This window comes from Bactrocera tryoni, chromosome 3, assembly GCF_016617805.1.
Source record: "Bactrocera tryoni isolate S06 chromosome 3, CSIRO_BtryS06_freeze2, whole genome shotgun sequence".
In the NCBI taxonomy this organism is placed as follows: domain Eukaryota; kingdom Metazoa; phylum Arthropoda; class Insecta; order Diptera; family Tephritidae; genus Bactrocera; species Bactrocera tryoni.
The window spans coordinates 45,057,068-45,129,156 of record NC_052501.1 but is presented as its reverse complement, the minus strand read 5'-3'; the positions used below and the strand labels follow the sequence as shown (position 1 = coordinate 45,129,156).

The window sequence follows — 72,089 nt, the reverse complement described above, 5'->3', positions numbered from 1 at the left end:
AAAATCAAAAAACAACTGTTATTGTCATTCAAGAATTCACATCGCTTATTATTTATCAAAAGCAAGGGTTGTCATATAGTATTTTCAAATAAAAGCCGTCTTTTTTTAATATTTTCCATATAATAGAAATAATGGATGAATTTTTTCATTTGTTAAGTCGATTTTCAGGTGAAATTAGATTCATTGCTTTTAAAAAAAATTTGTTTGTTTACATTTTTCCCCCTTTGTAGTGTCTAAATCAGCTGTGATAATGTATCAGATTTCCAGTGCTGACAAGTAGACTGCGCAAAATCAGAGTCGCACAGAGAGATTTAGCGTGGATCAGTTTGAAATCCTTTCAATGAAGTGATTTGGAACTGTCATTTTTGTATGTGCGAAATCTAAATTTTTAAGATTAGTGGGATAATCCATTCAACAGCCGAAATCGTGTGATTAAGTGTCGGTCTGAACAAGGCATTAGGGTAGTATTTAAGTAAAATAAATACTTGCAAAGAAAAAAATATATATACAAGGAATTTCTCTTTATTTATCATATACTAGAGGACCCGTCCACGCTTCACTGTGGCTGATACATAGATAATACTACTACTACCATCTATATGATTTCTATTAGTTGGATTATAACTATTAGTTAATAAGATATAGCATTTTTGTGAAGCTACTTGTGTTAGTTTACAAAAAATGGATCATAAAGCATTTCGTGGGTTAATAAAGCATTGCTTTTTTGGGGAAAATACTGTTGAATTTTTGCTCAGGGAAATCCACCGTTCAAAAGACATTTGCTAAGCTGGAAACAGGCAAATTGAGCACGGAGGACAATGATGCTCTAAAGATTCGAAAGCTATGTGCAAAGTGGGTGCCTCGCAGGTTCATACTCAAATAAAAACAACAAATAACTGATTCTGAGAAGTATTTGAACGCTCTTTAATCGTAATAAAACCGAATTTTTGCGTCGTTGTGTGACAATAGAAACATAGCCCCATCATTTGCCACTGGAGGTCATCAGTCTTTTTGTATGCATGTTGTATAATACATACTCAACGACTGATTACTGAGCCAGTTATAATCCATTGCACTGCATATTTGGTTGCAGTTCTTTTCTACTATTACAAATACTTAGCTATTGTATTATTTTTGACGAAGAACCTGTTTAAAATTGTAGGCATATATTAATTTGGTGTGAGTTTTTTTTTATTGCTTTTTTTTTTGAAGAAATGAAATATTCAAATTTTGAAAAAATGCTTATTATTTGAAATATAATTTTTGTATTTATGAGATGTATTAAATTTTGACGTAAAGGTATAAAAGGTATCCTATGTCCTTACCCGGGTTCTAAGCTTCTTCCACGCCAATTTTCAGCCAAATCGGTTCAGCCGTTCTTGAGTTATAAATGGTGTAACTAACCACAACTTTCTTATATATATATTACATAGACTTGTATATACAGTGTCGGACAAAACATATTGGACTAATGGCTGTGAATGCTAAAAACATGTGGTATACTCCAAATTACAGTTTTGGATATCAAAAAAGTACTTAAATATAAAGGAATATTGTTTATTTAGTGAAACAATGAGAAACCATATAATTTTTTTTTAATATTTTACATTTTATACGAAAGAAATTAGAAGTACCCAATATTCACTGCGACAAAACATATTGGACTAGTCGGGTTTTTTTGTGATAAGGGTCGAAAATCCCAATATTTTCTGACGATTTTGCGTTCTCTCTGCAATTTGAACAACTACATAAAAAATCAGCATCATTTTAGTTTAACCAAGCATTTTCATATAAAAAGTTGTAACGTGATTAAAATTCTACTTATTTTGAAGAAATTAATAACAAAAAGTGACCATGGCTAGAAACAAACATTCAACTCTATTAAAACAATTAATTAGTAAAGACTACATGAATGAATTATCGTAAAAAGTCATTTGTAACAAATTTTATATCAACAAATCTACAGTGACCTTTATTATAAAGAAATTTAGGGACAGTGGATCTGTGAAAACTAGCCATCGTGGATGACGACCCAAAGCTAGAACGCGAAATGATGATTCAAAAAAACTTAGAGAACTAAAATAGTTTCTTGATATGTCGTCAGCGAGCGAGGTTAAAGCTTTAAATTTGAAAGTTCAAGCCATACTGTACAAAGAAGAGCGTGTGCAGGTGGGCTAAGAAGTTATGGGGCAGCTAAAAAGCCTTTTATATCAAGAAAAAAACGACTAAGAAGATTACAATTGGCTCGGAAACACATCAACTGATTAGTGAAACAATGGAAAACAATACTTTTCTCTGATGAATAAAAATTTAATTTGAAAAATTCAGACGGAATGAGAAAAGTTCGCCAACACAAAAAAATAAGAGGTCAGAACCCAATACTGCCAAGGCTCGGTTATGCATCTTGGAGGTGGCGATATAGTATGAGGATGTTTTTCCGAGCTTGGCGTTGAACCTCTTCATCGAATCAATTGCAATATGGATCGATTGATATACAAGGATATGCTTGAGAACGTGATGTTTCCCCATTCCGAGTGGAATATGTCACTTTCATGGTCGTTTCAACACGACACGACACAAAGCACACGTCGAGACCAGTGGCAAATTGGTTCGTAGCTCAAAATATTAATGTCCTAAAGTGGCAAGCTGAATCGCCGGATCTCAATCCGTTTGAGAATCTTTGGTATATAACAAATAGAAGGATAGACAGAGAAGGAGTGAATGGAGATAAAAACGAATTGTTCGAAGCTGAAAAACAAGCCTGGTTAAGCATTCCACAAGTAGTTATTAACAATATTATAGCTTCTATGCCAAATAGATGCAGTGAAGTAATAAAAAAATATGGTTATGCTATAAAATATTAAATAACAACCATTATTCCAATATGTTTTGTCGCACCAAATATTGAATATGTTTAATTTTTTTTGTATAAAATGGCAAGGAATCAAATAATTTCTACGGTTTTGTATGTTTTCATAAAATAAATAGTTATTCTTCAAATTTGAGTGATTTGTTTATATATAAAATGATAATTGCGAGAATAGGAGATGATAATGTAATTCGTTGTTATGAGTCCAATATGTTTTGTCCGACACTGTATATGTTGTATTTTATGTGTGATATTTTACTCATTTTGAAAAAGTTGTTCCGCATCGTCGTTACTCTCCCCAAACTAGCCAATGACCATTTTCATCATAACGCTTTGAGCTCCCAGCTCCCAGGGTTCTTCAACAACATGACGGCTCTTCGAAGCAGACACCTCTGAAGAAGAAGGTTAAGTCGGATTTGAGTCGATTTCTACATTTTGCATAGCATTAGGGTGTCGCCTCTTCTTTTGAGTAAAACTAGAAAACACCATCTGGAATTTTATAAGTGGCACTTGCTTGACTTTTGGATTAACGATTTTGAAATTTTTCCGATACAGGAGCCAGGAATTGATAACTACTGTGTCTACTCTGTCCAGCGAAATATTTTCATGTACCATATATTGGAGCGCCATTGACATGTCGGCAAGAAGGAGTTGCTTTCCATGTGTTTATTGTATTTTGAAACAATAGCCTGTCTCGAAACTAAAACATTTTTTTCTTCCATTGCTTCCATGTTCCGAACTGACGTGTATTATTATCCAGCCAGCGCACTGCAGCAATATCAAGATTAGCTTCGTATTTCATTTCATACGATCCCCTGTCAAATCTGACTCAGACAGTAGTTTATACTTTCCCATTCGAATTTTTCGGACCGTGCCGATCAAAATATCAAGAAGGCTTACTGAAGTGAACCAATTATCAAAATACATTTTGTAATTTTTAAACTTTGGTAGTGCGGATGCTAAGTATAACATAATGTCCGATGATATGCCGAGTCCATATGAAGGGGCAAAGTTCACACCAACATGAGAGCAGAAAAGATCTTAAATAGTTCCTGACGAAGCTGAACCTGCGCGTGAACATTTTCAGTCCTCTTTTGTGGGGCTAAACAGGTTATGCTACCTTGAAGGATGATCTTCTTGAAATATGCACTTAACCTCTTAGCGAAAAGCTCTTATTTATTGCATTTGTATACCTCTACACTTGCCTTTATATACTATGAGGTGCTCATCAGTGCTTAAGTGTTCAAAGTGCTCAAATTTATTTCTTTGCATCGAATCTGTTACTGCGGCTCATTTGAGCTCCCATTCTAAAACCGGCAGCTGGACTATGCCCAACTACAACAAAACTCCCAGAAATCGATTGAATAACTTCAATTCAACAATTAAGTTCACTGCCGGACTTTGGAGAATACATATTTGTCTGTTCATAATCAATTTGTTTAAAACATGTTGAAATATTGAATTGGCTTATTTACTATGTTCAAGTCTTCTTCGGACTCTTAACTCATAACGTCTTGACTGTCGATTGGGTTTTTCTCCAATTTAGTTGGGATACATATACTTTTTCAATAATTAAGTGATCCATATTTTCTGGTTCTTTATAGACTTCTTGGTTGGCAGTACTTTCTGGTACATCGATTTCCAATTCTTCTCCTTTTTCTAAAATCTGTTTCACACCTTCCTCCAGGAGCTCATCGTCGTCTTCATCACACTCGTCAAAGAGTTGTCCCAGTCTAGCTTCAAAATCTGCTGTATGTGAGCATCACACAATCTTTTCGTTCTTAACTTTATTCTTCGAATTCAAATTGATCTATAAGATGTGTATTTTAAAGATGTTTATGTGTATTTGACTTTTAAACGATGTCAAACATAGAAGTTACGTATAAGCAACTTAGGGCTGAAGGGATTCAAGGAGAATCTATGCTTTATACTTGGTTGGTTAAAAATGGAGGCGCAAGTCTTTTAAGATGGATTATAGATTTTTAAATTTTATGAGGGGGGATCTTAATAATATGTGATCCCTAACCAATAGCCTTAATTGCCGCTTTACTGTGCACTAGAATGTTTTTTTTGACTTACTGGTTAGATCAAGGGTTACAGATTCTTAAGGTATGTTCTCTCCACTTCATTTTGCTTAACTGATAACTTTCAGAGATTGATTTTGTTTAAGCCTTTTCCACGAGAAAATAATTCGAGGCTGCAGAAGGCTAAGGCGAGAAGGTACAATCGCCTACAAAGTGTACAGCCTGCTGGCGCATACCGGTGATATTTGATGTCATTAGCCTCAACACTTGCGCCATTTGTTCTGCTTCCTCCAGGCTGGATAAGGAAGCAGCAAATGGATCTGGCAACCAGTGAAAAAGGGGAAAATGAAGTATCTCCACTGTCATAAAACAAAGCAGTCGTCGCGTCAGAAACTAAAGCACGTCACGTCATAGCTGTGGCGTCAGCCTCGAAAATCCAACGCAATGCCAACAGGTGCTACTTCGGACTAAGTAGGCAATTCAGAAGTAAACTCACTCTCTCGACGAACATAAACAAAACTCTATAAGTCATTCATTATTCCCGTCCTGCTATATGGTGCAGAGGCATGGACATCTGATGAGTGGACGTTGCAAGTTTTCGAGAGAAAAGTTCTGCGAAAGATTAATGGTCGCTTTGCGCGCTGGCCACGGCGAATAGTAAGGATGATGGATTCGATGGATCGATGAGCTGTGTGAGATATACGACGACGTTGAAGTTCAGCGAATTAAAAGACAGCGGCTACGCTGGCCAGATCATGTTGTCCGAATGGACGAAAACACTTTAGCTCTGAAAGTTTTCGGCGCAGTACCCGCCGGTGGAAGCAGAGGAAGAGGAAGACCTCCACTCCGTTGGAAGGATCAGGTGGAGAAGGACCTAGCTCCGTTTGGAATCTCCAATTGGCGCCACCTTGCGAAAAAGAAGAAACGACTGGCGCAATGTTTTTAACTCGGCTATAACCGCGTAGACGGTTTCTACGCCAGTAAAGAAGAAGAACCACGAGATATTCAACATAGTAAAGAAGAAGAACCACGAGATATTCAACATACATAGCTCGAGAAAGAAATAGTTCTACCCTATAAAGAGAAGAATTTTAAAGGGAAAATTGTTTCTTTGTTGTGAAAGGACAAATTTCTGTTTTTTCGGATTGAAATAAAGCTCAACTGGGCGGAGATGTCAAAGGCTATTCCTGTGAGCCGCGATAGGCGATTAAAAATTATCCATGAATAAAAAACAGCGGACCCGTCTTTTGCTACTAGCTCATCTTGGTAGTTTATTATATAGAAATATCCGCATTCTCTAAAGCTTGGCTTTAATTAAAATTTCATATTTTTTCGCAGAAATTACAAAAATAAACAACTAAAATATTAGACTATTAAAACATACATACGAAGATCTATGTATGAATTTTTCTTTTATTTCTTAATATATAACATTTGTAATACATATACATATAATAAATGCAAAGACCTTTTGCTTTTGTGGCGTAAACCGTAAGTTTTCTTCAAGAGTTATTCATTTCATCTGTCGAAGTCAGCCCTTTTTACTTAATAACCTTGAGCGACTTGCCGACATCGATGAATGCGGCCACGGCATGATCGACGTCGTCCGTTGTATGCGCCGCCGATATTTGTACACGAATACGCGCCTTGCCTTTGGGAACCACTGGATAGCTAAAGCCAATGACATAAATGCCACGCGCTGTGTGATGCAGATTTCAATAATAACAATTGAGCAGAGAGAACAACATAGAGTGGAATAACAATTCTACTTACAAAGCATTTGATCAGCGAATATGGAGGCGAGACGAGCATCGCCCAACATCACGGGGCAAATTGGATGATTTTCGCCAGCGATTATAAAGCCCGCCTTAGTCATGGCATCGCGAAAACGTTTTGTATTGCTTTGTACGCGCTGTGACAACTGATCGGAATCCATTAGCATATCCATAACCTTAATGCCAGTCGCCACTACTGGTGGTGGTAGGGAGTTGGAGAAGAGATAAGGGCGCGACTTTTGACGCAGTAGCGTAATCAATTCTTTCGGACCAGTGGTATAACCACCAGCAGCACCACCAAGTGCTTTGCCCAAAGTGGAATTGATAATATCCACACGACCCAGGAGATTGTGGTATTCCTCAGTACCACGTCCGGTGGCGCCAAAGAAACCCGTTGCATGGCATTCATCGATAAAGACCAACGCATCATATTTGGCAGCGAGATCGACAATCTTCGGCAAAGGCGCGATGTTGCCATCCATTGAGAAGACGCCATCGGTGACAATCAGCTTGAGACGCGCCGTTGAAGATTGCAGTTGCTTTTCGAGATCTGTATTTGGAGAAGAAGGCAAAAGTATTTATGAAAAAATTTATATTTTTTAATAAAATTTAAACATAGAGTATAGAAATTAGTTATTACCACTCATATCACGATGCTTATAGCGCTGCTTCTGCGCCTTACATAAACGTATGCCATCAATAATGGAGGCGTGATTCAGTTCATCGGAAAAGACGGCGTCGTCAGGCGTCAGGATTGCTTCGAATATACCGGCATTGGCATCAAAGCAAGACGCATACAAAATGGCATCTTCACGCCCATGGAACTGGGCAATTTTCTTTTCCAGCTGCTTATGTATCGTTTGTGTGCCGCAAATGAAACGTACCGAGCTAAGACCGGCACCATATTTATCCAGCAGCTCTTTGCTGTAGTTTACCACTTCGGGATTGTTCTGTAAAAAATGAAAAGGTACATTACAGATGAATAAATTTAGGACAGTGAGTTTCTGTGTTTTTTCTTCAACAAAAGTAGGGAACCTAGAAATTGATTCCCCTTTATGTTTATGCTCTCCTTTTATCGACAAAGCTTGAAGAGTAGCGAATTGAACAAACAGCTGGTATAAAACACATAGACCAGCATTATCAAATGGATGGAGTACTTATAGAGAAAGAAAATATCATGGACTATACATACCGCCAAACCGAGATAATTATTTGCGCAAAAATTCAAGATGCGTTTCTGTGTGCCATCCACGGTGATCTCTGTGCTCTGTGAAGAGGTGATAATACGCTCCATTTTATAGGTGCCCGCATCCTTGATGCCCGTAATTTGCTTGCTCAGTATATCACGAAACTGGCTCAATGCTGGACGAGCGGCGGCCGAGGCCGAGGCGTGGGCGTTGGACACGGCGAAGAGTCGTTGACTCTGGCGTCGAACGCTGTTAGCGCCTGTAAATTATTCGAAATGCATATTATTTATGTAAATGAAAATAAAAAAAAAGTTTGTGAAAATTTCAGCATATTTTGTGCAGACGCAATGCATTTTTTTGTTTTCGCTAGAGCACTTGTGCGTCTTCGTCTACAGATGTTGTTTATTAAAATTCATTTATTCCTCATTCTTCGTTGCTCTTCGGCCATATAAATAGAAATGGAAGCGGCACGTGTATGTATGCGCGTGAGAGAGTGTTTATTGTCTATTTGTAAAAATGTGTGTGTATATTATACATTTTTTTCATTAAGGTGGGTCGAAACTGTAGAAAAATTGCTGTAGAAATCTTTTTATACCCAGAATAGCGTATGACCAGTTTGTACCACCTAAAAGGAGTGTATATAAGTAAATAAACAGCGTGACGAGCTAAGTAGATTTAGCTATATCCGTCTGTCTGTCCATCTGTCCGTCCGTCTGTATATACGCGAAGTAGTCCCTTGGTAGTAGCCTTCATCTGAAATACTGCACACGCTCTTTTCGCCCCAAAAAGCTGCTCATTTGTCGGAACCGATGATATCGGACTACTATAGAATATATCTGTCATTCAAACTGAACGATTGGAATCAAGTACTCGTAGGGAAAACTTTTTCATTTGACGAGATATCTTCACCAAATTTGGCATGGGTTATAATCCAAGGCAACGGTGCCATCTTCGAAGAAATTGTGCTGTTTGGACCACATGACCGCCATATAAACTAACCGATCAAAATCAAGAAAAAAAGTTTTCACATGCACCTGTGAAAATTATTAAAGCGTCGATGCAGCCGAAGTTAACGTTATTTCTTATTTTTGTATTGTTTTACTATATACCATCCGATTTTTATATTTATTATTAATATTTCGTATTTTTTAGGAAATTATAAAAAAAAATACCAGAAAATATTTCCTTTATCATAATCGCAATTTTTACAAAAAGGATCTTCAATCAAAGTTCTGAAGCATTGAGATCACAGTTGATAATATCTATTCACGATTTTTATTTTCAATTCACATCGCAAATTTATATTTTTTAAACAGTTTGTTCGCTTGAGACTTGTTTTCTTACATCCACAAGTTCCACACATTTTTTATAGATATAAACGTTCACATAACATATGCAAAAGCCACACACCTCTGAGCAACGCGTATTTTGAGAAAATTGGCATTTTCTGGCTATGCCAATAATAATTTTGTGAAAATTCCTTTCTCCTCAAATTTGGTTCTTTGCTGCGCGACACACCCTCGATAGATTTCGTTTTCAAACTGAATAATTGTCAAAACGGCAATTCTATAGCGACCGGCGGCGTCGTCAATTATTGTATATAGTGCAGGCAATAAACCGTAGCTATGTAGATACATAAACATGTACATATATACATATATGAGAGTATCCAAGAGTATACACAACAACAGCTGATTGCTTTATTATACATTATTGCCCATGTCAGCAAAAAGAAATGATAAATATATAATAAAGATGTGTAAAGATATATAATATGTATGCATACGCATTAAGGAGGATCAACCGCAAAAGCAAAGCATTCCATAAGATCTTATGGTGCAACCTTAAAATATACTCAAAGTAGACTGCTTGAGTGAAAGATAGGCGAAAATTATCTTCACTTATTTTATTAAAAAATCTCAATCAATACACGTGAATTTTTCTGAGAAACTTAAAATTTTTGATAAAAATCAAGAAAATTTCTTGAAAATCATTATTTGTTCGGTTTATTTTTTAACAGCAAAAAAAGTCGTTAAAAAAAATTTTCTTTCTTATAGAAAAACGATTCCATTCTTCGAACAATGAACATGCAAATACATAAAAACATAAAAACATACCTGACGATTTTCATGTTTCTCCGGAATTTATAAAATATATGTATTTATTGAACTATTGAGAAGTTACATGGGTTTACGGGCTTCAAAAACTTAAACTTTTTATTGTCTTACTAAATTCTACAACACCTCTAAAATATTGTCCAAAATTTTCAAGTTGATCCGAATAATAGTTTCGGAGATACAGCTTTGAGAACTTGTGCGCTCGAGGCTAACTAGGCTAAGTGCGCCGTCTTTAAAAACGTTTTTATCGAAACTGTGTTTTTGGAGTCGGTTGGCAAGATTTCTCGAGAACTACCCAAACTGATCTTCATTAAATTTTACACAGGTCTTTGAGATACAATTCTTATATACTTAAGCAATGGATGTTTGCTTTTCCGAATACAACTTATTGAAAAAAAGTCGCGAAATTTTAATTTTTTGTAAAGATATCTGCCAAAAATCCAATTTTCAGTTGTTTTCCCTCGTCCAAGTTTAAAGTTAAGGTTTTAACTAAAACACATATTTTTCACTTTAGATGATTCTGTAAGAAGTTATCCTGAAAATGGGCTCATCTTTTTACAGAGGAGTCACCGGAAATGACGTCACAAAGGCCGAGTTTAAAATATTTTTTTTCCAATAATTTCAGAATTTCTTTGTTAATTGTATATACATACGTATTTGTAACAATAAAAGATTGAAATAAAATACTCCATTTTTTATATAAGAAAAAAATTAAAAAAGGCTGTTTTTACCCGAGGAAACCCATGTAACCCCGTAAACCATGTTTCCTCAGGTAAAACAGTTCAAGTTAAGGTCAGTACTCTAAGGCAAGGGATTAAGTTAGGTTAGGTTATGAGGTCGATCTTAGAATTTGTTAGAACAGCTAAAGTCAGTTCCAGCTACCATATATCTCCTGATTCTCCGAAAGTAAGACTGCCGAGATATTTCAGCCCCAGAAGCTTGTATATTCAAAACGTATTTGTAAATCGATACACTGGCATAAGACTTTGGCATTCCATAAATTTGTTAGTTCTCTACTTCCGCTTGAGATCTTTTCTTTTGTGGGTACTAGAGGACTCGTCCACGCTTTACCGTGGCTAGCGCATAAATAATACTCTTCTACCATCTATATGATTTCTCTTGGTTAGATTATAACAATTAGTTAAAAAGATATAGAATTTTGGGTGAAGCAACTTGTGTTAGTTTACAAAAAAAATTAATCATAAAGCATTTCTCGCGTTAATAAAGCATTGGTTTTTGGAGCTCTGCACCAAGGAAATCAACCGTTGAAAAGATATTTGCTAAGTTGGAAAGAGGCGAATTGAGCACCGAGGACAATGACGCCCTAAAGAGGCGAAAGCCTAAGTGGGCGCCTCACAATTTCATAATCTAACAAAGCGTTGCATAGTTTTAAATATTTAAGCATACATACGGATATAGAGACAGAAAAAGTGAATTTGTTTTATACTATGTGATAACAGTGGTGTAGCTAGGAGGGGGCGAAGGGGGCCGTCGCCCCGGGCGCAACGTCTGGGGGGGCGGCAAAACGATCTTCGCTGTATTTTAATATTCAGAAAAATACTTCCACAATTTTTTTTACAAAATTTATTATAAAAGGTAAAGAGTTGTACACTCACAATGTAATAATCTGAATAACAATGAAAAATATTAATTTTTACTCGAATACTCTTCAGTCTTTGAATTTGTCTTACTTACATCTTTTGGCTCATATCTTTCTTAAAAATAGTGATAGAACTTAAAGATGCACTTTTCTAGCTTTGTCTAGCGACGTGTCACTCTCACAGTTACCCTATGCTTTGAATGTAACAAATACTTTTATTTCTCCAAATTTTCAAAAATGGTTTTTAAAAACTCCAATTCGGGCAAAAATTCCTGCAAATTGCGGAAATGAGTTTTTTCTATGGCTTTTAATAAGATGTCTTGTAATTTTACTATCAATTTCCTCAAAACCCGTATTGTGAGAATTTTGGAACTTCAGAATTTGCGTGGCTTCTAGTTCCTAAATTTTATATACTTATTCGATTATTATTGTTCGAGTAACGTCCTTCTCTAATAAGCACATTCAATTACTATATGTAGTACAAAGCGCATCTCATGTTTCTTCAGCCCGACTCATGCAAGCAAATCAATTAATTTACAAGCACAGTCACTTTCAATTGAATGTCAGTCTTGTTTCATTGTTCTTCTGTATATTTGATAGGCATGTCTAAGGATATTCGTGGATTCATAGTTATTCCTTGAATAAATTAGTAGGAAGCCTTATGATAGTAATACAAAGAGGAATATACAAATTTCTGATAATGATTGTGAGATACACAGGGAATGAAGAATATTCATATCTAACACAAATAAAATATTCTGAAGAAAGGTATATGTAATTAGTATAGTTGTATATATACTTCAAGTACTTCTTTATAGTAAAATATAAAATATATGCATTAGAGGTTTTCTTTCAAAACTTATTTTTTAGTTCTTTGCGACAATAAAAATATTAATACTATATAAAGTCATTGAATAAAATTATATTTTTTTACTTTTATATTTTTTTTAACCTAATGGCAAACCTTATATTCATAATAAACTTAAGAGTTCTATTTTTTTTGAAAATCACATGTCGAAAGAACTCCTTTATATGTATGTTTACAAGAATAAATAATTTCGAGTGGTAATCCTTTTCACCCCTAATAACCTAACCTTCCTAATAACAGGACAATTGAAAAGTCCCACGCTAAGGCATATTTGAACTAAATCCATATGAGTTTTATTTAGCCCTAACCTTCAAAAAGCGCGTGTATAAATTTGGCAGCTGTCCGATCATTAATTTGTGAATTACAGGTATATTTTCAGTAAAGAAACTTTTGTTATTGTGAAAAATGGATAAAAAGTAAATTTGTGTGTGATAAAAAATAGACAAAAAAAGATTTCGAAAATTGTAATTTAATTCCCTGGGTAAATGATATTTCGAAAAAAATGTATTTGTCAAATTTTTAAAATTTCAAAGTTGAGTGGTTTGAAAAGAACAATATAGCTTTTGTTGCAAGATATTCAAATCCATCTAACTTCGCGGACTGACTTTTTATTTTTAATACTTGAGCTATTTCAAAAGCTTTTTAAATTTTTCGTGCACTAATTTCATCGTTCGCAAGTCTTAAATTGGCAAATCTTTCCTTAATTACTGTGCTAAATATGAGAGTGATCTGTCTACCACTTTGTTTACCATACAGAAGCTGGTTACGTCGGTACGCCTCAGTATTGCGTTGCGATTCTTACAACTGATAAAAATATCGAACAAAGAATTTGTCTCAAAATTGTATTTCTAACCAAATTTCGTTCGCGGAATCGTTGCGAATGTTAGAAAAGGCTTACGGCATTTCAGTTTTATCAAAAACACAAACTTACGAATGGTACAAAGTCTTCAAAAACGGCCTTCAACCTCTTCAACTGATGACAACATTAAAAAAGTGAAGGATGAAGTGAAGTGCTTGAATATCGTCAGGCAAGTGTACGAGAAATGTCAAGAGAGCACACCATCTCTCTTGGGTCTGTTCGAATGATTTTGGAGAATATTTTGTGTATGAAACGCGTTCCTTGACTCGTCCCGATAAAGCTGAATTTTTTTCAAAAATAGTACCGTAAACAGTTCTCTTTGGGCATGCTTGATCGGGCGAATTCCGATCCCACATTCATGGAGAGCATTATAACTGTCGACGACGATACACGGGTTTATGAGTTTGATATCAGGGGATGCTCATTGTTTCTTTCGATATTTCGAACCACGAATGCACCGAAGCATTATGAATTTATTCCGGGGAAACAGACGGTAAATAAGGAGTTGTATTTGGCCGTATTGAAGCGCATGCGTGAGAAAATCCGTCAAAAACGGCCGAAATAGTGGATGAACAATTCATGGATTTTACACGATGTTACCCAAACTAAAATGCTGAAGGCCATTCCAAAAGTGTTTATGAAAAGTGTTTCAAGGACTGTAAAAGTTATAAGTGTACTTATTACATCTGGTGGGAATTACTTTGAAGGCGACAAAATAAATATTGACTAATACTTAAGTATTTTGCGTTTTATTTACAATTTCCGGATTCCTTTTTGTCACAATGTATTTCTTTTTGAATGGAAAAAATACAGTTGAAGGAAAACTTGCTTTGATGACGAGTTTCCGGACACTGTTCCAGGAAAATCAACCTTCAAGGATTAGTAGACCAAGTGAAGACGTGGTGAAATGAGCACCGAAGATAGTGAATGCTGTGGACGACCAAAAAAAAATCTATTGAATATCATATCATTCAGGAATATTTGGGTATGAGGGAGCTCTGTGCAAATTGGGTGTCATATGTTCAAAATAGAACATGTTTATTGTTTCAAAAAGGCGGAATGTACCAATACACTTGTATTTAGACATTTTTATATTATTTACAAATATTAAATAAGATAAGAAATATTCTAGCTTTTGTAATAAATTATACAGTCCACATATATTAGATGAGGCAGAGACAATAAAAAACGTACATAAATAAACACAAAAAAATATATACATTTATATGCAACATACATAGATAGTATATGCATTAATATGTAATACGCATGCACTCAAAAAATATAATATAAACATATTTACTTAGGTTTGGGCAATTGATTACAAATACACCTGTGCATTTGAAAACAACCCCATGTGATGTGCCGTACATACACATATATTTAATTAGATAAGTGAGACTTCTAAAATAGTATATGTATAAGGTTTACAAATTTAAAAATAAAATTAGAATGAAAAATTTCTCACTCGACATAAGACTTATAGTTTTAAACACTATATGAACTGTCGCTCTGTGAATAAGGTTTTATGGCCTCAAAATATACTTTAAGCCAAGGAAATTAGATTTATAGAAAATCCTCAACTGACCTAAACTATTACATGTACTAATTTTTAGTTAACGGTACAAAAGCTTCTCAAAAATTTCTCAATCATTTATAGGTTATTTAAAATGTATAGTAACTGTATATAGGCTATCGGAAAGTATCTAACATCAGAAAACTTCACTTTCTAGGTATTTACTTAAATATAGATTATTTAATAATCACAACATCAGAACCAACAACCAATAGCGTGAAAACCATGATAAAAACTCGATCTCTCAACTAAAGCTTTAATTCAACACATTATCACCTTCCAGCCATTAAACAAAACCGGCATTTTGTCAGCGTAGCTATTAGTAGCATAAAAAAGTTTCATTCTATGGAACTAGTTAATCAAGAGGAAAATAAAGAATCGAGAATTAAATCTACGTTGAGTGAACGATAAGGAATCGTAACGCCATTTAAATAATAACAGTCATCATTAAGGCAAACTGTAACAACCTGTCTGCATTTGCATTTAGCCGAGGCGACAAAGCATTTTACAAGCGAACACCTATAGCGGTGCAAACGAACTAAAGTTGTTTGATGCTGTGATGACAGGTTTCTTGCTCTAGAACTGGGAGTGGGCGTCTAGCGGCAACTGCACTCGAATGCATTCGAATAAATGCGGTTTATTACCGTTAAAAAAGGTGTCAAGCAAATTCTTTAACAACTTTGTGTAATATGCGAAAAACTTGTATAAAGTGAATTATGCTGAAAGTAATTTGAATTTATGCTGTTTTTTAATTAAAGTCTTTTGAATTGCTATTTTCTTGTATGACTGCTTTAGTACTTCGTTTTTGTTATAGGATAATAACTTAGTGAGAAAACTATAGTTTTGTTTTCTCTGAACATCGAAGGCTTGAGAGCATTGAAGGGTTTGTATTTATCTTCATTGAATATTTTTATTCTTTTTTTTTGGAAAAGTGTCAGAACTGGTTCGACAACTTGAAAGTCGTGTCCTATTTGTTAACAGAAATGTCACTACAAATTGGTGTGAGGATTATATTATCTTTCTGTAGTTGTAACGGAAATTAATTCTTACGAGTTTAACCTGCCAGAGTATCCATAACGAAGTTGAGCGAGTGTCACTCGAGCTTAACGAGGCAACTCGAGTTCTTCTTCTGTAAGGGGTGGTGTTTGAACTCCAAGGACGCCATTCACTGAACAGGAGTCAATGAAGGAAGTACTAGCTTCGCTGTGATTCGCGCTCAGTACCTGTCTGAAGTTTTTTGCGTGGGTAGTCTGATCGCTAAGATATTCTATGTCGTCATGTAATGTAAGAATGTTCTCTTCGTATTCCTGGGATGATTTTTGTGTGGGAACTGTGTATATTCCAAGCTGAAAACCTAAACTGAACAAAGAGGGTTTTCGATTGCTGAGTAAAGTTATTTGTTTAAGAGCATTGCAAATACGATATTTTATGAATGATTCGCTCAATTTCGTAATCGGTTGTCAGCCGAAATCTTCAATAAGATTTTGAACTTTGTGCTCTTCCATCCCTCGTTGTAGAACCGGTTGACCTGCTCTTCATTTAGAATTGGAGGAGTAGTGTAAAGATGATTGTTAACAAATTGGAACTTGGTGCTCAAATCTTATACAAGCTTTTAAGAGCACTTCATTAATCGAAGGATTTATCTTTCTTTGGTTCGTCGTTTACCTTTTCTTAAATCAGTTTTGAATACTTTTGTAGTCCACAGCTCCATGACTTAAGCGAAAGTTCCCCATATATTGGGGGCATTCAAGACTGATGCCAGCTGATAACCAAAGTAATTTTTACAATCTTCAATCCAAGTAGAAGTGTTTCGCGTGCTTTGATCAACTTAAGGTCAACATAATCGGCTTTGCGCGTACTATTCGTAACACTATCAATCATCTTATGACCCAGGAATTGTTGTTGGATAATATTCGACTGAATAGACCACGTCCAGCATGCAGTGAAGAAAATATAGCAGCCGTAGGTGAGAGCGTACACGAAGACCGTGGAGAATCGATGCGGCGCCGTTCGTAGCACTGACGTATGGAACGACTTGGCGCATTTCACGTAGATATCTCAAATTGAAAGCGTACAATATACAGCGTGTGCAAGAACTGAAACCACTCGACGTTCTCAAGCGACATCGCTTCACTCTATGGACTCTTGAGAAGTTCCAGAAAAAACGGTTTGGTGTGGTTAGTGGGCCGGTGAAATCATCGATTCCTCAAAACTGATGCTGGTGAGTACGTAACCGTTAATGGAGACTATTATCGCGCCTTAATAACCGATTATTTGATCCCTGAAATTGAAGCTCGTGATCTCGGCGACGTTTGGTTTCAACAAGACGGCGCCACTATATATATTTATTGAGAGAACATTTCAGTGAACAGACAATTTCACGTTTTGGGCGGGTCGATGTTCTTTCGAATGATAATAAACATTTCACATTAAATTTGAAGTTTATGTGTTTTTTTTAAGTAGGGAACCTTGAAATAGATCGTTAAAGGATGATCTGTATTGTAAGTCTGATAGAAAAATATGATGCTGGAGTGAATTAAGAAGAAATGTAAATTATGGTCACATATGTACATATGTTTGCTTTTTTAATAACTTATATACTATAATTAATATTACTATAATTAGGTATTTGTAATAATCTTAACTTCCAACTTATAAGGTAAACATTTCGATTTAGAAGACTAACTTCAAAGCACGGAGAAATTACTGTTTCCTTATCTATTGAAAAAATTGGCTTGGTTCGATGCCCAGAAAAAATACTTGTTTTCTGTTTAGAGTAATGGAAAGTCATTGATATGCCCCCAATACCCAATATAAAACAATAAAGATAGCCTGTGGCCCTTCGCTGAGGATGGGAAGGAACTTACGTCCGATTGACATTTACTGAGCGAGATATAAATATCTTTGCCGAACACTCTGACATTTTACTCTTTATATTTTATGTAAATATGTTCACACAAATATATTTGGTGGTATTCATTGGACTAGGCCAATAAATCAGGAAGTAAAGCAAAATAGCTTTTAATATGCGAATATCCAATTAGAAGTAATTTTGTAAAACATTACAAGTGTTGCTACACCTTTTTTTATTGCTTTGCACTGTTTTTATGTGCAAATTTAAATATTAATTGTTGTTCAGGTCGTTTGATTGGCGTTGCGTGGCCTGCAGGCGTATTTGGTCCGTGGGCGTTGCTGTTGAGCAGGGAACATGTGTACCCAGTGGAAATTAGTACTATTTCTGCTTACATATGTATATAAATATATTTATTTGAATTATATTATTTTTTATTTTGAAATGCAGCAACATTGAATAGCTGCCTGCCTTGAAATGTGACAAATAGATTTATAGACGTGTAGAACTGTGAAATAATTCGAATTAGAGTTGTAATTGTCAGTGAATTAATTAAAAGCTGCGTATTACGAGCATTAATGTCAGCTTAAATTGAATTGAAGTTCATTGCAAGAATATAAATTGTAATGGTATACAGTGTTGTGTAAAGTAATAGGATCAGTAGTTAGTGTAATTTTGGTCCGGCATCAGAAAGTAATGCTCCTCAAGGTTGACTCGTAAAGCTTTGTGATCTAAAAACTGTTATAATTTATTTTGTGTAAGTATAGGTATTCGAGTGGCCTTGAGCAAATTACCGAAACTCTACTTTTTTATTTATATTGAGCAAAGGTCTAAAATTAAAATTCTGACGAGGAATGTCAAAAAAATGTTACAAAAAAGAAATATTACAATGCAGTTTCGCTCGAAGTTTACTTCAATGGCTCCATTTAAAAATTATTTTACAAGTGAGGCATGTACATACAAGTATATATATATCTACATAGTATTCTTGATTCTAATTTAAGTTATGTTAGGATCAATTTTTGTTCCAGAGATCGCCCTTGGACCGCTATATGCAGACCTTTGTGAAGCTAGTTAAAACCTAGATTTCCCAAATTTGCGACAATCATGAAAGAACTGTTGAGATGTATTTACTTCGTGGCCGCGAAAATTCCTAATATTTCGACATGGACGGCGCTTGGACAATGGCTCGTTAGAGCCGTAACAACGAGATGCTAGTCTTACTGAGGGTAAAGAGATCTGGATCTCATACCTTAGAACTCAGCGCTATCCAAGCTCCCGCGAAACTCAGCTATACAGTAGTAGAACATATGATGAGAGGAGAGCACCGACCGTTCCCATTTTACTGAGGTGCCTTGCCCTGCCAGGTCGTCAGCCTTACAGTTACCTGCGATGCCGCGGCACCTATACTAGTCTTACCACAAATCGAATCGATGCCATTGATAACGGCTTGGATTACAGAGCAATAAATCCACCGCTACTTTAATGGCAACAACCTCGGCTTGAAAAATACTCTAATAGTCAGGAAGTTAGAAGCTGAAGTTGATATATATTTCATGAGAACTTTTCTCCAGGCTTTTACCCATCCGTGAAGAAGCTCACTTAACCTCTTTTCTACGTTAAAGACCCCATAGAACATAATGATGTCGTATAGCCAGAAGACTACTGTCTACACCACAATTTAGAGCCGTTTACTTAAAGTCTTATAGCTTTTAACTAGTACTTTACGTGAACTTTTTTTCAATAAATTGATTATTTCGTTGGCTGTATGGCATGTAGCACCGGCTTATGGATAGTCATCATTCCAAATACAAAAATTTTGTTTTTTTACCCAAAAGTTTCATCGCTGAAAATTGCGATTGATTGTCATTCGGTTTTGAACTCATTCACCAAATGTGCGACGGGATTGATGGTCGTTTGGCTTAAAATTAATGCGGTATGGACTCCTTCGGGTCTTTTTCTATACTTTGATCCACAACAGCACTGTACGGCATTTCTAAGGACTACTAGAGTTAATATGCGAAACCGATGCTTGGTTTCCGACTTTGGTATGTGGTTATATCAACCGAATATTGGACGCAACGCCCGATGCGTCGTTTTATCCGAACCATTTTATTTTTAATATATACAAATATGCGCGATTAAAAATCAAGTAACAGCTGGCTAAAAGACCAACTCCGAAAACAGCATTATTTTATTGAAAACCACACGTCAAAAAAATACCATTATGTTAGCTATATTAAAATGTATCATTGAAGATGAAAATATCTATAATGTTTCCTGGCTATCTTAGTAAATAATCTCTTACTGTATTATGTGTCTGTTCGTTAGTGCCTTAGAATTTCTTGTCTGTTGCTCTTTTACGTGGAATATGTTTGCGGAGTTTAAGTGACATTTCGAGAAGCGAAGTTCCTCGGAAAGCACTAACGGTACCTAAAACATTTTGGGTCGATTAAAATAGTTGTAGCCCAATGGTACTCGTTTGAATATGTATTTTTGTATTATGAAATATTTTACCTTTTTATTAATATTGAGACAAAAATTCAAACCCCAAGTTTCTACAAATTGAAGTGAAATTGAGTTTTACGGTTAAATTGGCAAACAAAAAAAAGTTGCAAAACTTTGTCTGTTGCGAAATTCCGTGTATTAAATGGAATTCACATTCAATCAGTTGCAAATCCACATGAATTTCAAAACATAATTGTAGGAGCAAGTGGTCACGGCACCAACCAAACATTTCCTTACCCCTTTCACCATAGCTGAGCAACAATTTCATTGCGAAGATACACAGAAATTGATTTTATGTCTTTCAATTTTATCTACCGACTAACAATTATTTATTTTTAATTATTTTGATTAAACTCTCCGTTTCTCTTGTTTCTTGTTGCCTCTGCAATTTCTTCAATTGCTGTGTCCATATTGAGCGAAATCGAAAGAAATCACGCAATGGCAAAATAAACTTGGCTACTTTATGACGCACCTAAGCTCCTTACTCCTCTTCTGGCTGACGTTTACGGTTGTTACGCTCCCAGTGTTGCTTTTGTTATTGCTATGGCGTTTACAGATCTCTCTGGTGACATCCACGCGGTATGGATGATAAGAAAAGTGAAGATACTGCACGCTTTGAGGAAGTTTGATGAGGCGGGACAACGAACACAACGTTGTATGGCAGCTTCACTAACGGACTAGCTGCTAGACTATAAGTGCTCAGCAAGAATTGTATATGTATATGTAAGAGTGCCTAAGTGACTGACTACTAACTGCCGACAATGACAGCGACCGCCAGCACGTCTAATCTGCAGTTCAGTTAGCCCACATGCTGTGCACGCATGCGTACTCCGGAGGGAAAACAGGATCTTCAGTCATAGTTGGTGTTGTTGTTGTCCATCATATGAGTGAAGTGCATTCGTTCAAATGGCAAGGCGTATTTTCGAGTTAATTAGTGGAAATAGAAAAATGTTGTTGGTGTGAGCTCGACACTAGGTAGGTGCTTAGTATCTATAGATAAGAAAGTATAAATCTATGTACATATGTATTTTGAGAAAAAGACGTACTATAAGTATGTGCAAGCAGTACTAAAAGCAAAATGTCTACGGGATTAATTTGCTCTAGTAACTCGCTATAGAAAGCTAAATTAACTATACATGTATAAATAATACTATATAAATACAATATAATAGTTCTTTATAAAACAATGATGCAAATCTTCGTTGGTTGATACCTGGCGAGTATCGGTCTTCTTTTAACTATGCAGAAATTGATTGGAGTTGGGTCCAATGATGAAAAGGTAATTGAACCACGAATCTAGAGATGGTTTAAAGCTTGTCTGATACCCTTGGATATCACCTCTCGGTGATTATCGGTCAAAAGTACCTTGGAGTTATCGGTTAAATTTATGGAGAAAATCCGATGGCGACTGAGGTCTAAAGAAGTTAGGGTGAGCAGTAGTTACATGATATTGGACTCTTTGTTCTTTTGAGAAACTTTTTAACTGAGTATTTTAGGCTCACGTTACCATTTCGGGAATTGTTTCTTGGAAGAATTTTGTAGATTGTAGTAAATTTAAAACAAAATTTCGATAAAAGCTCAATAGACTGCTGTATAAAGGACTGCTTCCTAGTTTCGGGGTAGGTTAGATTAGATGTATGATCTAGAGAAATCGAACGTGGACTGCTATATGTAGTCCTTTGTGAAGCCATTGAAAAGAAGAACTTATAAATAAGGAAAGCGCTTAGGAGTCAATACAAATTTGCACAGACCCCAACTATTTAATTCTTGACCTCCCAAACGCCGGACAGTCAAGCTCCCACGAAGCCCAGCTATATAACATAAGAGGACACGGGAGCACTGACTCACTGCCATTGAACTGATAGCGGTTCTAAGGTGCCTTTTCTTGCTAGCGCATCAGCTTTACAATTTTCTGCGATTCCGCTATGGCCTGTAACTATACCAGCCTTATCGCAAAGAGACTCGATAGCGAGGTTAGGCATTTCTCAACCAACCCTGAATCCAGTGTTAATGATTTCAAGACTCGTCGTCCTGCTGTCTGAGTGCTATGGGTACAACCTCGGCTTGGAAAACACTGCAATATTCAAGAAAAGTTGAAAGAGATCTCCTGGCAGTAAACCCCTCCACCAACCTTCCCTCTAAGCTTTGACCCATGCGTCAAAAAGCTTACTACCCCTCTCCTCCAACGGCTTCTACGGCTGTAGGTGGGCAGAGAAGGAGCAGCCAGAGTTCGGTTTGGCGACTCAAAGTTCAAGTGATCAGATGTGAAGTCAAAGCGTGGGAGGGTTTTCGTGTGTTCAGACACGTGTTCATTTAGGAACACAGATTCTCTAAGCCTGATAGCAATTTTCGCAGTCATCACCTTCACGACGGGCATTATGTGAAAGATGGCGTTACGTGCCATGGTTAGAGTGGACCTTTGTGTACCACACATGCTGATGAGCGTAGCCCGGGATCTAGTATCTTCTAGTAAAGAAAACAATCTCGGTTTTATTTGAGTTGATGTCAAGACCGCTTCCGACTGCCCAATTAGTTAGGACGTGCACGTGCGTTGTCTCATTCCGTTTCAATCACTCTGTCGCAGAAAAGACTGAAAATGAGGTGTTTGCAGTTTAATTCAACCCCAAGACCGTGTAGGGCAGTTACGACTGCTTCCGGCAGGATGTTATTGAAAGCTTCCTCAATATCAAGCTTTTCCATTAAGTCCTCTTTGCCTTTCTTAACTCGGATTTGTATATTGCAGGTGCTGTTTTATACAACGCCCATTCGTCAGTTAACCCACTTCTACGGACTTTGTTGAATAAACGTCTGCAGAACACTCTGATTTCCGAAAGTTCTATAGTCCACGAGAGAGGTTTCTCTCTGCCCTTTCGTGTTTTCATGAAACATTCAGTGAGCAGGAGCGCAGTTTTACACGCCGAATTGAAGACTTTGAATCACTCGCCCACCGTTTTGGTGGTGACCAGCTTCAGGGTTAAATTCATGTTTGGATCAGGGATCAGTAAAGATCATATGAAATATTCTCGATGAAACATTCTGTTTAATCACCCACTTAACAACCACTAAGAGTTCGCTATAGGCAAAATATATGTAAATATCTAAGAAGAACGCTTCATCAAAACTTAAGCCGGTAGGTACCATTCCAACTCTTTCACCTTTTTCGCACTGTGAGTTGTATTATTTTGAACTAATGTCGCATTAAAGATCTACCTGATATTGCAATACCCTTTTAAGCGTGGCTTCTCTTCAACCAGAGGTGTTTAACATCAGAGGCGTTTGATGTATACATTTAACAACAACATATGTACATTTTCCAACAATGTGCATTTCCCTTAGTACATCTCGCCAATCGGCGTTTAGATGCGTAAATGAGTACAACTTGTTGACATTTCGCTTATTTGTATCATTTTTTTTTGCATCGGATTTCTCATTACAGGGCAATTATTTTGCTATTTCAAGAAATTCTGAATTCGGTTTGCATTGTGAGACGTTAAATGGCAAATGGCTGTCACAAATACACACATACTCACATGCATACTTGTATGTATGTACTCGTATCATCGGCGGTGTCAGGCCTTAGTCAACATTTTGTGCGTATATACTTACGTACGATCTTATATGGCAGACGTAATGTCATGTTACTGTCATTGCCTCGAGAGAAGATGATAAATGGTTGTTGCATACTCGTGCGTACTTAAAATATAGCGTTGAATAGTATTCGATATTGCCGTTATGCCGCTGATTTGAGCAAATTTGTTTTGGAAATTTCAAAACAAAATGTTGTCTTATTAAATGGTACAATATGTTTATTTATACTTCTGAAATTTCAAATGGATTCAAACAAAATTGTTAGAGATAGACACTTCGAAAAATTTTTGGGATTTTTAATTAACAATGAGTAAAGTATGCTGACCATGGAATGAGCATTTATTTTAACATGTTAAAGGAAATGAGATACCAACGGCTGAGTTTTCGGAATATAAATAAAAGTTTCATAAAGTGCTACTATTTAAATTTGTATCTTTGTTATGCTGAATTGTTTATATGAAATATATTATTATCTATATTAAGAAATAATAAAAACTTACCCTTTTTTGAATCTCAGAAACGTACCTTAATCAAGTTTCGAATAATTTCGAAAATATTCTGCAGTTTTATTTAACTGCAGATGAAACTGAGGCTACAAAAATGTCGTCAGATTTGGTGAAAACCGCGCTATTCTATCACGACAGTGCACCATCTCACACCTCCGTCATCGACACGGCCAAATTGGTCGAATTTTGTGTTGGTTGAGTGGTTAGAGTCAGAGGTGAACGCATACATTTTAATTTCTCTTTTTGTTTTTTTTTGGGGGGGGGGGGCGGGGGGGGAATGGTTTTATTTCGGGAAATAAAGAAACAAGAAAGAAAAAAGAAGGAAATACAAATTTTGTGTATAAGCAGTTACAAAATATATCAATATTCAACTTATGTTTGAAGTTTTGTGTTTGAATGTTTAAAAGAGTTAAAAAATATAAAAAAGAAACACACTTAGATGTTGTGAAACGCAAATTTTATATTTTCGAATAATGTATAAAATAATAAAGATTTGGGAAAAGTATTTACACGAAATTCCATCAGAAAACAGCAGTATGCAAAAAAAATATTGATTTGTTAGTAGAGCGAGAGGAAATTGTGGAAGTTTGCATGTGTTGAGCACGCAAGTAATATTTTCCATTTTTTTTAATAAGAAGAAAAGACAAAAATTCTAACTTTTTTAAAAGTTTTGAATAAATGGTTATTTAAATGTTTTTGTGCTTAAAATTGTACTCTACGAAACATTGATTTAACAGTTAATGTGGCTATTTTTTATGGAGAGTTTTTGGGGGTTTGTTAAAAATTTTATGGGCTAAGCAGATTCAAAACAACTAGGAATAAACATAAACAAAAATAACTTAATTTTCGAAAAGTTGCTTATATAGAAAAACTTTCGAATTAGCTAACAAAAAATTGCAAAAAAAAATATTGAAAATATATTTGTAGCATACGTTTACGCGCAATGAATGTAAAGGTTTCAAACTTTTAGAATAAATTACAAATTTCCGAATCGGCACACAAGTTTATGTAACACGATTACAAAATATTGCTCCCAAAACTGGACGAAAACATATACTCGTGTATGGGCTTGTGCGCATACCAATCCATGATTGATTTTTTACGATCGATGTGCACACTAGTATGTCGCGTATGGCGCTGTGTGCACACAAAATCTCATTGTTTTTCGTGTTTCGTGGATTTGTACATATGTCGTGTAAGGCAAACCGATTTCATACAGATCGAATGCACATGTGTGTCGCGTACGGCCCCTTTTATTGTCGTAGACATTTAAAAAAAACTAAGTGGTTTTAGACGAGTACAAAATAGTGCGCCCAAAAGTAGACAAGAAAGCTATTGAAAACATGATTGAAGTATCCTTTTAAGCGTAGTGAATTTAAAGAAATAATATTTTTAGAATAAAGTACAAATTTCCGAATCTGCACTCAAGTTACACCCAATGTTACACCCAATATGCTAAAGGTATTTTATTCCAATAAATTCTTAAACATATGATGACAGTTAAGTACTTTTAAATAATTTCAGATTATTTAAAGCAGGTTTTATTTTTTTTTTAATTATTAAATTCGCTCTAATTATTTAAATTTTTATTGTAGGAGTTTTATTAATTTTTTCATCGCGCTTCATATACGATTCTGAATCTTTTTTGTATCGAAATTCTCAGCCATTATGTTTACCTAAAATTGTATGCAACTTTAATACCATATTTTTTATTTTTCATAATTTTCGTAAAAATTATATTATATTTACGAATATTCAATAAAAATGCGACACATTTCATTAATTAATTTTCATTAATATCCACTACTTAAAGTCGCAGAATTCATTTTAATTAAATTATATACATATGTACATATTTACATACGAGTACGTACCTGATGGCTTAGCTGCTTGATTTATCGGTGCTAATACAGTAGCGGACAGTGAAATTCGGACAACTAAAAAATCATAGTTTTTTCTTATTATTTTAGTGGAATGTTAAAATTTTTTATTTTAAAACAATAATATATACTTAATACATTAGTATTAAGCGTACAAAAAAGTCAGTGTAGTGGATTGCATTTATAATTTTTTTTATTTCATTTTGAACAAGTCTCATAAAGTTATAACGATTCGAAAACATAGCATTGAGAATTGTAAATGTGTAAACTCATTTTTGTATGAAATACAACAACAATTTTTTTAAACAAGTGTAAATATTTATAGTTTTACGATTTTTCGATGCTTTACGACGGGTTGTGAGTGCCCCAAGTGATATTTTTTTTTATTTACATTAGAGAAATGATTTTATAGTTTTAGTTAAAGAAAATATTAATCTATACAAAAACACTCTTTTTAGTATTTTGTCAAACCTCCTTTGCTTTTAAAACGGCTTTTATAAGCTCGGCATTGAATTTATGATGTTTTTTTCGTCACTGCTCCAATACCGTCACACCACGCTTCTTCGAGAATTCCATCCAACTCTGTTAAATTCTTTCGTCTCTTCTGTGCTACCTGAGCTTATATTATAAACCAAAGGTTATCAATGGGATTGAGATCCAGACTGTTACCAGGCCACTCCAAAGTCAAGACCCCAATTCTTGATAAATAATTCTTCACCTTAAGGGGGTATTCTCATGTAATCACTTTGAAAAATCGATTTTTATACCCTGAACAGGGTATACATATTAAGTTCGTCACGATGTTTGTAACACCCAGAAAGAAGCGTCGGAGACCCTATAAAGTATATATATAAATGATCACTATGTTGAGCTGAGTCGATTTAACCATGTCCGTCTGCCTGTCTGTCCGTCCGTCCGTCTGTATATATACGAACTAGTCCCTCAGTTTGTAAGATATCCTTTTGAAATTTTGCAAATGTCATTTTCTCTTCAAGAAGCTGCTCATTTGTCGGAACGGCTGATATCGGACCACTATAACATATAGCTGCCATATAAACTGAACGATCGGAATCAAGTTCTTGTATGGAAAACTTTCACATTTGACAATGTAGCTTCACCAAATTTGGAACGGATTATTTTCTAAGGCAACAGTGTAATCTCCGAAAAAATTTTTAAGATCGGATTACTATAGCATATAGCTTCCATACAAACTGAACACATAGTTACTAAAAGAAATGCACCTGTGAAGGGTATATTAGCTTCGGTGCAGCCGAAGTTAACGTTTTTTCTTGTTTTTTTATATTTTGACAGTAAAACATGTTGAAAACATGCTGTGAAAAATTCGGACCGAAATTCATAGTATTTGATAAGTTACAGCTCATAGTCGCCGAAGTGTCGTAAGCGACTGTCTACCAGGCGCCATGACAAGTCTGCAGCTCTTGAAACTTTAAACGCATTTTTCACGAATCATCATTTTCTGAAACTGTCATGGTCCTAAAAAAAGAAGTATTCAACCGATTGCTTTAAAATTTACATACAAATGTACATATGTTCTTCTACTCATTTATAGTTATCGTCCCTACCAGCATTGTTTATTTTCGAAAATATTTTCATATTTTTATACTCTCGCAACAAAGTTGCTAAGGAGAGTATTATAGTTTTGTTCACATAACGGTTGTTTGTAAGTCCTAAAACTAAAAGAGTCAGATACAGGGTTATGTATACCAAAGTGATCAGGGTGACGAGTAGAGTTGAAATCCGTATGTCCGTCCGTCCGTCTGTCCGTCCGTCCGTGCAAGCTGTAACTTGAGTAAAAATTGAGATATCATGATGAAACTTGGTACACGGATTTCTTGGCTCTATAAGAAGGTTAAGTTCGAAGATGGGCAAAATCGGTCTACTGCCACGCCCACAAAATGGCGGAAACCGAAAACCTATAAAGTGTCATAACTAAGCCATAAATAAAGATATTAAAGTGAAATTTGGCACAAAGGATCGCATTAGGAAGGGCATATTTGGACGTAATTTTTTTGGAAAAGTGGGCGTGGCCCCGCCCCCTACTAAGTTTTTTATACATATCTCAGAAACTACATACTATAGCTATGTCAACCAAACTCTATAAAGTCGTTTCCTCAGGCATTTCCATATACAGTTCAAAAATGGAATAAATCGGATAATAACCACGCCCACCCCCCATACAAAGGTTATGTTGAAAATCACTAAAAGTACGTTAACCGACTAACAAAAAACGTCAGAAACACCAAATTTTACGGAAGAAATGGCAGAAGGAAGCTGCACCCAGGCTTTTTTTATTGAAATTGAAAATGGGCGTGGCGCCGCCCACTTATGGACCAAAAACCATATCTCAGGAACTACTCAACCGATTTCAATGAAATTCGGTACATAGTATTTCCTTAACACCCTGATGACATGTACGAAATATGGGTGAAATCGGTTCACAACCACGCCTTCTTCCAATACAACGCTATTTTGAATTCCATCTGATTCTCTTAAAAGACCTGGTTTTAGCGAAATTTCTTATAAATTCACCGATGGAAGACTTGCTGAAGACAACTCTATTACTAATTTCCCGAATGGTCAGATTCTCTTTTCGCAAACTCAAAATATTACTTTTTTGCAATTCGGAATTTTTTTTTAATTTGGCATATTTAAGCTTTAACGCAGCACCAGCACGAAATAAACTTTGAAACCATTGAAAAAACTAAACGTTGTTATAAAACGTGTACAGAGCACTAATTTATGTGAAAGAATAAACCTTTCCGCAGAAAATTACACTTGTCGGTTACAATTGTGTCCGGATTTTACTAACTGCTACTGTATGTTGTTGATTACCTCTGTTTTGTCGCTAAATTACTTTCCATGATACCTTCTCCTGAGGTTTGAAAATAAGAAAAGGTCTCTGCAACCAAATATTCATGAGCTATAGTCCTTGATATTTTTAGAATATTAGATATCTCTACAGTCTTAATTTACGATCGTTTCCAATAATTTTGTAAGCCAGTTTCATTTTTCTTCTTGGACATTTCATTCATTTTGTTGGCCGTATGGCTTATTCGGAATTTAGGGTAAATGTTCAGCAGAGCGGCTTTTCCGAAAACGTGTACCAATTTTCACGGGAAATGTCTTAAAAAATTCGTTTTTAATTCCGATTCACGAATATATATGGCGCGTTATCTATTTTTATGTTTTTTTTGTTATAAAAACAAAAAGAAATATTATGATTTTGCACGATATTTACGCTATAAATGGCATCACTATTCGAGTTTCAATTGGGTACTAGTGATACAAGCAGCGATCGGTTTCGAAATATCGATACTCTCGATATTCGAGACTAAACAAGAGTAGATAAAAATGAGAGACACGTAATAGGAAAATAATAATAATTGGAAAAATAAAAAGAAATTAAAATATCGATATTCTCTATATTTGAGCGCTAGAAAAACAAAAATCCTGGTCGGTCCAACACCCCGGCGTTCATAATTCTTCTGTGTCATACATTATACAATTATCTATTATGTATTTCTCATTTTTATCAACTTCAATCAATTCGTTGAAGTGAAGTGATTGCGAAGTTTTTCATATTTTTATAAAAAAACAAAAAAACTAATTTCTCTTATTAATTAACTAAACAACATCAATAATAATGTGTATATAATTAATAGAAAACATATTTTTTAACATCTAAAGACGTGTAAAGTGCAAAAGTGAATTTTTGATTTCAGGAAATACGATGTTTTTCTATTAAAAGAAAGAAAATATTGTTTTTAAAAGCACGCGCTTAACATATTCGTAAAGTAGAACTAAAAACGAGTATTTTAAGACATTTCCCGTGAAAATTGGTGCACGTTTTCGGAAAAGCCGCTCTGCTGAACATTTACCGAATTTAGCAAACCACTTAGATTTGTCAATTATTGTTTACAGTTAACATATATTTTTCCCCTAAAATATAATATTAGCGTCACGCTGCATTAAGGTAGAAATATAATTATAATTATATATCATTGCTGTTTGTGTGTTGTAAATTATTTTTGTACGATAATATGTACATAATTTCAATATATTTATTACACACGTCACTTTACCTTATCTCACTTTGCTTAACAACATGAGTATGAATACCATAGAATTTCGTACTCAAAAAAAATCAAAGTAGAATGAAACTCATAGGAAACGAAAGATAATACATATAACAGACATTAAGGGAAAACTAATTTTCGAACGATCTTAGGTGGGTACAACAAAACCGAACAGCGTGACTGAATTTTTATTTAGTTTTTTTTTCGAAATGTATTCGAATTAAAAATTAAAAAAAGTAATCCGTTCCTTATCTGAACGAAAGGCCCCGGCGAGATTCGAACTCACGATCTCCTGTTTACTAGACAGGCGCTTTAACCAACTAAGCCACGGCGCCATATGCTCCGAACATTGTCAAAGATTATTCTTATAGCTGTCGCTGTATTCGGTGATAACAGCTACTTTTAGCATTCCGCTGTTAATCTGAAACCAATAACACTGAGACTAACAGTAAGGTGTGTGAGCACAAACTAAAAATGAGTACAGTTGCAGCCTAAAAGTATGCAGTATATTTGAGAACAGTTTAGAACTCGTATTTACCCTGAAGTACTGGCAGAGAACGTAAAGTATAGAGAAGGTGCAGGTTCGACTGCGAACATTTGATAGATTCGTGAAAGGGAATTCGCCGCATTTGTTAACATTGTAGGTCGGAATTCGCTTCACAATTTTAACATTGTTTACAATTCTCTCATATATTCTAACCGAGAATATGAAGAGACAGAAATATATGTATTTACGGCATATGATGACAAAAATAATATCTACACCATGTCCAAAAATGATAAAATCTTATCGCGAGATTATGAGAGGAGTCGATAGACTGGACCAAATGGCTGGCTTATATGATTTGAACCGAAAATCCAATAAGTGGCGGAAAAAAGTTTTTTATCGCCTCTTGATGAAGTCTGTTGTAAATTCATGGATAATATATTCAAAGTTACGTCGTAAGAAGACGCCATTGATTGATTTTCTAGTAGTTTTAGCAGAAGAGCAGATTGCTGAAGGTTAGAAAACGGCAGCCAATGTTCGCAGTGGAAGGTCTGGTTGCATTTCCAAAAAGAAGAAGACTTATGGGAATACCGCTACTCATTTACCAATTGAAGGAGGCACAAGACGAAGATGTGCTGGATGTCGCCTTAATAATATTGAAAAACGCACAAAAACGATATGTGAAGAGTGTCAAACTCCACTATGTAAGAATTGTTTCGCACCTTATCATAAACGATGATTTATCTAATATTTTTATGAAATATAATTTCAGTTTTACTAACTATTCCTTCAAAATAAATGAAATAAATGATTTTTAGTTGATAAAAAATATCCAACATACTGTTTAGTTTTTATTGAGTTATGCGATATAGAGACCCAACGGGACTTATACGTCCCGCTCAAAACAACGGAATGGACACATATGTCCCACCCCCCTTAGGCCCTCCTGGAGGGGGTAGAGACTCCACTTCAAAATTTTCCACTTTTAAGGCCTATACTAAAGCTATAGTAATCAATAAACCTGTAATTTTCCTGTTGGTTGCTTTCTTTGGTTCGAAAGGGTTAATGCATATACTAAATTTATTGCTGAGAGTGACAGTCTAATTCGATACTGCACTCGATTTTCATCTTCACCGATTCAAGACAATTCTGAATCGGTATTAGAAATGAAAAAAGAAAATCTAAGAAATTTCTGGACACGTCTTCAAGCTGCGTATGACGCAATTCTAGAATCTGACGAATCAGATCTTCCGGAAAATTTTAAATCCTCGGCTTACTCCAAATACGAAAACTGCTTAGACCAGTACGAGAGCTATGATCTCCGATCAATTGAGATTAATAAAAGCAATTGCACCTACTCCACAACCGAGAGTAGAGCTGCCTCCAATTCAAAGCTAAGAGGCGAGTTCCGGCATTCACCTTAAAGTGCCAGCATGCGATACAGAAATATTTCACGGAGGTTATGAACAATGGCCGTTCTTCCGGGACATGTTTACAGCCGTGTACATAAACCATCCAAAATTATCACAAGCGCAGAAATTGTATCACCTCCGATACAAAACAAAAGGTCAAGCAGGCGCAATAGTAAAACAGTTCACTCTGTGAAAATTTCAATTATGCTTGGGAAGCTTTAAAACTCTTCAGAACGAAGAATATTAGTCGACAAACAAGTCACAATAATGGTTGCAAAAATTCCAAGAAACAAATTAATTTATAAAACTTCAATCCACTGTTCCAATTGCTTGTCAGTTCTGAACTGAATATTCCCACAGACAATTAGGACCCATACTGGTAAATATATGCTCCGCATTACCGAAAATCTTTGCTTCTGTAGAACAATCGCTCTCATCTGAAAATGCTAACAATGGCAACAAATTAATGATTTCTTAACTACCCAGTAGGAAATTGCGGAAAGGAGTAGATAAAAAAACGGTCAGAACTAAAAACGTTCAACACCACCTAAATCGCAGCTTTATTAGACTCCAAGCTAATAACAAGCACAATTTAAACAGAAGCTTCTTTAAACAATCGTTCACATCGAACAATAGCAAACTAACGTCATGCGAACTGTGTTAAGGAGGCACAAATGAAAGCTTGCAATTTAAAAACTTAATATCAATAGAAAAGACAACTTTGTCCAAGAACAAGGCTCTGTACCATTTCTTATCCCTCTCATAATCTCAATAATTGCAACAAATTCAATTGCGTATATTGCCACAAGGGCATCATTCCATATTTCAATAACTTTCTTTTCCCAAAGGTAGCGCTACTCCCAAAGAGCCACAGGTTTAGGTTGCAACCGCAACTCGAAACACAAAATCCTGAAATTTGCCAGAGACACCATGCCTCAAGGCTTTAAACACAAACGCTTCACAGCAGAATCAAAGTAGTACTACTACCCTGCAGTTATCTCCATCGAACACCGAGAACTTTTCAAGTGAGAGCCTAATAGACCAAGAATCAACGATCATTCATCTAGGGCACAAAATGAAACTAAAACCACCAATAAAACAAGCCAATTATGAAATTGCAGATGGACGGAAGAAGTGATACAAAACTCAAATAAATCTGCCCCATTACCTAGTTCCCCCAAACGGTCAGCGCATTCAAGCAGAAACTATAGTCTTACCGCAACTTACCGAATTTAATAGCTTCCAAGCTATCATATAAATAGCAAGCATTGGCAAAGGTTACCACCTAGCAGATCCTAACCTTTTATCAAACCGTCTTCTATTAGGTAGCGACCTCAAATTATTCTAGAAGGGTTGAAAAAATGTATCAACACGCAGTCGTACATAAAGATGATCAAGATTTTCAACGAATTATTTTCCGAAAATTTCCCAATAGTCCATTACGCGACTTTAAATTAAAAACAGTTACCTTCGGCGTAAACTGTGCCCCATACCTCGCCATTCGTACACTCCACGAACTAACGGAAATTTTGAAGTCAGAAGAACTTCTGGCATTTCAATTGCTTGAAGAGACATACGTATTGTAGACGATATCCTGTCTAAAACCACAACTGCTAGATCAGATAATGGTCGGTATGTCGTACATTACTCGAAACAACAATTTCAAGACACACTCTGCCTTGTTCACTCGCACCTCTGCAATACAGTTTCGTATGGAAAAAACCTACTTAGAAAGGTGATAAACAACATTATGATGAGTCTTACAAGAAGACATCATTTGGATCATGGAGGAACTAAGCCCGTGCGAAAAATCATAAAGGCAAATATCACTCTTCTACTTGCCACATCATGCAGTAGTAAGCCTGACAAAAAAAAACCACTAAAGTTGGAGTTGTCTTTAATGCCGAACAAGTGAAACCTCTTCTTTGAAAAATGGTCCCAGTTCACTAATAATCAATGACATTTCGCAGATACAAATTCCACAGTGGGTAATATTCCCCGAATATGAAGTGGAGCTACGGCTCTGCGACGCCTCTGAAAAAGGCATATTGTGCCACTATATATGTGCGCGCACAAAGCGACACCGCAACCACAAGCCACCTACTAGTGGCAAAAGCAAAAGTTGCGCCTCTAAAACCGATAAAGTCTACCACGGCTTGAACTCTGTGGCGCTCTGCTACTAGCAAAGCTAGTTTCCATAGTGCAGACCCGCCAAGATGGCAAGATATAAATTACCTCTGGTCCGATTCGAAATAGTTCTAGCCTGATTGAAAAGCCACCACGCGTGGAAACATATTTCAATCAGACGTCTCAAATACTTGATCTAGTAGGATCATGCGCCCAGCGCCACGTAGCCAGTGTAACCAATCCTACCGATCTTGGGACAAGAGGGTGCAAACCCCATCGCCACCACCACCCTCTGGTGGAATGGCCCCCGATAGTTAACTGAATCCACAGATTCTTGGCCACAATCGCCAATGCGCAACATATAATTGCCTCCGAAAGTCGAAAAATCGACACCTACCACACAATCGTAGAGGATAATGACGTCCTTGAACGATTTTTTATCGTTCCCCCGAACCCTCAGAGTAGTCGCCTATATGTCCAAATTCATGGAGCAACTTAAACTTAAAGTTAAAGGAGTAACTTACACCCATTGCGATACATTGACGCACCAGGACTTACAAAAAGCAAGGTCGCGTTTATGCCTCAACATAAACAGCGCTTCAGTCGCGACTATCGTTACTAAGAATCCGACAATTGACAAAACTCACTCTTAGTACTAAACCATTTTAGACACGAAGGTCTTCGTACCAATGGTGACTCGCTATTTCAAGCCTGACTTGTAGACGCCACCCCATTATATTACCTAGAAGTCTCCTTTTGCCATTAATCCTGAATTACATCCATATCTTAATGTTACACGCAGACAAGCGCCTCATGCAACATATGGTACGCCAAGGTATTATATTCCTGTCTTGACCCCAGATCAAAATGCATTTTCATGCGAACTCAGATTATGGCAGCACTTCCACCTGAACACTGCAATTTCGCTCTACCTTTCGACCACAGGTATCGGTTGGCTGGGCCTTTTCCGTCGAGCTTCCATGCTAAGATCTCCCACTCTCATGAAAGGCTATGTGGCTGTCTTTGTATGTTTCGACAAGGCAGTACACAGCAAACTGTACTAATCTGACGACGGAGGCTTTTCTCGCGTCATTTGCTCGCTTCGTCGCTCGACGTGGCTTCCCCTCCAAAATCATGAGCGATAATGGCAAAACATTCATAGGAGCCCAACAAGCCACAGAAAAACAGTTTGTGGATTTCTTAAAACAAGTATCCCCTGATATCGTACAAAAGTACGCCCCTCAAGGTATCAATTGGCAATTTATACCTCCAAGCGCTCCTCATATGGGTGGTTTATGGGAATCAGCTGTAAAGAGCTTCAAATCTCATTTCAAGAAGCTAGCCGGCAGCTACAAATTTAATTATGAAGAATTCACGACATTATTAGCGAAAATTGAAGCCGTTCTCAACTCACGGCCGCTCACAGCACTATCACAAGATCCCTCCGAATTCACAGCCCTAACTCCAGGGCATTTTCTAAAAGGAGCACCCATTCTGGCCACACCTGAGCCAGGCGTGGAGTCGCTATCCTTATTAAATAGATGGGAAAGAATTAAAATTCTCCATCATAATTTCAGTAGCCGATGGAAAGAAGACTATATAAAGGACCTCCACAAGAGGTACCGATGGAAAAATACAGAAAATGCGCCAAAAGTTGGAGATTGTGTCCTGATTCACGACGATTGCCTGCCACCTACCGAATGGCGGCTGGGCCGCATAGAGAAGCTTTATCCAGGCTCCGACGGTCATATCTCGCGTAGTCGATCTCCGTACGCAATCCGGAAAGTTAACAAGACCGCTCGTCGCTATGGCGTCTTACCGATCGCCGATAACCGCGCGAACCGAAAACCGACAAACTAAGCAAATGAACCGAAGGTAAAAACAAAATAAAATAAAAATTTATGAGTAAATACATATATACATATTAGGGTGATTCAAAAAAATTTTTTTTTTTTTTTTCAATTGGTACTCGCAAAAATAGGTTCCTAGACACATCTAAGAAAGCCTCTCCAAATATGAGTTTTTAATTGTAACGGGAAGGTCCTCCATCTAACGGTTGTCTATTTTTTCTTATTATCAGATAGAAAAATTTATATCTCGCTTCCAACTACTTGAAAAAATATTTTGTTAATTAGGTTTTGTAGGAAATTGAATGCTCTAAAATATGGTCTCTCATAATTTTTTCGTAAAGCCAACCGTTTAAAAGATATTAACGGTTGAAATTTGACTATTTTTGGAAAAATTCTTTATTTCTTATTAATTTTATAACTCAATGAATAAAAATTATTATAAATAATTAGCAGCGTCGTGGCCACTCTCCAGCAGCTTCAACGAATTCTAGGCTGAAATATTCGCCTAGGGGGGCCGGGATGGCTAAATGACCCTTAGTCGCCTGCCCCACATCACACCTACACCTATCACTAACACGCACACTCACCACACTCACCTCGACATCACCACACTCCACATCAACACCACCCACACGCGAGAGCCCAGGATCCACACACTCCAACACACGCCACATTACTCAACATAAAAAGGGTCAGGCTATACACAAACCAGTTAAGATTCGACCGCCTTGGCATCAACTACGCTTTCCCGCCACCGCTACGCAGCATCCTATCGTGAAATATTAAAATTTTATCCTACAATTGAAGTTCCGTATACTACTAATTTAAATCCATTGTAAAAGAAAAAGAAACCCCCACTAATCGAGTATTCAACTCATATTGTTAAAAATTATATTGCGTAGGCACTACATCACCTCTGGAGGTTCTACAAGAGTATGATCCGATCTTCAAACCTTCTGTTAGTTCCCCTGTCGTCTAGCTTGTCAAGCTCTTCATGCTCAGGCATTTCTGCCTCTCTTTTCTGTCTGCAAATGCGTCTCGCTTCCCTCTTCAACTCTTGGTATCTATTGTGGTCGATTGTAATGTTGCGAGGTAGGCAGTATGTTTTCTCTCCGTCATTAACCGAAAACCTATAAAACGCCATAACTAAATCAAGCTCTGGTATGGGAAACTTTAATATTTGACGGGATATCTCCACAAAATTTGGTATAAATTATTGCCCAAGGCAATGCAACAAAGCTTACGTTTTCGTTTTGTTTACTATATGGTAAGTAATTTTGAGTAAATCCCTCACCCTAAACTCTGTTTAAATGAAGAGAAGGCTTATTGTCAACGTAGTAATCTAACGATAGGTCTAGGAAGCGAGTTGCTTCCTTGGAGCCAGGAAATTGGGAAGTGAAGTAATTACCAAAGCCTCATGCGGAGTTTCTTTTGATGTAAGAAATAAGCTAGGTATATAAGGGAGGTGCTTGTTGCGTCCGAAGTTGCTTAAAATGTTTTACGTCGTTGGCGTATGGCAAGAATTACCACCTTATGTTTCCGCAAAGCAGTTCCCTTAATGATTGCAAAGATGGCTTCTGCGAAAATAGATAACACGCAAAATTCACTATTTTAGCTCGGAAGCGGGGTTTTGAAAGCTTGGGATTTCTTATTCCTAAAGTCTTCTTTTATTTGTCGTAGTACGTAAATTGAACCTGCATAATTCAAGCAATTACCGACGATTACCAACAGCATTTCTCTGCCTACTTTCCAAGAGCTAATGGCTAGCTATTCTCAGGTGGCGAAGGAAGGTCGAGAGTAAAAAGTCATCAAACGTCATCACTAATTGGGAAAAGAAGAGATATCAGGCGATATTGCTTCCCAGTGTTGACTTGTTTCTCACATTCTATTTGAGATGAAACTTTTCTGAACTTTCACCCATCGGTTATTTTTGGAGTGGTTAACTTCTTAAAACATTTTACTCTCGCCAATGAATTTTAGCTAAAAAAAGCCCGTTTAGCGCATACAATTTAATTTCAACACGCTTTTCTAGTTAAAAAATGTTGCCCACAAGAGATGTTTCAAAAAATTGAGTTCCCTACGGGCGACATTGATCAACTATAACCTTTGTAGGTATGGACACTGTGGGAAAAGTGTCCATTGATACCATATAAATACAAGTTTGTGTTAAGTTCAATATCATAGAACCGATTATCATGGGAGTGGACTTTGTTAACATTCATACTTCATATGATCACCCAAAATAAAAATGGGTTTTTATTTAGATGTATGATTTTCAATGAGGTAATACTTTCTCCAGAGTTAGTATTTTTGACAGCTGTTCTGGTATTTGGCTTACAGGTATACTCAGTTTAGTCTGCCATTTCATAATGAACGCAGGTATTTCGGAACAACGTTAGCACATCATTCATATTTGTTATCAAAATAATGACCTCTTTTGCATTTTGCTACGTCCAATATTCGGTCGATATAATCCTCCTGAAGAATCGGTACTTCGAGAAACCATGGATTGGTTTTGCACCAGGCTTACTATAATGGATAAGGCGCATCCTCAAAGACACTGCACAGTGCCACCGAAGACACTTTGCAGGTGTAGCGAAGAGTATTGAAGAAGACGACAATTTGAGCTAAGCCCAAGGATCTGTGGTTTGCAGACTAATAAAATCCAACAACCCAATCCGATATTGATGTATTGGTTCCATCAACACCATAAAGCCCAAAAAACAATAAATATAAAATAAAAAATTAAGAACATACAATTTAACACCGCTGAACTATTTTTTGTGGGGTTATGTGATGTCGTTTGTCCTTGGGAGAGAATATCCGCTTTGAACGCTGAGATACGCCCCAATTCCAACAAAAAGTGGTCGAGCATTTGGCTTCTCGGCTTTAATTTATTCGAATTCTCCAATATATAGGCGAACCTTATCTTAATAACAAAGCTAAATTCTTTTCCAAAGCATTAAATTATATGCGTGGTTTTTCTTGAAACCACAAGTCTTAAAAAAAGTTGCAAAAGCGACTCGATATTAGTTTCAGGCTTTTAAAGGCTATATCACTACCGCAAGTGGTTACCTACAAGCAAAGCCTACGTTGTCTTTTGAATTCATGACAGATGTTATTTCAGTTTGGGGAACAAGAAAAAATCCCACGGAGCCGAAACTGGTGAAAGCGGTGGTTGAGCGATGGTATTTATTGCGTTTTCAGCTTTAAATTCCGTCACAATAGTGGCTTGATGCGATGGTGCATTATCATGAATTTTTTTTCCACAATTCCGGCAGTTTTCGACGAATAATCTCAAGCAAACACCTAAATGCGACTAAAAAGTACTCGTTATTGACCGCATCTCCCTCTGGAACAAATTTTAAATTTCATAACCAAAATATCCACCAAACTTATTTGAACAGACTTGCAAGAAATGTCGAGCTCTCTTGCCATCTCCCTAACACTTAACTGACGATTTTCAAGCAACACCTTCACTTATTTAATATCTTCATCGGTTGAAAATGTCGAAGATCGTCCAGAACGAGGCATGTCTTCAATGATCTCTCAAGTGTATTTGAAGGCTTTGGCTTATGTTTTTGATGAAACTGAATCACCGTCAGCTTTTTCCAATATTCACATTGCGCACACAAAATTTGGTTAGAAATGTTAACTTTGAGAGAAATTCTTTCTTTGATGTTTTTTCCATTCTAAAAATCGTAACTCATTACTGAAGTGTACCTACTTAAGCAGCTGCTGTAAACGAACTGGAGGGCAGATCCCGCTCATATTGGCATAGTAATTAAGGACCAACTTATCAATATCCTTTTTTTTTGAAAATATCCCTTACCCGGAGAATTTAGTCACAATTTCCGAGTACTGAGTTTTGTCATAATGTATGTATATATGTATGTACATATTATCCATTATATGTAAAACAACCAGCTCTATTTTAATTGCAAACACTAACTCCATCCAAAAATAAAGCAACAAAAGCTTCAATATGTAAGCTTATGATTTATTAAATATTTAAGTGCAAATTCATGAATGTCTCTTAAAAACTAAATAGATATAAGCGACAGTAAAAACTGCTTCTTAAACTTCCTTAACTAAAATCTGGCAATGTGGCCAGTAAAGTAGATGGCATGAGGGTCACGAATGATGAATACGAAGGGATGATCAGCAATGAAAGTTTTCGGATCCCACGGCAAGGACATTGGCACGCCCACAGCAACTAAAAATACAATATAATAAAAAATTAAAATAATAATAATTTTAAATCTCTAGCATTTGAATTAATTTAAAATTCAAACTCACCGCTAGCAGCAGCCGCTTCGCAACCGATCTCATTCACATCAATAAAAGCTTTGTGTTGAACACGTGAGACGCGTGTGCTGATTGGTGACTCGTGGAAAATGTTGCTAAAATCGGCTTCATCGGTGAACATGGTCTTGATGCCCAGCTGAAGATAATAAAAACAAATATTTAATAATAAAACACTTAAGTAGCACTGTGTTTTAAGTTTATAAGCACCTTCAGCAAATATGGCTTCAAGTCAGTATCAAATTCGAAACCGAATTTTGGTAAATTCACTGTTACGCTGCTCCATTCCCAACGCTTTTCGAGCTCATCAAAGTCCACACCCTTCAATTTTTGTTCCAACTCGTAAAGACCGTTACGTTGATTCGGCAATATAAACCACATACGCAAATCGGTATTCTCGAAGAATAACTCAATCGCCTTGGCATCCAATTCTGCATATTCGGCATAGTTGTACCAATTGTCGGCGAACATAGTGGGCACCTTAACCGTTTCGTTTGCGTTAATAAAGAATACACGATCCGATGTGGCATCATCCATGAAAGGACGTGCCCACTTGGCTTTGAAGTAGATTGCATTGACAAGCGCTACATTAATATCGGGTTCGACATTGTTCAAAACATTTTGTATTTTGTCATTCGTCTTCTCGGTCAACCACTTGTTGATCAAGTCTACGGCTTTTGGTTCATCGGTGAAATCCAATTGCTCGGCATCGGAGTCAAAGTACTTCTGTGCTGCTTCACGGAATTCCGGTTCAATGACCAACTCATCCTTTGCGTAGATTTTATTGGCGATCTCCAATGTGGTCTTTGGCTTGACAAAAGAATGCAACAGCTTGTAATAGCTCTTCGCCAATACCGCTGCGACTCTGCGAATGTGCATGTAAGCTGCGTTGCAACTCCTTGGCCCGGTTTTACCATCGGCGCCATAGTATGCCAAACCAGTGCAGTCTGTGTGCCACCGGTGAGATTGATCACATTTTCGTTCTGCTTCTCGCTGACGATCGGCAGAAGAGTTCGGTGGCAAAGAGAAGATTACGATTCTGTATTACATTGGCGGCGACATCGCGGCTCAGAAAGTAATTTAATAAAAATACAACAACTAAGGATGATAAAAAAAAACAATAATTTACAACTGAAATATATCAAATTACACGGTTTTTATTTTTGTACTAGTCTCTTCCACACATAAGTTACAGCAAAAACTAGTTGGCAATTCACCCACCTAAGCACCACTTCATGATTACAACTCAAGCAGGCTTTCTACTTTAAACCAGATTCAAGGTGGTACGTTCGAAAACAAATTCACTCAAAGACTAAAACTGGGAATGCCGGGATACCCTCAATTTATACTACAGCGTCGGTTCAGCGATAGCCAAATGAAGCAAAATAAAAATGAAAGCAAAGAAAAAAGCGACGAAAGAAAGCCGATTAGCATACGAGGCAGGCACAAAAGCAACCAAACATATGTAGTTTCATTCAGTGGCCATGATCATGATCAAGAGAATAACCGCGCCAAGTGCAGAAAAGGAAAAATAAATCAAAGCGAATTGCTGAACGCGCAAGCGAGAGCCGAGAACAGTTTGGAAACAAAAGGTTTGTAATTGGGAACATTTGTTGTTGGAGTGTGCTCAGCGCTGAGCATTGAAGCGAAAGAACCATCTTCATAACTTCGAGAAGAAAGAACATAACCGATAAGTTGCATGCTTTTCCCAACTATGATTACCTGTTGGAGCTCATGGAACTGGGAATGAGCACGAAAGATAATGTGTGAATAGTTCGTTTTTTTAGTGGTTGTGTTCTATTCAATATACTCTAAGTAAGTTATAAAGTTTTATTTATACCATGTTCAGACCGAAAATTTAAAAGATTAGATTATATTTAAGCATTTCATAACCCAACAGTGTTCTCACTGCCGAAAATTTAAAAGATTAGATTATATTTAAGCATTTCATAACCCAACAGTGTTCTCACTGCCGTTAGAAAAATCAAAAAACAACTGTTATTGTCATTCAAGAATTCACATCGCTTATTATTTATCAAAAGCAAGGGTTGTCATATAGTATTTTCAAATAAAAGCCGTCTTTTTTTAATATTTTCCATATAATAGAAATAATGGATGCATTTTTTCATTTGTTAAGTCGATTTTCAGATGAAATTAGATTCATTGCTTAAAAAAAAATTTGTTTGTTTACATTTTTCCCCCTTTGTAGTGTCTAAATCAGCTGTGATAATGTATCAGATTTCCAGTGCTGACAAGTAGACTGCGCAAAATCAGAGTCGCACAGAGAGATTTAGCGTGGATCAGTTTGAAATCCTTTCAATGAAGTGATTTGGAACTGTCATTTTTGTATGGCGAAATCTAAATTTTTAAGATTAGTGGGATAATCCATTCAACAGCCGAAATCGTGTGATTAAGTGTCGGTCTGAACAAGGCATTAGGGTAGTATTTAAGTAAAATAAATACTTGCAAAGAAAAAAATATATATACAAGGAATTTCTCTTTATTTATCATATACTAGAGGACCCGCCCACGCTTCACTGTGGCTGAAACATAGATAATACTACTATTATTATTTAGTTGGATTATAACTATTAGTTAATAATATATAGCATTTTTGTGAAGCAACTTGTGTTAGTTTACAAAAAAATGGATCATAAAGCATTACGGTTGTTAATAAAGCATTGCTTTTGGATGGAAAATACTGTTGAATTTGGGCTCAGGGAGATCCACCGTTGAAAAGATATTTGCTAAGCTGGAAACAGGCGAATTGAGTACCGAGGACAAAGATGCTCTAAAGATTCGAAAGAAATGTGCAAATTGGGTGCCAAATCCAATAAAAGCAACAAATAACTGATTCTGAGAAGTACATTATTTGAGCGCTCTTTAATCGTAATAAAACCGAATTTTTGCGTCGTTGTGTGACAATAGAAACATAGCCCCATCATTTGCCACTGGAGGTCATCAGTCTTTTTGTATGCATGTTGTATAATACATACTCAACGACTGATTACTGAGCCAGTTATAATCCATTGCACTGCATATTTGGTTGCAGTTCTTTTCTACTATTACAAATACTTAGCTATTGTATTATTTTTGACGAAGAACCTGTTTAAAATTGTAGGCATATATTAATTTGGTGTGAGTTTTTTTTTATTGCTTTTTTTTTTGAAGAAATGAAATATTCAAATTTTGAAAAAATGCTTATTATTTGAAATATAATTTTTGTATTTATGAGATGTATTAAATTTTGACGTAAAGGTATAAAAGGTATCCTATGTCCTTACCCGGGTTCTAAGCTTCTTCCACGCCAATTTTCAGCCAAATCGGTTCAGCCGTTCTTGAGTTATAAATGGTGTAACTAACCACAACTTTCTTATATATATATTACATAGACTTGTATATATATGTTGTATTTTATGTGTGATATTTTACTCATTTTGAAAAAGTTGTTCCGCATCGTCGTTACTCTCCCCAAACTAGCCAATGACCATTTTCATCATAACGCTTTGAGCTCCCAGCTCCCAGGGTTCTTCAACAACATGACGGCTCTTCGAAGCAGACACCTCTGAAGAAGAAGGTTAAGTCGGATTTGAGTCGATTTCTACATTTTGCATAGCATTAGGGTGTCGCCTCTTCTTTTGAGTAAAACTAGAAAACACCATCTGGAATTTTATAAGTGGCACTTGCTTGACTTTTGGATTAACGATTTTGAAATTTTTCCGATACAGGAGCCAGGAATTGATAACTACTGTGTCTACTCTGTCCAGCGAAATATTTTCATGTACCATATATTGGAGCGCCATTGACATGTCGGCAAGAAGGAGTTGCTTTCCATGTGTTTATTGTATTTTGAAACAATAGCCTGTCTCGAAACTAAAACATTTTTTTCTTCCATTGCTTCCATGTTCCGAACTGACGTGTATTATTATCCAGCCAGCGCACTGCAGCAATATCAAGATTAGCTTCGTATTTCATTTCATACGATCCCCTGTCAAATCTGACTCAGACAGTAGTTTATACTTTCCCATTCGAATTTTTCGGACCGTGCCGATCAAAATATCAAGAAGGCTTACTGAAGTGAACCAATTATCAAAATACATTTTGTAATTTTTAAACTTTGGTAGTGCGGATGCTAAGTATAACATAATGTCCGATGATATGCCGAGTCCATATGAAGGGCAAGTTCACACCAACATAGAGCGAAAAGTCTTAAATAGTTCCTGACGAACCTGCGCGCGTGAACATTTTCAGTCCTCTTTTGTGGGGCTAAGCAAGGTTGTGCTGCTTGAAGGATGATCTTCTTGAAATATGCACTTAACCTCTTAGCGAAAAGCTCTTATTTATTGCATTTGTATACCTCTACACTTGCCTTTATATACTATGAGGTGCTCATCAGTGCTTAAGTGTTCAAAGTGCTCAAATTTATTTCTTTGCATCGAATCTGTTACTGCGGCTCATTTGAGCTCCCATTCTAAAAACCGGCAGCTGGACTATGCCCAACTACAACAAAACTCCCAGAAATCGATTGAATAACTTCAATTCAACAATTAAGTTCACTGCCGGACTTTGGAGGGAATACATATTTGTCTGTTCATAATCAATTTGTTTAAAAACATGTTGAAATATTGAATTGGCTTATTTACTATGTTCAAGTCTTCTTCGGACTCTTAACTCATAACGTCTTGACTGTCGATTGGGTTTTTTCTCCAATTTAGTTGGGATACATATACTTTTTCAATAATTAAGTGATCCATATTTTCTGGTTCTTTATAGACTTCTTGGTTGGCAGTACTTTCTGGTACATCGATTTCCAATTCTTCTCCTTTTTCTAAAATCTGTTTCACACCTTCCTCCAGGAGCTCATCGTCGTCTTCATCACACTCGTCAAAAGAGTTGTCCCAGTCTAGCTTCAAAATCTGCTGTATGTGAGCATCACACAATCTTTTCGTTCTTAACTTTATTCTTCGAATTCAAATTGATCTATAAGATGTGTATTTTAAAGATGTTTATGTGTATTTGACTTTTAAACGATGTCAAACATAGAAGTTACGTATAAGCAACTTAGGGCTGAAGGGATTCAAGGAGAATCTATGCTTTATACTTGGTTGGTTAAAAATGGAGGCGCAAGTCTTTTAAGATGGATTATAGATTTTTAAATTTTATGAGGGGGGATCTTAATAATATGTGATCCCTAACCAATAGCCTTAATTGCCGCTTTACTGTGCACTAGAATGTTTTTTTTGACTTACTGGTTAGATCAAGGGTTACAGATTCAAAAGGTATGTTCTCTCCACTTCATTTTTTTAACTACGATAACTACGAGATTGACTTCTTCAACCTTTTTCTGGAGAAAATAATTCGAGCTGCAGAACTAAGCCGAGAAGGTACAATCTTCTACAAGAGTGTACAGCTGCTGGCGCATGCCGGTGATGTTGATGTCATTGGCCTCAACACTTGCGCCATTTGTTCTGCTTTCTCCAGACTGGATAAGGAAGCAAAGCAAATGGGTCTGGCAGTGAAAAAGGGGAAGATGAAATATCTCCTGTCATAAAACAAACAGTCGTCGCGTCGGCGCTAAGCACGTCACGTCATAACAACAACGTCAGCCTCGAAATCCAACGCAATGCCAACAGGTGCTACTTCGGACTAAGTAGGCAATTCAGAAGTAAACTCCTCTCTCGACGAACATAAACAAAACTCTATAAGTCATTCATTATTCCCGTCCTGCTATATGGTGCAGAGGCATGGACATCTGATGAGTGGACGTTGCAAGTTTTCGAGAGAAAAGTTCTGCGAAAGATTAATGGTCCTTTGCGCGCTGGCCACGGCGAATAGTAAGGATGATGGATTCGATGGATCGATGAGCTGTGTGAGATATACGACGACGTTGAAGTTCAGCGAATTAAAAGACAGCGGCTACGCTGGCCAGATCATGTTGTCCGAATGGACGAAAACACTTTAGCTCTGAAAGTTTTCGGCGCAGTACCCGCCGGTGGAAGCAGAGGAAGAGGAAGACCTCCACTCCGTTGGAAGGATCAGGTGGAGAAGGACCTAGCTCCGTTTGGAATCTCCAATTGGCGCCACCTTGCGAAAAGAAGAAACGACTGGCGCAATGTTTTTAACTCGGCTATAACCGCGTAGACGGTTTCTACGCCAGTAAAGAAGAAGAACCACGAGATATTCAACATAGTAAAGAAGAAGAACCACGAGATATTCAACATACATAGCTCGAGAAAGAAATAGTTCTACCCTATAAAGAGAAGAATTTTAAAGGGAAAATTGTTTCTTTGTTGTGAAAGGACAAATTTCTGTTTTTTCGGATTGAAATAAAGCTCAACTGGGCGGAGATGTCAAAGGCTATTCCTGTGAGCCGCGATAGGCGATTAAAAATTATCCATGAATAAAAAACAGCGGACCCGTCTTTTGCTACTAGCTCATCTTGGTAGTTTATTATATAGAAATATCCGCATTCTCTAAAGCTTGGCTTTAATTAAAATTTCATATTTTTTCGCAGAAATTACAAAAATAAACAACTAAAATATTAGACTATTAAAACATACATACGAAGATCTATGTATGAATTTTTCTTTTATTTCTTAATATATAACATTTGTAATACATATACATATAATAAATGCAAAGACCTTTTGCTTTTGTGGCGTAAACCGTAAGTTTTCTTCAAGAGTTATTCATTTCATCTGTCGAAGTCAGCCCTTTTTACTTAATAACCTTGAGCGACTTGCCGACATCGATGAATGCGGCCACGGCATGATCGACGTCGTCCGTTGTATGCGCCGCCGATATTTGTACACGAATACGCGCCTTGCCTTTGGGAACCACTGGATAGCTAAAGCCAATGACATAAATGCCACGCGCTGTGTGATGCAGATTTCAATAATAACAATTGAGCAGAGAGAACAACATAGAGTGGAATAACAATTCTACTTACAAAGCATTTGATCAGCGAATATGGAGGCGAGACGAGCATCGCCCAACATCACGGGGCAAATTGGATGATTTTCGCCAGCGATTATAAAGCCCGCCTTAGTCATGGCATCGCGAAAACGTTTTGTATTGCTTTGTACGCGCTGTGACAACTGATCGGAATCCATTAGCATATCCATAACCTTAATGCCAGTCGCCACTACTGGTGGTGGTAGGGAGTTGGAGAAGAGATAAGGGCGCGACTTTTGACGCAGTAGCGTAATCAATTCTTTCGGACCAGTGGTATAACCACCAGCAGCACCACCAAGTGCTTTGCCCAAAGTGGAATTGATAATATCCACACGACCCAGGAGATTGTGGTATTCCTCAGTACCACGTCCGGTGGCGCCAAAGAAACCCGTTGCATGGCATTCATCGATAAAGACCAACGCATCATATTTGGCAGCGAGATCGACAATCTTCGGCAAAGGCGCGATGTTGCCATCCATTGAGAAGACGCCATCGGTGACAATCAGCTTGAGACGCGCCGTTGAAGATTGCAGTTGCTTTTCGAGATCTGTATTTGGAGAAGAAGGCAAAAGTATTTATGAAAAAATTTATATTTTTTAATAAAATTTAAACATAGAGTATAGAAATTAGTTATTACCACTCATATCACGATGCTTATAGCGCTGCTTCTGCGCCTTACATAAACGTATGCCATCAATAATGGAGGCGTGATTCAGTTCATCGGAAAAGACGGCGTCGTCAGGCGTCAGGATTGCTTCGAATATACCGGCATTGGCATCAAAGCAAGACGCATACAAAATGGCATCTTCACGCCCATGGAACTGGGCAATTTTCTTTTCCAGCTGCTTATGTATCGTTTGTGTGCCGCAAATGAAACGTACCGAGCTAAGACCGGCACCATATTTATCCAGCAGCTCTTTGCTGTAGTTTACCACTTCGGGATTGTTCTGTAAAAAATGAAAAGGTACATTACAGATGAATAAATTTAGGACAGTGAGTTTCTGTGTTTTTTCTTCAACAAAAGTAGGGAACCTAGAAATTGATTCCCCTTTATGTTTATGCTCTCCTTTTATCGACAAAGCTTGAAGAGTAGCGAATTGAACAAACAGCTGGTATAAAACACATAGACCAGCATTATCAAATGGATGGAGTACTTATAGAGAAAGAAAATATCATGGACTATACATACCGCCAAACCGAGATAATTATTTGCGCAAAAATTCAAGATGCGTTTCTGTGTGCCATCCACGGTGATCTCTGTGCTCTGTGAAGAGGTGATAATACGCTCCATTTTATAGGTGCCCGCATCCTTGATGCCCGTAATTTGCTTGCTCAGTATATCACGAAACTGGCTCAATGCTGGACGAGCGGCGGCCGAGGCCGAGGCGTGGGCGTTGGACACGGCGAAGAGTCGTTGACTCTGGCGTCGAACGCTGTTAGCGCCTGTAAATTATTCGAAATGCATATTATTTATGTAAATGAAAATAAAAAAAAAGTTTGTGAAAATTTCAGCATATTTTGTGCAGACGCAATGCATTTTTTTGTTTTCGCTAGAGCACTTGTGCGTCTTCGTCTACAGATGTTGTTTATTAAAATTCATTTATTCCTCATTCTTCGTTGCTCTTCGGCCATATAAATAGAAATGGAAGCGGCACGTGTATGTATGCGCGTGAGAGAGTGTTTATTGTCTATTTGTAAAAATGTGTGTGTATATTATACATTTTTTTCATTAAGGTGGGTCGAAACTGTAGAAAAATTGCTGTAGAAATCTTTTTATACCCAGAATAGCGTATGACCAGTTTGTACCACCTAAAAGGAGTGTATATAAGTAAATAAACAGCGTGACGAGCTAAGTAGATTTAGCTATATCCGTCTGTCTGTCCATCTGTCCGTCCGTCTGTATATACGCGAAGTAGTCCCTTGGTAGTAGCCTTCATCTGAAATACTGCACACGCTCTTTTCGCCCCAAAAAGCTGCTCATTTGTCGGAACCGATGATATCGGACTACTATAGAATATATCTGTCATTCAAACTGAACGATTGGAATCAAGTACTCGTAGGGAAAACTTTTTCATTTGACGAGATATCTTCACCAAATTTGGCATGGGTTATAATCCAAGGCAACGGTGCCATCTTCGAAGAAATTGTGCTGTTTGGACCACATGACCGCCATATAAACTAACCGATCAAAATCAAGAAAAAAAGTTTTCACATGCACCTGTGAAAATTATTAAAGCGTCGATGCAGCCGAAGTTAACGTTATTTCTTATTTTTGTATTGTTTTACTATATACCATCCGATTTTTATATTTATTATTAATATTTCGTATTTTTTAGGAAATTATAAAAAAAAATACCAGAAAATATTTCCTTTATCATAATCGCAATTTTTACAAAAAGGATCTTCAATCAAAGTTCTGAAGCATTGAGATCACAGTTGATAATATCTATTCACGATTTTTATTTTCAATTCACATCGCAAATTTATATTTTTTAAACAGTTTGTTCGCTTGAGACTTGTTTTCTTACATCCACAAGTTCCACACATTTTTTATAGATATAAACGTTCACATAACATATGCAAAAGCCACACACCTCTGAGCAACGCGTATTTTGAGAAAATTGGCATTTTCTGGCTATGCCAATAATAATTTTGTGAAAATTCCTTTCTCCTCAAATTTGGTTCTTTGCTGCGCGACACACCCTCGATAGATTTCGTTTTCAAACTGAATAATTGTCAAAACGGCAATTCTATAGCGACCGGCGGCGTCGTCAATTATTGTATATAGTGCAGGCAATAAACCGTAGCTATGTAGATACATAAACATGTACATATATACATATATGAGAGTATCCAAGAGTATACACAACAACAGCTGATTGCTTTATTATACATTATTGCCCATGTCAGCAAAAAGAAATGATAAATATATAATAAAGATGTGTAAAGATATATAATATGTATGCATACGCATTAAGGAGGATCAACCGCAAAAGCAAAGCATTCCATAAGATCTTATGGTGCAACCTTAAAATATACTCAAAGTAGACTGCTTGAGTGAAAGATAGGCGAAAATTATCTTCACTTATTTTATTAAAAAATCTCAATCAATACACGTGAATTTTTCTGAGAAACTTAAAATTTTTGATAAAAATCAAGAAAATTTCTTGAAAATCATTATTTGTTCGGTTTATTTTTTAACAGCAAAAAAAGTCGTTAAAAAAATTTTCTTTCTTATAGAAAAACGATTCCATTCTTCGAACAATGAACATGCAAATACATAAAAACATAAAAACATACCTGACGATTTTCATGTTTCTCCGGAATTTATAAAATATATGTATTTATTGAACTATTGAGAAGTTACATGGGTTTACGGGCTTCAAAAACTTAAACTTTTTATTGTCTTATTAAATTCTTCAGCACCTCTAGAATATGGTCCAAAATATCCTAAAATCAAGTTAATGCGAGTAATAGTTTCGGAGATACAGCTTTGAGAACTTGTGCGCTCGAGGCTGGTTAGGCTAAGTGGCCCGTTCGAAACTGTGCTTTTGAAGTCGGTTGGCAAGATTTCTCGAGAACTACCCAAACTGATCTTCATTAAATTTTACACAGGTCTTTGAGATACAATTCTTATATACTTAAGCAATGGATGTTTGCTTTTCCGAATACAACTTATTGAAAAAAAGTCGCGAAATTTTAATTTTTTGTAAAGATATCTGCCAAAAATCCAATTTTCAGTTGTTTTCCCTCGTCCAAGTTTAAAGTTAAGGTTTTAACTAAAAGACATATTTTTCACTTTAGATGATTCTGTAAGAAGTTATCCTGAAAATGGGCTCATCTTTTTACAGAGGAGTCACCGGAAATGACGTCACAAAGGCCGAGTTTAAAATATTTTTTTCCAATAATTTAAGAATTTCTTTGTTAATTGTATATACATACGTATTTGAAATAATAAAGTGATTGAATAAATACTCATATATTTTATATAAGAAAAATAAATTATAAATATTGTTTTTACCTGAGAATCACACAACCCCAAACCATGTTTCCTATAAATGTCTGCTAAGGCTGCAATTTAAGGTATGATTGTTAGGTTAGGTTATTAGAGGTCGATCTTAGAATTTGTTAAAGAATAAAGTTAACCAGCCACCACATATCTCCTGATTCGAAAGACTGCCGAGATATTTCAGCCCCCATGAAGTTTGCATATTCAAACGTAGTTTGTAAAATCGATACACTGGCATAGATTCCTTTACATTAATAAATCAGAGTTAGTTTTCTACTTCCTGCTTGAGATCTATGACCTCGTCCACTACATACTGTATATGCATGCTAAATAATACTCTTCTATTTCGATTATAACAATTACAAAAAGATATAGAATTTTGGGTGAAGCAACTTGTGTTAGTTTACAAAAAAAATTAATCATAAAGCATTTCTCGCGTTAATAAAGCATTGGTTTTTGGAGCTCTGCACCAAGGAAATCAACCGTTGAAAAGATATTTGCTAAGTTGGAAAGAGGCGAATTGAGCACCGAGGACAATGACGCCCTAAAGAGGCGAAAGCCTAAGTGGGCGCCTCACAATTTCATAATCTAACAAAGCGTTGCATAGTTTTAAATATTTAAGCATACATACGGATATAGAGACAGAAAAAGTGAATTTGTTTTATACTATGTGATAACAGTGGTGTAGCTGGCTAGAGGGCGAAGGGGGCCGTCGCTCCCGAGGCGCAACGTCTGAGGGGGGCTGGCAAAACGATCTTCTTCGCTGTATTTTAATATTCAGAAAAATACTTCCACAATTTTTTTTTACAAAATTTATTATAAAAGGTAAAGAGTTGTACACTCACAATGTAATAATCTGAATAACAATGAAAAATATTAATTTTTACTCGAATACTCTTCAGTCTTTGAATTTGTCTTACTTACATCTTTTGGCTCATATCTTTCTTAAAAATAGTGATAGAACTTAAAGATGCACTTTTCTAGCTTTGTCTAGCGACGTGTCACTCTCACAGTTACCCTATGCTTTGAATGTAACAAATACTTTTATTTCTCCAAATTTTTCAAAAATGGTTTTTAAAAACTACCAATTCGGGCAAAAATTCCTGCAAATTGCGGAAATGAGTTTTTTCTATGGCTTTTAATAAGATGTCTTGTAATTTTACTATCAATTTCCTCAAAACCCGTATTGTGAGAATTTTGGAACTTCAGAATTTGCGTGGCTTCTGGTTTCCTAAATTTTATATACTTATTCGATTATTATTGTTCGAGTAACGTCCTTCTCTAATAAGCACATTCAATTACTATATGTAAGTACAAAGCGCATCTCATGTTTCTTCAGCCCGACTCATGCAAGCAAATCAATTAATTTACAAGCACAGTCACTTTCAATTGAATGTCAGTCTTGTTTCATTGTTCTTCTGTATATTTGATAGGCATGTCTAAGGATATTCGTGGATTCATAGTTATTCCTTGAATAAATTAGTAGGAAGCCTTATGATAGTAATACAAAGAGGAATATACAAATTTCTGATAATGATTGTGAGATACACAGGGAATGAAGAATATTCATATCTAACACAAATAAAATATTCTGAAGGAAGAAAAGGTATATGTAATTAGTATAGTTGTATATATACTTCAAGTACTTCTTTATAGTAAAATATAAAATATATGCATTAGAGGTTTTCTTTCAAAACTTATTTTTTAGTTCTTTGCGACAATAAAAATATTAATACCTATATAAAGTCATTGAATAAAATTATATTTTTTTACTTTTATATTTTTTTTAACCTAATGGCAAACCTTATATTCATAATAAACTTAAGAGTTCTCATTTTTTGAAAATCATGTCATGTCGAAAGAACTCCTTTATATGTATGTTTACAAGAATAAATAATTTCGAGTGGTAATCCTTTTCACCCCTAATAACCTAACCTTCCTAATAACAGGACAATTGAAAAGTCCCACGCTAAGGCATATTTGAACTAAATCCATATGAGTTTTATTTAGCCCTAACCTTCAAAAAGCGCGTGTATAAATTTGGCAGCTGTCCGATCATTAATTTGTGAATTACAGGTATATTTTCAGTAAAGAAACTTTTGTTATTGTGAAAAATGGATAAGAAAAGTAAATTTGTGTGTGATAAAAAATAGACAAAAAAAGATTTCGAAAATTGTAATTTAATTCCCTGGGTAAATGATATTTCGAAAAAAATGTATTTGTCAAATTTTTAAAATTTCAAAGTTGAGTGGTTTGAAAAGAACAATATAGCTTTTGTTGCAAGATATTCAAATCCATCTAACTTCGCGGACTGACTTTTTATTTTTAATACTTGAGCTATTTCAAAAGCTTTTTAAATTTTTCGTGCACTAATTTCATCGTTCGCAAGTCTTAAATTGGCAAATCTTTCCTTAATTACTGTGCTAAATATAGAGTGATCTGTCTACCACTTTGTTTACCATACAGAAGCTGGTTACGTCGGTACGCCTCAGTATTGCGTTGCGATTCTTACAACTGATAAAAATATCGAACAAAGAATTTGTCTCAAAATTGTATTTCTAACCAAATTTCGTTCGCGGAATCGTTGCGAATGTTAGAAAAGGCTTACGGCATTTCAGTTTTATCAAAAACACAAACTTACGAATGGTACAAAGTCTTCAAAAACGGCCTTCAACCTCTTCAACTGATGACAACATTAAAAAAGTGAAGGATGAAGTGAAGTGCTTGAATATCGTCAGGCAAGTGTACGAGAGAAATGTCAAGAGAGCACACCATCTCTCTTGGGTCTGTTCGAATGATTTTGGAGAATATTTTGTGTATGAAACGCGTTCCTTGACTCGTCCCGATAAAGCTGAATTTTTTCAAAAATAGTACCGTAAACAGTTCTCTTTGGGCATGCTTGATCGGGCGAATTCCGATCCCACATTCATGGAGAGCATTACAATTGTCGACGACGATACACGGGTTTATGAGTTTGATATCAGGGGATGCTCATTGTTTCTTTCGATATTTCGAACCACGAATGCACTGGGAAGCATTATGAATTTATTCCGGGGAAACAGACGGTAAATAAGGAGTTGTATTTGGCCGTATTGAAGCGCATGCGTGAGAAAATCCGTCAAAAACGGCCGAAATAGTGGATGAACAATTCATGGATTTTACACGATGTTACCCAAACTAAAATGCTGAGAAGAGCCATTCCAAAAGTGTTTATGAAAAGTGTTTTGGGACTGTAAAAGTTCATAGCGTGTACTTATTACATCTGCATGGGAATTACTTTGAAGGCGACAAAATAAATATTGACTAATACTTAAGTATTTTGCGTTTTATTTACAATTTCCGGATTCCTTTTGTCACAATGTATTTCTTTTTGAATGGAAAATACAGTTGAAGGAAAACTTGCTTTGATGACGAGTTTCCGGACACTGTTCCAGGAAATCAACCTTCAAGGGATTAGTAGACCAAGTGAAGACGTGGTGAAATGAGCACCGAAGATAGTGAATGCTGTGGACGACCAAAAAAATCTATTGAATATCATATCATTCCAGGAATATTTGGGTATGAGGGAGCTCTGCTTTGCAAATTAAAGTTGTCATATGTTCAAAATCAGAACATGTTTATTGTTTCAAAAAGGCGGAATGTACCAATACACTTGTATTTAGACATTTTTATATTATTTACAAATATTAAATAAGATAAGAAATATTCTAACTTTTATAATAAATTATACAGTCCACATATATTAGATGAGGCAGAGACAATAAAAAAACGTACATAAATAAACACAAAAAAATATATACATTTATATGCAACATACATAGATAGTATATGCATTAATATGTAATACGCATGCACTCAAAAAATATAATATAAACATATTTACTTAGGTTTGGGCACTGATTACAAATACACCTGTGCATTTGAAAACAACCCCATGTGATGTGCTGTACATACACATATATTTAATTAGATAAGTGAGACTTCTAAAATAGTATATGTATAAGGTTTACAAATTTAAAAATAAAATTAGAATGAAAAATTTCTCACTCGACATAAGACTTATAGTTTTAAACACTATATGAACTGTCGCTCTGTGAATAAGGTTTTATGGCCTCAAAATATACTTTAAGCCAAGGAAATTAGATTTATAGAAAATCCTCAACTGACCTAAACTATTACATGTACTAATTTTTAGTTAACGGTACAAAAGCTTCTCAAAAATTTCTCAATCATTTATAGGTTATTTAAAATGTATAGTAACTGTATATAGGCTATCGGAAAGTATCTAACATCAGAAAACTTCACTTTCTAGGTATTTACTTAATATAGATTATTTAATAATCACAACATCAGAACCAACCAATCAATAGCGTGAAAACCATGATAAAAACTCGATCTCTCAACTAAAGCTTTAATTCAACACATTATCACCTTTCCAGCCATTAAACAAAACCGGCATTTTGTCAGCGTAGCTATTAGTAGCATAAAAAAGTTTCATTCTATGGAACTAGTTAATCTAAGAGGAAAATAAAGAATCGAGAATTAAATCTACGTTGAGTGAACGATAAGGAATCGTAACGCCATTTAAATAATAACAGTCATCATTAAGGCAAACTGTAACAACCTGTCTGCATTTGCATTTAGCCGAGGCGACAAAGCATTTTACACAAGCGAACACCTATAGCGGTGCAAACGAACTAAAGTTGTTTTGATGCTGTGATGACAGGTTTCTTGCTCTAGAACTGGGAGTGGGCGTCTAGCGGCAACTGCACTCGAATGCATTCGAATAAATGCGGTTTATTACAGAATTAAAAGAGGTGTCAAGCAAGTTCTTTAACAACTTTTGTGTAATATGCGAAAAACTTGTATAAAGAGTGAATTATGCTGAAAGTAATTTTGAATTTATCACTGTTTTTTAATTAAAGTCTTTTGAATTGCTATTTTCTTGTATGACTGTAACTTTAGTACTTCGTTTTTTTTTGATTTATGGGATAATAACTTAGTGAGGAAAACTATAGTTTTGTTTTACTCCTGAACATCGAAGGAAGCTTGAGAGCATTGAAGGGTTTGTATTTATCTTCATTGAATATTTTTATTACTTTTTTTTTGGAAAAGTGTGAAGAACTGGTTCGACAACTTGAAAATCGTGTCCTATTTGTTAACAGAAATGTCACTACAGAATTGGTGTGAGATTATATTATCTTTCTGTAGTTGTAACGGAAATTAATTCTTACGAGTTTAACCTGCCAGAGTATCCATAACGAAGTTGAGCGAGTGTCACTCGAGCTTAACGAGGCAACTCGAGTTCTTCTTCTGTAAGGGGTGGTGTTTGAACTCCAAGGACGCCATTCACTGAACAGGAGTCAATGAAGGAAGTACTAGCTTCGCTGTGATTCGCGCTCAGTACCTGTCTGAAGTTTTTTGCGTGGGTAGTCTGATCGCTAAGATATTCTATGTCGTCATGTAATGTAAGAATGTTCTCTTCGTATTCCTGGGATGATTTTTGTGTGGGAACTGTGTATATTCCAAGCTGAAAACCTAAACTGAACAAAGAGGGTTTTCGATTGCTGAGTAAAGTTATTTGTTTAAGAGCATTGCAAATACGATATTTTATGAATGATTCGCTCAATTTCGTAATCGGTTGTCAGCCGAAATCTTCAATAAGATTTTGAACTTTGTGCTCTTCCATCCCTCGTTGTAGAACCGGTTGACCTGCTCTTCATTTAGAATTGGAGGAGTAGTGTAAAGATGATTGTTAACAAATTGGAACTTGGTGCTCAAATCTTATACAAGCTTTTAAGAGCACTTCATTAATCGAAGGATTTATCTTTCTTTGGTTCGTCGTTTACCTTTTCTTAAATCAGTTTTGAATACTTTTGTAGTCCACAGCTCCATGACTTAAGCAGAAGTTCCCCATATATTGGGGGCATTCAAGACTGATGCCAGCTGATAACCAAGTAATTTTTACAATCTTCAATCCAAGTAGAAGTGTTTCGCGTGCTTTGATCAACTTAAGGTCAACATAATCGGCTTTGCGCGTACTATTCGTAGCACACTATCAATCATCTTATGACCCAGGAATTGTTGTTGGATAATATTCGACTGAATAGACCACGTCCAGCATGCAGTGAAGAAAATATAGCAGCCGTAGGTGAGAGCGTACACGAAGACCGTGCTGGAGGAATCGATGCGGCGCCGTTCGTAGCACTGACGTATGGAACGACTTGGCGCATTTCACGTAGATATCTCAAATTGAAAGCGTACAATATACAGCGTGTGCAAGAACTGAAACCACTCGACGTTCTCAAGCGACATCGCTTCACTCTATGGACTCTTGAGAAGTTCCAGAAAAAACGGTTTGGTGTGGTTAGTGGGCCGGTGAAATCATCGATTCCTCAAAACTGATGCTGGTGAGTACGTAACCGTTAATGGAGACTATTATCGCGCCTTAATAACCGATTATTTGATCCCTGAAATTGAAGCTCGTGATCTCGGCGACGTTTGGTTTCAACAAGACGGCGCCACTATATATATTTATTGAGAGAACATTTCCAGTGAACAGACAATTTCACGTTTTGGGCAGGTCGATGTTCTTTCGAATGATAATAAACATTTCACATTAAATTTGAAGTTTATGTGTTTTTTTTAAGTAGGAGACAACTTGAAATAGATCGTTAAAGGATGATCTGTATTGTAAATTTCTGATAGAAAAATATGATGCTGGAATTGAATTAAGAAGAAATGCAGATTATGGTCACATATGTACATATGTTTGCTTTTTTAATAACTTATATACTATAATTAATATTACTATATATTAGGTATTTGTAACCAATCTTAACTTCCAACTTATAGGGTAAACATTTCGATTTAGAAGACTAACTTCAAAGCACGGAGAAATTTACTGTTTCCTTATCTATTGAAAAAATTGGCTTGGTTCGATGCCCAGAAAAAATACTTGTTTTCTGTTTAGAGTAATGGAAAGTCATTGATATGCCCCCAATACCCAATATAAAACAATAAAGATAGCCTGTGGCCCTTCGCTGAGGATGGGAAGGAACTTACGTCCGATTGACATTTACTGAGCGAGATATAAATATCTTTGCCGAACACTCTGACATTTTACTCTTTATATTTTATGTAAATATGTTCACACAAATATATTTGGTGGTATTCATTGGACTAGGCCAATAAATCAGGAAGTAAAGCAAAATAGCTTTTAATATGCGAATATCCAATTAGAAGTAATTTTGTAAAACTTATTACAAGTGTTGCTACACCTTTTTTTATTGCTTTGCACTGTTTTTATGTGCAAATTTAAATTCTTGTCATGTATTGTTCCAGGTCGTTTGATTAGCGTTGCATGTGACCTGCAGAGCGTATTTGGTCAAATGGGCGTTGCTGTTGAGCAGGGGAACATGTGTACCCAGTGGAAATTAGTACTATTTCTGCTTACATATGTATATAAATATATTTATTTGAATTATATTATTTTTTATTTTGAAATGCAGCAACATTGAATAGCTGCCTGCCTTGAAATGTGACAAATAGATTTATATAGAACTGTGAAATAATTCGAATTAGAGTTGTAATTTCAGTGAATTAATTAAAAGCTGCGTATTATCAGCTTAAATTGAATTGAAGTTCATTGCAAGAATTAAATTGTAATGGTATACATTTTGTAATAGGATCAGTAGTTAGTGTAATTTTGGTCCGGCACCAGAAAGTAATGCTCCTCAAGGCTGACTCGTAAAGCTTTGTGATCTAAAAACTGTTATAATTTATTTGGTGCTAAGTATAGGTATTCGAGTGGCCTTGAGCAAATTACCGAAACTCTACTTTTTTATTTATATTGAGCAAAGGTCTAAAATTAAAATTCTGACGAGGAATGTCAAAAAAATGTTACAAAAAAGAAATATTACAATGCAGTTTCGCTCGAAGTTTACTTCAATGGCTCCATTTAAAAATTATTTTACAAGTGGGGCATGTACATACAAGTATATATATATCTACATAGTATTCTTGATTCTAATTTAAGTTATGTTAGGATCAATTTTTGTTCCAGAGATCGCCCTTGGACCGCTATATGCAGACCTTTGTGAAGCTAGTTAAAACCTAGATTTCCCAAATTTGCGACAATCATGAAAGAACTGTTGAGATGTATTTACTTCGTGGCCGCGAAAATTCCTAATATTTCGACATGGACGGCGCTTGGACAATGGCTCGTTAGAGCCGTAACAACGAGATGCTAGTCTTACTGAGGGTAAAGAGATCTGGATCTCATACCTTAGAACTCAGCGCTATCCAAGCTCCCGCGAAACTCAGCTATACAGTAGTAGAACATATGATGAGAGGAGAGCACCGACCGTTCCCATTTTACTGAGGTGCCTTGCCCTGCCAGGTCGTCCAGCCTTACAGTTACCTGCGATGCCGCGGCACCTATACTAGTCTTACCACAAATCGAATCGATGCCATTGATAACGGCTTGGATTACAGAGCAATAAATCCACCGCTACTTTAATGGCAACAACCTCGGCTTGAAAAATACTCTAATAGTCAGGAAGTTAGAAGCTGAAGTTGATATATATTTCATGAGAACTTTTCTCCAGGCTTTTACCCATCCGTGAAGAAGCTCACTTAACCTCTTTTCTACGTTAAAGACCCCATAGAACATAATGATGTCGTATAGCCAGAAGACTACTGTCTACACCACAATTTAGAGCCGTTTACTTAAAGTCTTATAGCTTTTAACTAGTACTTTACGTGAACTTTTTTTCAATAAATTGATTATTTCGTTGGCTGTATGGCATGTAGCACCGGCTTATGGATAGTCATCATTCCAAATACAAAAATTTTGTTTTTTTACCCAAAAGTTTCATCGCTGAAAATCGCGATTGATTGTCATTCGGTTTTGAACTCATTCACCAAATGTGCGACGGGATTGATGGTCGTTTGGCTTAAAATTAATGCGGTATGGACTCCTTCGGGTCTTTTTCTATACTTTGATCCACAACAGCACTGTACGGCATTTCTAAGGACTACTAGAGTTAATATGCGAAACCGATGCTTGGTTTCCGACTTTGGTATGTGGTTATATCAACCGAATATTGGACGCAACGCCCGATGCGTCGTTTTATCCGAACCATTTTGTTTTTAATATATACAAATATGCGCGATTAAAAATCAAGTAACAGCTGGCTAAAAGACCAACTCCGAAAACAGCATTATTTTATTGAAAACCACACGTCAAAAAAATACCATTATGTTAGCTATATTAAAATGTATCATTGAAGATGAAAATATCTATAATGTTTCCTGGCTATCTTAGTAAATAATCTCTTACTGTATTATGTGTCTGTTCGTTAGTGCCTTAGAATTTCTTGTCTGTTGCTCTTTTACGTGGAATATGTTTGCGGAGTTTAAGTGACATTTCGAGAAGCGAAGTTCCTCGGAAAGCACTAACGGTACCTAAAACATTTTGGGTCGATTAAAATAGTTGTAGCCCAATGGTACTCGTTTGAATATGTATTTTTGTATTATGAAATATTTTACCTTTTTATTAATATTGAGACAAAAATTCAAACCCCAAGTTTCTACAAATTGAAGTGAAATTGAGTTTTACGGTTAAATTGGCAAACAACAAAAAGTTGCAAAACTTTGTCTGTTGCGAAATTCCGTGTATTAAATGGAATTCACGTTCAATCAGTTGCAAATCCACATGAATATCAAAACATAATTGAAGGAGCAAGTGGTCACGGCACCAACCAAACATTTCCTTACCCCTTTCACCATAGCTGAGCAACAATTTCATTGCGAAGCTACACAGAAATTGATTTTATCTCTTTCAATTTTATCTACCGACTAACAATTATTTATTTTTAATTATTTTGATTAAACTCTCCGTTTCTCTTGTTTCTTGTCGCCTCTGCAATTTCTTCAATTGCTGTGTCCATATTAAGCGAAATCGAAAGAAATCACGCAATGGCAAAATAAACTTGGCTACTTTATGACGCACCTAAGCTCCTTACTCCTCTTCTGGCTGACGTTTACGGTTGTTACGCTCCCAGTGTTGCTTTTGTTATTGCTATGGCGTTTACAGATCTCTCTGGTGACATCCACGCGGTATGGATGATAAGAAAAGTGAAGATACTGCACGCTTTGAGGAAGTTTGATGAGGCGGGACAACGAACACAACGTTGTATGGCAGCTTCACTAACGGACTAGCTGCTAGACTATAAGTGCTCAGCAAGAATTGTATATGTATATGTAAGAGTGCCTAAGTGACTGACTACTAACTGCCGACAATGACAGCGACCGCCAGCACGTCTAATCTGCAGTTCAGTTAGCCCACATGCTGTGCACGCATGCGTACTCCGGAGGGAAAACAGGATCTTCAGTCATAGTTGGTGTTGTTGTTGTCCATCATATGAGTGAAGTCCATTCGTTCAAATGGCAAGGCGTATTTTCGAGTTAATTAGTGGAAATAGAAAAATGTTGTTGGTGTGAGCTCGACACTAGGTAGGTGCTTAGTATCTATAGATAAGAAAGTATAAATCTATGTACATATGTATTTTGAGAAAAAGACGTACTATAAGTATGTGCAAGCAGTACTAAAAGCAAAATGTCTACGGGATTAATTTGCTCTAGTAACTCGCTATAGAAAGCTAAATTAACTATACATATATAAATAATACTATATAAATACAATATAATAGTTCTTTATAAAACAATGATGCAAATCTTCGTTCGTTGATACCTGGCGAGTATCGGTCTTCTTTTAGCTATGCAGAAATTGATTGGAGTTGGGTCCAATGATGAAAAGGTAATTGAACCACGAATCTAGAGATGGTTTAAAGCTTGTCTGATACCCTTGGATATCACCTCTCCGTGATTATCGGTCAAAAGTACCTTGGAGTTATCGGTTAAATTTATGGAGAAAATCCGATGGCGACTGAGGTCTAAAGTAGTTAGGGTGAGCAGTAGTTACATGATATGGGACTCTTTGTTCTTTTGAGAAACTTTTTAACTGAGTATTTTAGACTCACGTTACCATTTCGGGAATTGTTTCTTGGAAGAATTTTGTAGATTGTAGTAAATTTAAAACAAAATTTCGATAAAAGCTCAATAGACTGCTGTATAAAGGACTGCTTCCTAGTTTCGGGGTAGGTTAGATTAGATGTATGATCTAGAGAAATCGAACGTGGACTGCTATATGTAGTCCTTTGTGAAGCCATTGAAAAGAAGAACTTATAAATAAGGAAAGCGCTTAGGAGTCAATACAAATTTGCACAGACCCCAACTATTTAATTCTTGACCTCCTAAACGCCGGACAGTCAAGCTCCCACGAAGCCCAGCTATATAACATAAGAGGACACGGGAGCACTGACTCGCTGCCATTGAACTGATAGCGGTTCTAAGATGCCTTTTCTTGCTAGCGCATCAGCTTTACAATTTTCTGCGATTCCGCTATGGCCTGTAACTATACCAGCCTTATCGCAAAGAGACTCGATAGCGAGGTTAGGCATTTCTCAACCAACCCTGAATCCAGTGTTAATGATTTCAAGACTCGTCGTCCTGCTGTCTGAGTGCTATGGGTACAACCTCGGCTTGGAAAACACTGCAATATTCAAGAAAAGTTGAAAGAGATCTCCTGGCAGTAAACCCCTCCACCAACCTTCCCTCTAAGCTTTGACCCATGCGTCAAAAAGCTTACTACCCCTCTCCTCCAACGGCTTCTACGGCTGTAGGTGGGCAGAGAAGGAGCAGCCAGAGTTCGGTTTGGCGACTCAAAGTTCAAGTGATCAGATGTGAAGTCAAAGCGTGGGAGGGTTTTCGTGTGTTCAGACACGTGTTCATTTAGGAACACAGATTCTCTAAGCCTGATAGCAATTTTCGCAGTCATCACCTTCACGACGGGCATTATGTGAAAGATGGCGTTACGTGCCATGGTTAGAGTGGACCTTTGTGTACCACACATGCTGATGAGCGTAGCCCGGGATCTAGTATCTTCTAGTAAAGAAAACAATCTCGGTTTTATTTGAGTTGATGTCAAGACCGCTTCCGACTGCCCAATTAGTTAGGACGTGCACGTGCGTTGTCTCATTCCGTTTCAATCACTCTGTCGCAGAAAAGACTGAAAATGAGGTGTTTGCAGTTTAATTCAACCCCAAGACCGTGTAGGGCAGTTACGACTGCTTCCGGCAGGATGTTATTGAAAGCTTCCTCAATATCAAGCTTTTCCATTAAGTCCTCTTTGCCTTTCTTAACTCGGATTTGTACATTGCAGGTGCTGTTTTATACAACGCCCATTCGTCAGTTAACCCACTTCTACGGACTTTGTTGAATAAACGTCTGCAGAACACTCTGATTTCCGAAAGTTCTATAGTCCACGAGAGAGGTTTCTCTCTGCCCTTTCGTGTTTTCATGAAACATTCAGTGAGCAGGAGCGCAGTTTTACACGCGAATTGAAGACTTTGAATCACTCGCCCACTGTTTTGGTGGTGACCAGCTTCAGGGTTAAATTCATGTTTGGATCAGGGATCAGTAAAGATCATATGAAATATTCTCGATGAAACATTCTGTTTGATCACCCACTTAGCAACCACTAAGAGTTCGCTATAGGCAAAATATATGTAAATATCTAAGAAGAACTGTTCAAAATTGAACATGTTCGTTGCTGCCAAAGGACGGACAACAACATTATATTTAAAAACGTTTATATATTATTAAATCTTACTATTGATACAGTCCACTATTATTAGATATCTATGTTCAAATATATTCAACATACATGCACATAAACATAAACACATACTAAAAATGCATTGTCATGCTAAATAATAGCATTCAACAGACAATAACACAAACATTACAAAGGATAAGATGTTTACATATGATAACCCATGGGTTCTTAGAATACATTGTAGCAACTGTCTGTAAATGTACTCACATTAAAACAAATCCAAGGTCACACAACATGTGCACTTGAAAACAATACCATACCATGTAGCATAAACAATATGCTACATATAGTACATATGAACATACACACATACACATATATTAAGATAGTTAAGATAGTTCTTAAAATTGTATATAAATAAGTGAAAATTCTAAATAAAATCAGAATGAAATATTTCTCAGCTCAGTGAAGGTCTTTTCATTTCCCCCCACCAGTGGTAAGGTTTGATAAAATCTTCATTGAGTTTTTAAAGTTTGATCTTACAAATCAAACAGTTTGATTTTATAATTCAAACAAGAACGCTTCATCAAAACTTAAGCCGGTAGGTACCATTCCAACTCTTTCACCTTTTTCGCACTGTGAATTGTATTATTTTGAACTAATGTCGCATTAAAGATCTACCTGGTATTGCAATTCCTTTTTAAGCGTGGCTTCTCTTCAACCAGAGGTGTTTAACATCAGAGGCGTTTGATGTATACATTTAACAACAACATATGTACATTTTCCAACAATGTGCATTTCCCTTAGTACATCTCGCCAATCGGCGTTTAGATGCGTAAATGAGTACAACTTGTTGACATTTCGCTTATTTGTATCATTTTTTTTTGCATCGGATTTCTCATTACAGGGCAATTATTTTGCTATTTCAAGAAATTCTGAATTCGGTTTGCATTGTGAGACGTTAAATGGCAAATGGCTGTCACAAATACACACATACTCACATGCATACTTGTATGTATGTACTCGTATCATCGGCGGTGTCAGGCCTTAGTCAACATTTTGTGCGTATATACTTACGTACGATCTTATATGGCAGACGTAATGTCATGTTACTGTCATTGCCTCGAGAGAAGATGATAAATGGTTGTTGCATACTCGTGCGTACTTAAAATATAGCGTTGAATAGTATTCGATATTGCCGTTATGCCGCTGATTTGAGCAAATTTGTTTTGGAAATTTCAAAACAAAATGTTGTCTTATTAAATGGTACAATATGTTTATTTATACTTCTGAAATTTCAAATGGATTCAAACAAAATTGTTAGAGATAGACACTTCGAAAAATTTTTGGGATTTTTAATTAACAATGAGTAAAGTATGCTGACCATGGAATGAGCATTTATTTTAACATGTTAAAGGAAATGAGATACCAACGGCTGAGTTTTCGGAATATAAATAAAAGTTTCATAAAGTGCTACTATTTAAATTTGTATCTTTGTTATGCTGAATTGTTTATATGAAATATATTATTATCTATATTAAGAAATAATAAAAACTTACCCTTTTTTGAATCTCAGAAACGTACCTTAATCAAGTTTCGAATAATTTCGAAAATATTCTGCAGTTTTATTTAACTGCAGATGAAACTGAGGCTACAAAAATGTCGTCAGATTTGGTGAAAACCGCGCTATTCTATCACGACAGTGCACCATCTCACACCTCCGTCATCGACACGGCCAAATTGGTCGAATTTTGTGTTGGTTGAGTGGTTAGAGTCAGAGGTGAACGCATACATTTTTATACTCTCGCAACAATGTTGCTAACGAGAGTATTATAGTTTTGTTCACATAACGGTTGTTTGTAAGTCCTAAAACTAAAAGAGTCAGATATAGGGTTATATATACCAAAGTGATCAGGGCGACGAGTAGAGTCGAAATCCGGATGTCTGTCTGTCCGTCCGTCCGTCTGTGCAAGCTGTAACTTGAGTAAAAATTGAGATATTATGATGAAACTTCGTACTCGTATTTCTTGGCTCCATAAGAAGGTTAGGTTCGAAGATGGGCAAAATCGGCCCACTGCCACGCCCACAAAATGTCGGAAACCGAAAACCTATAAAGTGTCATAACTAAGCCATAAAGAAAGATATTCAGCCCTATTCTGCATTTCTACTCGAATCGAAATTTTCTCCGATTGGCAACTTTGGTATTCTGCGTTTCGATTCAACTTCGAAAATTCCAATTCTATGTATTCTGCATTGCGATCGTAATTACGTTTTTGTACGTTGAAGTTTTGTCGGCGGAAAGCCGTTATATATTCATTTTCGTGCACTTGGATAAAATAATTTCCTCAAATATGTAAGTAAAACTTTATGATTATAGTTCTAAAAGACATAATGATGGTGTCCTTGGTTGTTTGTGCTTAAATGATATTTTTTGATATGTTTGCAGGTCAAAAGTAACAACGGCAGAGCAATACGAAAAATTGTGTGATATGATGGCCACGAAAAGAGATATTGCGCAGGGCTTCCAAAAGCGACCGAAGGAAGAAGTACAGGAGTTTTGGGAGGAGGTTGCAAGGAATTTAAATGCACTTGGCCCACCAACAAAAGATTCCAATACATGGAGGTAGGGTATTACCTACAATTAATTTTAAAAAATTAAGTTAAATTTAACGTTTTCGTGCAGGTCTGGATTGACTGAAAATGCTACATGAAGCGAAAATTATCGCATAACAAAAAAGAAAGGATGAGCACCGGTGGAGGTTCTTGTCGTTTACAACGCATAAGCCCACTTGATGAAAAGGTGATAAGCTTTGACGGGTTTGGAAAGGGATGATATCCCTTCAACCAGTAGAGCTAGAAGCCAAAATAGAGAGGCGAGAGCAGACAATCAGAGCACTTCTTCATTACTTAAGCAATAGATACAAATCAAAAAGAATTTTATGCAGAGACGAAAAAATTCAATGAAGCTGCCTTTGGTAAAATGGAAGAAGTTACTTCATATTTACGGCACATGAATCGTTCTCTAGAAACTTTGGCGGAGACTGCAGTGAAGCAACTTGAAGAACAGAAGCGACACAACAGAATTAAGAAAGAGCTGGTGAAGGAAAAAGTAGAAATAAAAATGCAAATGCTAAGATTAGATCCAAATTATAAGCCGGATTCAAAGTAGTAATTTTTTAATTGTTAGCCTTTTATTTATTTTACTATTATTCATTTATATAACGAGCTGTGAAATGAAATAAAAGCATTTACTTTTCTAATATAGGAGCTGAAAAATGCACTGAATGCAATTGTTTTTATTTAATAGAATAATGTAGGGCATATTTTGAATAATGCATTGCTCTCCTCCTCAAGTAATATCGCTGCCGCTACTGATTCCATGTTAGTGTTTAAAAAAAAAACGCGATATAATTTCTTTATTTTAATAAACCAACAATAATTTGTGTATTTTTGCTTTGTTATGTTTCATTTTCACACGTTTCAAGGCAAACAGCTGACTTCGAAAGAGCTACAGCTCTTCCTCTTCCTCTTTCAATCCAATCGTAACTCAGAATACCTATTTTCGTTTCAGACGGAGCGTAGAGCGGGAACGTAATCGAAATGCAGAATAGGGCTGATTAAAGCTGAAAATTTGGCACAAAAGGATCGCATTAGGGAGGGACATGTTTGGAAGTAATTTTTTTGGAAAAGTGGGCGTGGCCCCGCCCCCTACTAGGATTTTTTGTACATATCTCGGAAACTATTATAGCTATGTCAACCATTTCTGCAGAGTCGTTTTCTTCAGGTATTTCCATATACAGTTCAAAAATGGAAGAAATCGGATAATAACCACGCCCACCTCCCATACAAGGTTATGTTCAAAATCACTAAAAGTGCGTTAACCGACTAACAAAAACGTCAAGAAACACTAAATTTTACGGAAGAAGTGGCAGAAGGAAGCTGCCCCAGGCTTTTAAAAATTGAAAATGGGCGTGGCGCCGCCACTTATGAACCAAGAAGCATATCTCAGGAGCTACTAGACCGATTTCAATGAAATTCGGTATATAATGTTTTCTTAACACCCTGATGACATGTACGAAATATGGGTGAAATCGGTTCTACTGGCTCACGACTTCTTCCAATACAACGCTATTTTGAATTTTATCTGATGCCTTCTCAGTATAATATATACATTAGGAAATGAAAATACAATTCAATGCTCAAAGTACACAAATTGATCTAATCTAATTAATTTTACAGCAAAAATAAAAAATATGTAAATTATTATCACTTTATCATGCGAGTATAAAATGTTCGGTGACACACGAACTTAGCCCTTCCTTACTTGTTTTAAACGATTTTTAACGAAAAAACAAGATTTTCGTGACTTTTTTTTGAAGTTCGACATTTTTTTTAATGATGAAATTGATCATATTTGGTAGGGACGATTAGCCATAGAACTACTGAATTTCTTATTTCAGATGAATTTTTAATTTAGGAGACTACTTTGATTTAAAAATATATATACATATGTTTTATTAAAAATGAAAAAAACGAAAAAAAAAAATTTTTTTTGTACATTTCAAAAATACAAATAAAATATATTAAAAAATGAAAATGATTGAATTTTGTTGTCGCAGACTTTTCCTAAAAAGTGGTAAAATGTATGGGGTACTCTCCTTGCATTTTACCACTTTTTTAGGAAAATTTTCTTTCAAAAAAAGAAAAAAGGATGAGTATAAAATTTGTAATTAAAATTATAGCAATCAACTCTAGTTGTACAAAAAAATTAATACTTTTTGGCACGATGGCAAGGCGCAGAGTCATCATGAAAAATAAGGACATCCGCTCGTGAAAAGTGGTAAAAGAAGGTATTAAATTAGTTTCAAGTATCTCCTGATACTTATTGCTATTGACGGTTCCTTCTATTAGGGCTAGTTGCTCAAGGCCATAGTAGGAAAAGCACCCTTAGACCATTCGGCTACCTCCCTGCATAACAGTTTTTGAACACATTCGTCCTTGAACCGCTCTCCAGTAGGACATACCGTCGCTGAAAAAATGGTTAAGTTTGGACTCATCTGAGAAGATTATATTTAACCAATCAAGTTGAGTCCAATTTTGATGTTCTTTTGCCAATCGTAAACGGTTTTGACGCATTTTTGAAGTTTGAGGTTTTGGCGCCCTGACGAGCAATTAAAACACCCTCTTGAAGCCTACGACGAACAGTTCTTGCACTAACTTCCGTTTCGACATCTTTAAATAACTCCATTTTAATGTCCTCAGCAGTTTTTAAGCGATCTCTCAAGCTGATACGTTCTATAAGCCTATCTTCCCTAGAACTAGTCTTCTTCATTGCTCCAGAGCCAGTTTTTCTCTTAAAAGACCTGGTTTTAGCGAAATTTCTTATAAATTCACCGATGGAAGACTTGCTGAAGACAACTCTATCACTAATTTCCCGAATGGTCAGATTTTCTTTTCGCAAACTCAAAATATTACTTTTTAGCAATTCGGAATTTTTTTTTAATTTGGCATATTTAAGCTTTAACGCAGCACCAGCACGAAATAAACTTTGAAACCATTGAAAAAACTAAACGTTGTTATAAAACGTGTACAGAGCACTAATTTATGTGAAAGAATAAACCTTTCCGCAGAAAATTACACTTGTCGGTTACAATTGTGTCCGGATTTTACTAACTGCTACTGTATGTTGTTGATTACCTCTGTTTTGTCGCTAAATTACTTTCCATGATACCTTCTCCTGAGGTTTGAAAATAAGAAAGGTCTCTGCAACCAAATATTCATGAGCTATAGTCCTTGATATTTTTAGAATATTAGATATCTCTACAGTCTTAATTTACGATCGTTTCCAATAATTTTGTAAGCCAGTTTCATTTTTCTTCTTGGACATTTCATTCATTTTGTTGGCCGTATGGCTTATTCGGAATTTAGGGTAAATGTTCAGCAGAGCGGCTTTTCCGAAAACGTCCACCAATTTTCACGGGAAATGTCTTAAAAAATTCGTTTTTAATTCCGATTCACGAATATATATGGCGCGTTATCTATTTTTATGTTTTTTTGTAATAAAAACAAAAAGAAATATTATGATTTTGCACGATATTTACGCAATAAATCACTGTTCGAAATTCAATTGGTTACTAGTGATACAAGCAGCTATCGGTTTCGAAATATCGATACTCTCGATATTCGAGGCAAAACAAGAATAGATAAAAATGAGAGACACGTAATAAAAAAATAATAATAATTGGAAAAATAAAAAGAAATTAAAATATCGATATTCTCTATATTTGAGCGCTAGAAAAACAAAAATCCTGGTCGGTCCAACACCCCGGCGTTCATAATTCTTCTGTGTCATACATTATACAATTATCTATTATGTATTTCTCATTTTTATCAACTTCAATCAATTCGTTGAAGTGAAGTGATTGCGAAGTTTTTCATATTTTTATAAAAAAACAAAAAAACTAATTTCTCTTATTAATTAACTAAACAACATCAATAATAATGTGTATATAATTAATAGAAAACATATTTTTTAACATCTAAAGACGTGTAAAGTGCAAAAGTGAATTTTTGATTTCAGGAAATACGATGTTTTTCTATTAAAAGAAAGAAAATATTGTTTTTAAAAGCACGCGCTTAACATATTCGTAAAGTAGAACTAAAAACGAGTATTTTAAGACATTTCCCGTGAAAATTGGTGCACGTTTTCGGAAAAGCCGCTCTGCTGAACATTTACCGAATTTAGCAAACCACTTAGATTTGTCAATTATTGTTTACAGTTAACATATATTTTTCCCCTAAAATATAATATTAGCGTCACGCTGCATTAAGGTAGAAATATAATTATAATTATATATCATTGCTGTTTGTGTGTTGTAAATTATTTTTGTACGATAATATGTACATAATTTCAATATATTTATTACACACGTCACTTTACCTTATCTCACTTTGCTTAACAACATGAGTATGAATACCATAGAATTTCGTACTCAAAAAAAATCAAAGTAGAATGAAACTCATAGGAAACGAAAGATAATACATATAACAGACATTAAGGGAAAACTAATTTTCGAACGATCTTAGGTGGGTACAACAAAACCGAACAGCGTGACTGAATTTTTATTTAGTTTTTTTTTCGAAATGTATTCGAATTAAAAATTAAAAAAAGTAATCCGTTCCTTATCTGAACGAAAGGCCCCGGCGAGATTCGAACTCACGATCTCCTGTTTACTAGACAGGCGCTTTAACCAACTAAGCCACGGCGCCATATGCTCCGAACATTGTCAAAGATTATTCTTATAGCTGTCGCTGTATTCGGTGATAACAGCTACTTTTAGCATTCCGCTGTTAATCTGAAACCAATAACACTGAGACTAACAGTAAGGTGTGTGAGCACAAACTAAAAATGAGTACAGTTGCAGCCTAAAAGTATGCAGTATATTTGAGAACAGTTTAGAACTCGTATTTACCCTGAAGTACTGGCAGAGAACGTAAAGTATAGAGAAGGTGCAGGTTCGACTGCGAACATTTGATAGATTCGTGAAAGGGAATTCGCCGCATTTGTTAACATTGTAGGTCGGAATTCGCTTCACAATTTTAACATTGTTTACAATTCTCTCATATATTCTAACCGAGAATATGAAGAGACAGAAATATATGTATTTACGGCATATGATGACAAGGCATATATGCCGAAGCAGAGAATATGAAGAGACTCCCAACGAAGAATTTCGTTTTGTTTGTTTATATTTTGTTTCATTTTTGACACCGAAAAATGTGTACAAAACACATTATGTTCTCTGTCTCACATACCCAAGAATATGAAGAGACATAAATATATGTATGCATGAATATGAATATAAAGACATAGACATACATATGTATGCATGCTCCTTATGATCACCCAAAAACATCATTGATATTTTCATGCCTCAATTTTTCAACTTGGGAATCGC

General features: G+C 36.1%; 2 protein-coding genes, 2 non-coding genes and 1 pseudogene across 4 annotated transcripts; all 5 read right to left on the bottom strand.

The window, feature by feature from the left end:
* Window positions 1-6,342: 6,342 nt before the first annotated feature.
* Window positions 6,343-9,388, bottom strand: LOC120772388 (2-amino-3-ketobutyrate coenzyme A ligase, mitochondrial-like). Its single transcript, XM_040100977.1, has 5 exons — window positions 9,266-9,388; window positions 7,861-8,114; window positions 7,309-7,618; window positions 6,667-7,218; window positions 6,343-6,592 (listed from the first exon to the last, which is right to left on the bottom strand). Exons 1-5 carry the CDS (start codon window positions 9,297-9,299, stop codon window positions 6,435-6,437), a joined length of 1,308 nt encoding a protein of 435 aa, XP_039956911.1. The 5' UTR covers window positions 9,300-9,388; the 3' UTR covers window positions 6,343-6,434.
* Window positions 9,389-30,566: 21,178 nt separating this feature from the next.
* Trnat-agu lies at window positions 30,567-30,640 on the bottom strand. The gene has a single exon. It is a non-coding gene; the product is annotated as a tRNA-Thr (tRNA).
* A 9,520-nt stretch (window positions 30,641-40,160) lies between these two features.
* LOC120771532 lies at window positions 40,161-41,564 on the bottom strand (annotated as a pseudogene).
* Window positions 41,565-47,111: 5,547 nt separating this feature from the next.
* Window positions 47,112-50,157, bottom strand: LOC120772386 (2-amino-3-ketobutyrate coenzyme A ligase, mitochondrial-like). The gene is made up of 5 exons (XM_040100976.1): window positions 50,035-50,157; window positions 48,630-48,883; window positions 48,078-48,387; window positions 47,436-47,987; window positions 47,112-47,361 (listed from the first exon to the last, which is right to left on the bottom strand). The coding sequence occupies exons 1-5, from the start codon at window positions 50,066-50,068 to the stop codon at window positions 47,204-47,206; spliced, it is 1,308 nt and encodes a 435-aa protein (XP_039956910.1). The 5' UTR covers window positions 50,069-50,157; the 3' UTR covers window positions 47,112-47,203.
* Window positions 50,158-71,326: 21,169 nt separating this feature from the next.
* Trnat-agu lies at window positions 71,327-71,400 on the bottom strand. Its single transcript has one exon. It is a non-coding gene; the product is annotated as a tRNA-Thr (tRNA).
* Between the last annotated feature and the right edge of the window lie 689 nt (window positions 71,401-72,089).

Bases quoted from the DNA above. Each gene is read 5' to 3' on its own strand.
- LOC120772386 (XM_040100976.1), bottom strand. From the start codon at position 50,068: ATGCCAATTTTCTCAAAATACGCGTTGCTCAGAG. The intron at 48,388-48,629 runs GTATGTATAGTC...CATTTTTTACAG, and splicing joins ATAATTATCTCGGTTTGGCG to AACAATCCCGAAGTGGTAAA. The intron at 47,362-47,435 runs GTAAGTAGAATT...TGCATCACACAG, and splicing joins ATTCGCTGATCAAATGCTTT to CGCGTGGCATTTATGTCATT.
- LOC120772388 (XM_040100977.1), bottom strand. From the start codon at position 9,299: ATGCCAATTTTCTCAAAATACGCGTTGCTCAGAG. The intron at 8,115-9,265 runs GTGTGTGGCTTT...AATAATTTACAG, and splicing joins AAAATACGCGTTGCTCAGAG to GCGCTAACAGCGTTCGACGC. The intron at 6,593-6,666 runs GTAAGTAGAATT...TGCATCACACAG, and splicing joins ATTCGCTGATCAAATGCTTT to CGCGTGGCATTTATGTCATT.